Genomic DNA, 72,089 nt, shown 5'->3' with positions numbered 1-72,089 from the left:
GGGGCCGTCCTGGGGCTTGGACTTAGGGCCTGAGCACTGTCCTTGGCTTCTTTTTGCTCAAGGCTAGCACTCTGCCACTTGAGTCACAACGCCACATCTGGCTGTTTTCTATATATGTGGTGCTGAGAAATCAAACCCAGGGCTTCATGTATGTGAGGCAAGCACTCTACCACTAGGCCATATTCCCCGCCCATTTTGACGCTTTTGAGTTGAAAGCCCTTGAAATTCTGCCCACAAACCCTGCAAATCTCCTTGGTCCCTTTCAGGCTAGGCAGAATTATTTAGGGAGCTCTGTCTTGCCTCTCTTGTTCCAACCATGAGTTCTATCCAGCCATCTCTTGCCTTGTACTAGCAACTGATCATGGCCTGGGACCGGAGAGGACTGAGAGGCAGTTCATCCCAGAGCAAATGACGCAAAGGAAAAGGAAATGAGAGATTGAGCTTTCACTCCAGCCTGCAGAGCAGAGAGAAGGGAAGAAGGTCACCTCGGTGATTAGATCCTAACTGGCTCCCTATCTTGCCTGAAAGTTGCCCATGAAATCTCATCATCTTTGGAGCTTAAAAACAGTCCTGTGTGATCACATGTGGATGATAAGCAAAAGTGATTATCAAGGTGCAAAATAAGACTAGTGACTTCTAGCTCACCTGTTGTTTGGCAAGTTTTTTGGGGGTGGCCTCAGTCCAGAAACTTGAGGTGGGCTCCAGCCATCTTTGTTTAGTAAGGACTCCTGATGAGTCTGAGCATTCAGACTTAGACTCTAATGAAGACATGGGAGAGTCATAACTACTTCAGAGAAGAAAGTGTGAAAGTCATGCTCCACAATGCATACTTATTCAGTCTCTTGGTAGGGTCTCATGCTTTTGCCTATCCCCAACTTGGGTGCTAGGCACTGGAGATTCAACACTTGCTTGTCTTCTTTATCTGCTCACAGCCGAGCCAAGTAGACAAGTAAATGGACTCCTGTAACAGCATGTGACAACTGCTGACATCCTCAATAGAAGGCCCCAGGACATGGTGTGGACAAATCCCTGAGATTGCTCAATATAATATTCCTGCTGGCAAAAACTCTCCTGGACCAAATTTTTCTAGTCAGGATCCTCCGGGCCCTCTTCTCTACGAGACCTCCTGCTTGGCCTTCAACTCATCATCCGTCTGCCCAGCAACTCTGAGTCCTGATCATCTTTGTTATCTGGTCAAATTCGGAATCCCTTAATGTGGATTAAGATTTATGAATGTGAATTCATATTTTCTCTCTTTCTCTCTCTCACTCGTGTGTGTGTGTGTGTGTGTGTGTGTGTGTGTGTGTGTGTGTGTGTATCCTGGAGCTGTTACTGAGCGTTTTTGCTCAAGGTTTAGTGCTCTACCACTTGAGCCACCGCTCCACTTCCTGCTTTTTGGTGGTTCATTGGAGATAAGAGTCTTACAGACATTCTTGCCTAGGCTGGCGTTGAACCCTGATCTTCAGATCTCAGCCTCCCAAGTAGCTAGGATTATAGGTATGAGCCACAAGCACCCACCAGGTATTTAAATTCTTAAGGAGTCTCCAAACCCTGATGTCTTTTTTTTTTTTTTTGCCAGTCCTGGGGCTTGGACTCAGGGCCTGAGCACTGTCCCTGGCTTCTTTTTGCTCAAGGCTAGTACTCTGCCACTTGAGCCACAGCGCCTCTTCTGGCCATTTTCCAGATATGTGGTACTAAGGAATCGAACCCAGGGCTTTATGTATAGGAGGTAAGCATTCTTGCCACTAGGGCATATTCCCAGCCCCCCTGATGTCTTCTTTTAGTGATTGTTTCTCCATTGACCTCTTCCTCCTCTCCTGGGCTGTGTTTGCTGTATTGGGAGTTGAGGTCAGTACTACTTCCCTATTGAAACACCCTTGTGCTTATGGCCCTGAGAAAAACCTTCTTCGCTTTCTTTTTTCTCGGACTAGTGCTTGACCTCAGGGCCTGGGCACTGTTCCTTAGCATTAAATGCTCAGATTTTAGCACACTACCCCTTGAGCTGTAGCTCCACATCTGGCTTTCTGCTGAAGGTAAGAGTCTCATGGACCTTCCTGCCTAGGCTGGCAACCTCCTGAGTAGACCTTACTACTCAGTGTCAGAAGAGAGTTTGTCCCTGAGCTCTTCAGCTCAAGGCTAGTGGCTATCACTTGAGCCACTGTCTCACTTCTGGCATTCACTGGTTGACTGGCGATGAATCTCACGGATAGCTTTGCACCTGCATCCTAAAATCTCAGGTTCTTGAGTAGCTAGGGTTACAGGGGTGAGCCATCTGTGCCTGACTGGACTTTATTTCTGACATCCTTCAACTGTTGGGTTTTTCACAGGTGACACATAGATTCCTTGGGCTCCCATCAGAAAGTCTACTTTGCAGATAACAGAACAGCCACTGCCTCAGAAGGGGAGAGGGCCAGAAGCCTGTGTGGAGTGAGTTCTTAAGGGGATGGGGGTGGGGGGAGTTGCTGGTTGGCCAGGCCAGGTATATGAGCTGAGACAACCTTGGTGTGAGGTCATTTTGCACACCCAGTGTCTCACTGGGGAAGCACTTCCTGACAGCTGCTCCAGAGTGATTTGCCTTCAATTTCCATTTTATAGCTCCTTCTTTCTTTCTCAGCAGGGGCCTATGTCTCTGAAGTCAGGCTGACATTGCAGGCCACAATTACCTTGCCTTTCCCTTGCCTGAGATTTCCTGGTCATCCACCCCTCCCCCCACACACACACTCAGAGCTCAGTTTCTCTGCATTCATTCCTTGGCACAGATATTTATTTGTCAAGCACCTGCTCCTGCTGGTGTTCTACTGGATGGAGATGGATAATAAGAAAAATCCAAGATTGTCTTTCCACTCTTCAACTCCCAAATGACTCTACATAAGCAATCAACAATTGTTTGCAGAGTAGGAAGATGGAATTGAGGTTTGAGTGAATTCTTTAAAGCCCCAAAAGTCCCTAACACACAACTACACATCAGCACGTGTGGGTCTAAAATAGGTGGACAGAGACAGGGGGATTCAGTGATATGAATCCTCATCAATCATGCTAAGAAGTCAATAGATAATGTCTCCAGTGGGTAAATCAGGGAGCAGAGGTAATCCATCTCTGACAGGACCCACCAGAGTGTGGTTATTAAACGTGCTCTCAGGGGTCTGGAATCAGACCTCCTGAGCTAGATACTCATTTCTGTTGCTCATGAGCTGTGTGATCTTGGGCTGATCACTTAACTCTCTGACATCTTGATTTTCCATTTGTAAAATGAATGTAGGAAACAGTACCTTGTGAGTGCTGGACACAGCAATGTACACCAAAGGCTTGGCATGTGACAAGTATATTTAGAAAATATTAGCCAAGGAGCTGGAAGTATGGCTCAGGTGGGAGAGCGCCAGGCTGTGAACCAATGTATCAGATATCAAGTTGGAGTCCTGTTCTCTGACAAAAGGCAAAAAGGAAATGTTAGCCAAGCTGGGTGTTGGTGGCTTCTGCCTGTATTCCCAGCTACTTGGGAGTCTGAAGTTTAGAGGATTATGGTTCAAAGCCAGTCCAGGTAGAAAAATTTGCTAGACTCCACCTCCAAAATAACCAGATAAAAAGCTGGGGGCAAGGAATGTGGCCTAGTGGTAAAGTGCTTGCCTAGCATGCATGAAGCCCTAGGTTCAGTTCCTCATAAATACAAGAAATAAATACAATTTTTAAAAAGCAGGGATGCAGACATCTCAAATAGTAGAGTACAAGCACAGTGCCCAGAGTTCAAACCCCAGTACTGAAAGAAAAAAGAAAGCAAGAAAAGAGAAGAAAGGAAGGTAAGACAGAGAGAAAAATATTAACCAGGCTACAAGCATTTAGTATAAGATGTCTGTATTATTTCATTTTATAAGCATATGAACATATCACATTACTAAAAGTAAAATGTAAATATATACATATAAATTGAGTGATTAGAAAACTAGACCTTTAGGCCCAAGCATATCCTTTATCCTTTTTTTTTTTCCCTATGCTGGTCTTAGGGCTTGAACTCAGGGCCTACGTGCTGTCCCTGAGCTTTTTTGCTCAAGACCAGCACTACTGCTTGAGCCACAGCTCTACTTCTGGCTTTTTGGTAATCAACAGGAGATAGGAGTGTCATGGACTTTCCTGCCCAGGCTGGCTTCTGAACCATGATCCTCAGATCTCAGCCTCTTGAGTAGTAGGATTACAATGAGCCATGATACCTGCCTAGTTCTTTCGTTTTTTTCCGTACCAAACTCTTACACATTCAAATGTCAACTTTCTGTGATTTCTTCCACATGACTTCAAGGCAGAGTAAGTTTCTTCCTCTGGTTTTCATGGCAGTAGCTTGTACATTCTTCCAATAAGACAATTATCACATTTGGGTCAAGTTCTGTCTGTTCAGATCCGCGTGATCAAGGACTTGATGGACTAGATCAGGGGCCAGCACATGGTTTGTGTTTGTGCAAGTGTGCGTGTGTGTTTGCCGGTGTTGAGGCTTGAACTCGGGACAAGGGCACTGTCCCTGAGCTTTTGTGCTCAGAGCTAGTGCTCTGCCACTTGAACTGCAGTTCCACTCTCCTCTTGCGGTGGTTAACTGGAGATCAGAGTCTCATAGACTTTCCTGGTTAAGCTGGCTTTGAACCACCATCCTCAGATCTCAGCCATCTGAGTAGCTAGGATTACCAGCACGGGCCACCAGCATCCAGCAGTTCACATTTTATGCATCAGTATAATTCCCGAATCCTTCTACAGTGGCATGGGCCTGCTGTTTTGTGGGTGGAGCTGTGGGATGGGGGGTTCTGAGAAGGAACAGAAACCAGTTTATCACTGTGCTGAATGTGGATTAGTCATGGTTTAATCAACTCTGGGGTGGTGTAATATACATACGAAGTTAAGTAAATGCTGAAGAACAATTCCACTTTTAATATTGAATTGTCAGTGCTTCTATATACTCATCATCTCCTGCTGTCTGTTTTCTACTTGAGGCTACATGGGGCTGTGGACTCAGAGTTAGTTATTGGGGCTCCCAATAACTCTTCAGCTTCTGTGAATTTATCAAGCCTTCACATCTTCATAAGGAAGTTTCATCAGCTCAAATTTCTAAAATCAAGACTAAAATGACCCCTGCCCCAGCTTGTAATTACCATGAAGGACAGTGAGCCCAGATCTTGCAAATTTATGCACTGGTCCTTGGGCTTGAACTCAAGGCCTGGACTCTGTCCCTGAGCTTTTTTGCCCAAACCTAGCACTCTACCATCTGAACCACAGCTCTACTGCTGCCGCTTTGGTGGTTAATTAGAGGTCAAAGTCTCATAGACTTTCTTGCCCTGGCTGGCTTCAAACGTCTGTCCTCAGATCTTCAGCCTCCTGAGTAGCTAGGATTACAGGTGTGAGCTACTGGCATGCAGGAGATCTTGCAAATGTTAAGAGAAGTTAGAAGTGTTGTTAGGCACCAGTGGCTCACGCCTGTAATCCTAGCTATGCAGCAGGCTGAGATCTGAGGATGGAGATTCAAAGCTAGCCTGAGCAGGAAAAGTCTATGAGACTCTATTCTTTAATAAACTATTCACAAAAAGCTGAAAGTGGCTCTGTAGCTCAAGTGGTAGAGTGCTAGCCTTGAACACAAAGAAGCTCAGGGACAATGCCCAGGCCCTGAGTTCAAGCCCCAGGACCAATACAAAAAAGAAGAAAAAGAAGAAGAAAAGAAGGAGGAGGAGGAAGAGGAAGAGGAGAAGGATTCACTTTCATGCTATAGAACCAGATCTAAACAAAGCTACTGATTCTGAAATTATTTTTAATTAGCTCAAGACTAAAAACAATTCCAAATAATCTATCCATAGGGGATTATCTGAACTTCGCTCACATCATGGAGTATTTTGCAGCTGGAAAAAAAAGAATAAGGCAACCTGTATTTATGTGAAATGATCTCCAGGATCATTTATAAAACAAAAACAAGGTGTAGCCCAATGTACAGAAAATTGTTTGAAGCTGACGCCAGAAGGCATTTACACAGCACACTGCTTGGTCCGACTTTTGCTGAGGGAGTAGGAAAAACAGAGAGAGAGAGAGAGAGAGAGAGAGAGAGAGAGAGAGAGAGAGAGAGAGAGAGAGAGAGAGAGAGAGAAATAGAGACAGAGACAGAGGGAATTCAGTAACAAGGGACAATAGGGTCATTGGCTAAACTATGTCTCCCTTGGTGAAGAGCTTAGGAGAGTTAGCATAATGGAATGTTTTTTTCTGAACTTGGATTCCAACACTATTGGGCTCTAATACTAGATCTGCTCCTAAGAACCAGAATGTCTTTGCTCCTTCCTCTTACCTAAGACAATTGTTATACATGCATTTTATTTATGTAAGACTGGGATCCATTTGACTGCACACCATTATCCCTAGCAGCTGCTAAAGAGCCTAGTGTGTGGCAGGTTGGTTTGTGGTAGGTTTGTTGTTTGTTTTTGTGGTCATACTAGGTCTTACACTTAGGGCCTTGCTTCTTTCACTTGGCTTTTTCCACTCCAGACTAGCTATTGACTACTTGAGCCACAGTTCTACTTCTGATCTTTTGGTAATGAATTGGAGATAAGAGTCTAGTGGATTTTTCTGCCCAGGCTGGCATTGAACCTTGATCCTCAGATCTCAGCCTCCCAAGTAATTTAGGATTTCAGGCACGAACACCAATGCCAGGCATTGTAATTTATTAAATAAATGTTGAATGGATGAGTAAATGGGTCCAAGAGGGAATGGCTTGGTTACATTTTCTCATCTGGAAAATGGCAATGAGAACAGAACCTACCTTAGAAAGGCTCAATGGGGATTAGTGAGATGGTATCTGTGAATTGCTTCCTTCTTTCTTGGGTGCTCCTTGATCTCAGAGTCTGAGATAGTCTAAATGGCTCAGCTCATCCCTGATCTCTTGATCCCAGTCAGGTAGATCATAGATCAACATCTAGCCCATAGAGGAGGTAGATACCAGCCCCCAAAGCAGATAATTTAGACATTTTAGAGCAGGGTGCCAACTGGGAATTCTTCCTGCAGACATTTGAAATATGTCTCCTAGAGCGGGCCTAGAGAGGAACTATAAATTTCCATTTATTAGGCGATACAAATTAGCATTATTTGGTAATTGTTCAATGTGGGAGGTCAGTTGGATTAAAGACACAGATGACATCAGGGGTTGAATTGGAGCATGGGGTGACTTCTCAGCTCTACTTTGCTCCCAGTGTGTCTCGGGAAATTTTACCTTGACCAAATTAAAGGCTTGGTGTTCTCACCCTGGAAAGTGTGAGGAGAACTGAGTGGAACAACAGGACAAGGTAGCAGTGATCACACAGGAGCAGGCTAGGCACAGTAAGGACTGTTTAGCCCCAGACCTGCCTGGTGTTGAGAAGGGCAGTGATGGAAACTCAGAAACAAGATGACTTCAAGAAGGTTGTGGGACAGGAGCTGGGGCATTTGTGGTGGACACAGATAGTCTGTGGTAAAATCCTTCTTAAAGATCTGGAGAGAAAATAACCCATCAACCACAAAACAACACTTTGCTGTGGCTCTGAGCCCATTCTATCCAGGGGACAGAATGACTGTAGGAAAGACGTACAGGCATGCATTTGTCAAGTGAGACAGGAGGGGAATCGGGGATAGAATGCTTGAGTGTCTGTCCTCTGCTTTGAATGGGTCAGAGCTGATGTGTTGGCTTGAAGTGGTCTCAGTTTATGGATCTAAGGACCAGAATCAAGTGGTAGATAACAGGGGGTTGGGGATTTAGCTCAGTGGAAGAACACTTGCCTGGTAAGTGCAAGGCCTTGAGTTTGGTCCTTGGCTCTGGAAAAAATAAAAAGCTATCAAAGAGGTAGATAACAGGAAGGGTATCAGAAAGCAGTATGGATTAGGGATACTAAAGAACAGGTCTTCAGCCAGGCAGTTGCTCCCGCCTATAATACTAGCTAGGCATGAGACTGAGATCTGCGGATGGCAGTTCAAAGCCAGCCTGGGCAGAAAAGTCCCTGTGAGCCTCTCATCTCCAATTAACCACTCCAAAACCAGAAGTGGTGCTGTGGCTCAGGTGGTAGAGCGATAGCCTTGAGCACAAAGAGGCTCAGGGACAGCACCCAGGCCCAGAGTTCAAGCCCCACGACCAAAAGAAAAAAAAAGTGCTGGTCTTCATGCTCTCTGATCACTGGTGTAATATCATGAACTCAGAGGTCTATGTGAACATGACAGGGTAAATATACAAACCAGCAGTTTTCTGCTGGCATCAGGCTTTCCCTGCATACACTAGCCCATCAGTCATGGCTCCCATGGGGCTCTAGGACCCCCATAGCTCTGAAACCCTGACCTGTGCCCCCCGCCGCCCCCCGGCTCCAAGGCTGAACCCAACAGGAAAACAGAACAAAAAAGCTCATGCATGTATTCTCTATGTTCTCTCTGAGTACAGGCAAGATGTCCTGGATAAGCCTCACCAGGGGACTTAGGTGCAATACTATCCCATCTGACTGGAGAGGCCACTATTTCCTTGATTTTGTCTACATAACACCTGTAGAATTGCACCTCTTGCCTTCTGGTATCCAGAGGCTTCTCCCCTGCTCCCTTGGACAGTCACTGTAGCTGATGAGAATAGCGTATTCTGATTGGCTAAGCCAGCAGAAGAGAGTGGAATCAACTGTGAATGGAATGGAGCTGTCTCCTTTCCTGGCCTCAGTTTCCTAACAAGGATCAGTCTCAACGTTCTTTGGCTACTGCACTCATCAGCCAACAAATTCAATTTTTTCATCCATGGCAGACCCCTTATTGCCAGCAAAGAGACTCCTTATTGCCAGCAAAGACCACCATGACCTGATTATGTATATTCCTCGGAGTTAGAACTAGAGCAAGATCTCTCTGGACCCGCTGAAGTTTGCTGGAAGGTGACATCTAGTGGAACGTAGTTGACCTACTGCTTAAATGAAAAAGCCTAGTGGTATTTTAGAGCTCAGAAAACCATGAATGGGACAGTGATCTCTCAAAAATAGTGACTGAGAGGACTCATTAGGTGATATCTGGGTCAAGTTCTAGCCTTATTGATTTATTAGCCTTGGATAGAGGGGGAACAGTGAGGATTTGTTTCATTTTGTGTGGGCTGGTACTAGAGCTTGAACTCAGGGCCTGGGCACTGTCCCTTATTAGCTTTTGTGCTCAAGGCTGGCACTCTACCATTGGAGCCGCACCTCCATTTCTGGCTACTTCCTGGTTACATGGAGATAACAGTCTCAGAAATTTCCCTGTCTCCACTAGCTTAGCTCCACCATCCTCAGTTCCCTGCCCCCTCCCTCCCCCGAGTAGCTAGGATTACAGGAATGTGCCAAGCCACCAATGCCTGGCTTAACATCCAGGGTTTTTAAAGGCCTTTCTGAATATGCAGGAGCCTGAGGTTGCTCATTTATAGGGATGCCCATAGGAGGGAGAGACCCTTAAAAAAACTCAGGTTGCTAGGAAGATCCCTTTGGCTGGCCCTCCACACCTATCTTTATTTTGTACATTGTGCTTCCTTGTACAACAACAACAAAAAAAGTAAGTTGACAGGAAACACTCTCAGTTCCTAAGTTCCGACAATTCTGTGACAGGGCCCGGGGTCTGCTTCTCTTTATATACCTAATATTTGCATCTGACTCGACTGTTTGATGTACCCACCCACTGACACAGTCTATTTGAGATTGGTAGCATTCTCTGTTTTTTGTTTTTTCTTCAGAGATTAGCTGATTTGAAGCATCTTGCAGTGTCTTGATTGAATAATTTTCCTTTACAGTTGGCAGGATTGGTTGATTTAATTGGCATCTTATTGTGGAAAAGACCAAAGTATACTCCAGGAGAGAGAGAGAGAGAGAGAGAGAGAGAGAGAGAGAGAGAGAGAGAGAGAGAGAGAGAGAGAGAGCGCAATTGTCCCAACTAAAGGTTATTTAAAATACATATCCTGAAAGTCTTTTATTTTTATTCAAAGTAAGATCTAAAATGCCACTAAATACAGACTCTTGAGTAGTGCTCTTGGTCTGACCCCATTACTCCCATCCGGCTTCACAAGACCATGCCCACGAAGTTTAGATAAAGAGACTTGAAAGAGCTGGCGGCAGGGGTGGGTGGGGTGGAGGTGGCTCATGCCTGTAATCCTAGCCACTCAAAAGATTGAGATCTGAGGATTATTGTTTGAAGCCAGCCTAGACTGGCTAAAGTTTGGGAGATACTTATCCCCAATTAACCACCCCCCCAAAAAAAAAATCCAGAAGTGGAGCTGTGGCTCAAGTGGTAGAATGCTAGCCTTGAGTAAAAGAAACTCAGGAACAGTGCCCAGGCCCTGAATTCAAGCCCTACCCCCCGCCCCCCAAAAAAAGGCCAGAGCAGAGAGTTTTACCCTGATGTTGAGATCATGTCCATCCCTTCTCAGTGGCCTATTGGTGCACAACTTTCATCCACACTAACCAGCTCTCCCTTCCATTAGATAAGATCTGCCATATAACCTTTATTTTTGCTGGTCCTGGGGCTTGAACTCAGGGCCTGGGTGCTGTCCTTGAGCCTTTTTGTGCTCAAGGCCAGTGCCCTACCACTTGAGCCACAGTGCCACTTCCAGCTTTTTCTAAGTAGTTTATTGGAGGTAAGAGTCTCATGGACTTTCCTGCCTAGGCTGGCTGTGAACTGCCATCCTGACACTTCAATTTCCTGCATAGCTAGGATTCCAGGCGTGAGCCACCATGGTCAGGCAACCCTTTATTATGTATGATCTCATGGTCCCAATAGGAGGGCTCAGTCTGAAAGTACCAGTTCTGGTTCAGTTTCAGTTGGTGGTCAGCACTGTTTTCCTCCTGGAAGTAGTCTTGTGTCTGAGAGGAGGATAAAGTCCCAGAAGCCCCTCTCCCTGATGGGTGCATCCTATTTTGAAAAAGTGATGAAAGAGGTCTGAGATTAAAGCTGGGTTCTTAGGGCAGAGTCCCTATGGTGGGAAGACTGGCCTGGTAGGCTGCTTTGATCAACAAGTGACTCTAGGAAGATATGAAAAAAAACAAAACACAAAAAACCTCACATACCTCAAATCCAATTTCCTTCAGAATCCTCTCAGGAGCTAGAAGTGGAGAGGGGGAGGAGAGATTCTAAGTAGTTTCCTTCCTGTTAGGACCTTGATTGCTATACTTCGCACAAGCATTAGTTACAGAATACAGTAGTTACAGTGTGTCTAGCCTGGGTAGGTCCTCAGTTTACCTTACCCTGGTGTCTGAACTAAAATCCTCAGGTCTCAGCTCCACTTGGGCCACTTGGCCCAGAGAAGAGAGGGAATCCTTTTTGCAAACTCCTCTGCTCAGAAGGAGTGCCAGTCTTCTGATTCTCAATAAAGGGAAGTGCTGCTAGAGATAAGAATGCTAGAGAATAAAATGTGAGCTTGGAGCTCACAACCCTATATGGGGGGAGGCCCAACTGAGACCTGCTCCGAAGAAAAAAAATCAAGGAACAGGAGAGTAAGGAAGGCTAGTTCATATTTTAGATCATATGGCCAGGGAAGGGCTTGCTGAGGCAGAACTTCTGGTCTAGCTCATGACAAGATGGAGAGAACAATGCAAAGTGTGTGTGTGTGTGTGTGTGTGTGTGTGTGTGTGTGTGTGCATGTAAACCAGTACTGAGGCTTGAACTCAGTACTACCCACAAGGTAGATGTTCTACTATTTGAGCCAAACCTCCACTTTGAGCGTTTTTGCTAGTTTATTGGAGATAAGAGCCTGTGAGATTTGTCTGTCCAGGCTGGCTTTGCCACAGGGATTCTCTGATGTCCTGAGTAGCTAGGATTGCAGGCAGGAGCCATTGCGCACAAAGGTTTAGAGGAAGAGGTTTCTAGAGAAGAGCAGAGGAAATCTGCAAAGGCTCTGCCTGATTTGTTAAATTCCCTTCCCTCCCCCTTTACTTTCTTTCTGAAAAGAGCAAGATCAGCATACCTAGGAGGAAAGCAAAAGCTGTAAGTTGATCACATCATATGGGCCCCACAGGCTGTACAGGTTCTCACGGATAGTTAATGTGAAGGAAAGCTACAGGTGAGTCCCAGTTCACCTGGGTTTCTTAGGAAAGGATGCCTCTGGCTGCTCTGTTACAGCGGTGTGCTCAGTATAAAAGACGTGTAATGTTTATTCATGACATTCACAGTAGTGGCAAGGTAGAGACAACCCCAACATCCATTGTTCCATAAACAAAATGCGGTACAGCCCTCCAACGGAATATTACTCATTCTTTAAAGGGGATGACATTTGGACCTATACTACAACATGAATGAATCTTTAAAACAGTGTAAGTGAAATAAACCAGATATAAAAAAACACATATGTTTTCACAAACAAGAGGTATCAAACAATACTCATATTTATAATACAAGCTATTCAGAGGCCCGAGAACTGAGGGTGGGAACTTGAAGCCAGCCTAGGCAGAAACATCTGTGAGACTCTTATCTCCAGTTAAGTACCAAAAAGCTGGAAGTAGAGCTGGGTTTCCACAGTAGAACATCAGCCTTGAGTAAAAATATTTCAATTTCAAATGAAGAATGAATGAGGTGGCCAGCGCAGATGAGAAAGAGAAGGCTTTCTGGATACAAAGATCTGCATGGTCAGCTGAGAAGGAAGGACAGGGAAGACAGGAGAGTTATATATATATATATATATATATATATATATATATATATATTTGCGAGTCCTGGGGCTTGGACTCAGGGCCTGAGCACTGTCCCTGGCTTCTCTTTGCTCAAGGCTAGCACTCTACCACTTGAGGCACAGCGCCACTTCTGGCCATTTTCTATATATGTGGTGCTGGGGAATCAAACCCAGGGCTTCATGTATTTGAGGCAAGCGCTCTTGCCACTAAGCCATATTCCCAGCCCTGATAGTTTTGATTATTATTATTATTATTGCCAGTTCTGGGCCTTCAATTCTGGGCCAGTGGGTGCTGTTCCTGAGACTCTTTATGCTTAAGGCTTGTGCTCGACCACTTGAGCCACAGCACCACTCCTGTCCTTTTCTGAGTTTATTGGTGATCAGAGTCTCACAAACAACAACAACAACTGCTGGCTGCTGCTCAGCCTGGAACTTGAAGAAAGGGGGAGGCAGGAGTGCTCAGGGTGCAGAGCTAGGGCTATAGGTGGTAAGTCACCAGGATCAGTGGTCGTTCTGGAGAAGCAGAGAATCAAAGAGGGAACCTGTGGAGTGTGGCAGAGAGACAGAGGAGAGCATCAGGGAGGAAGCAGTTAAGGGATGAGCCCTGGGACAGGGGACTCAGCTTCTCTGTGGTCTAGGCAGTCTCTCTTCAGACCCCTCCCTACAATGGCGAGCACAGCACCCCATGTGGGGGCCACTGTGTCTTGTTTAGTGTCTCAGCCCTCAGTCATTTCAACTCCCAGGGCTTGGGGCTGCCTGGCACACGTGAGTGTCCCGTGATGGTTTGCCCAGCAAGGGCTGGATGGAGAAAGACACTGACCCGGGGAAAAGCTAACAGTGCGGGCCGAGTGTCCCGAGGACACGCGTGGGAGCGGCCCTGCGTGAGGAATCCCTCACCCCCCCCCCCCCGCAGGCTCTGGCAGGCAGGTGTCACGGGGGGGGGGGGGAACGGGGGCGGTGGGTACTGACTGCACTATGCGGTTTACACACGGGCATGCGCACACCCAACAACATCTGGGGTCTTCCACAGGAAGAAACCCAGGGCCCGTGGGTGGAATAGTGTGCAAGGATCACAGCATGGACCCCTCCCCCGAACCCTCCACTCTATCTCACGGCCGGAGACCTTAAGATTCCCGGAGTCAAAGCCATTCTTGGGGGTCCTCAGGCTCCGGCCAAGGTGAGGGGGGTCCCCGGACTCCGGGGGCTGGGCATCCGCGGGGCGCCAGCACTGTCGGCAAAGCCCGAGACGCTGGACTTCTCCCTTCCTCCCCTCCACCCTCCCGTCTACGACTAGACCTTGCAGCAGCAGAGGCCCGGATCGGATCCTGGGGCGCACTTGATCCCTGTCAAAACGCGCCCTGCACAACAGCGCCCAGCGCGCACCAGTTAGCGCCCAGTAACCCAACTCTAGAACTTTCTCACCGCCTCCGCGGGCGGGGGAGCCAGGGGCAGAGCGGGATGTACCATCGCCGCCCGGGAGGGGGGAGATCTGATATCAGAACCCTCCCATCCCCCAGGTTGCACCTGGATATACTGGGCCACGCCACGAGAAGGCAGAGGTGGACGGCTATTAAAGTTCTCTAGCACGCCTACGAGAGGTTCTCGCGGGGCTGGTGGCTCCCCAGTGCTCGGCTTCGGCGGCGGCGGCGACAACGACTCCACCCCCGCGGCGGTCACATAGTGGTAGCGTCCGGCTCCCTGGCAGGCGAGCGGTGGAAGTGCCGCGGAGTTGGAGCAGGGGCGGCGCCGCGGCCGCTTGTGCGCGCTGAGTTGTTGCTGCTGCTTCCGCCTCGCGCTGACGGGCTCCGAGTCTGGAGCAGGGCGGCCCGGCGAGGCGGCGCGGCGAGGGCGGACTGGCCCTGAAGAGGCGGAAGGAGAAGCGGCTTCTGCAGGCGGTGGCTCTGGTCCTGGCGGCCCTGGTCTTCCTGCCCAACGTGGGGCTGTGGGCTCTGTAGCGAGCGGCAGCCCGACGGCACCCGGGGAGTTCAGGAGGTGCGCTGGTCCCCGCGGCCGGACAGGTGAGTGCCTGAGGGAGTGGGGTACGGCCGGGACACCCCCCAGCTCCCTTCCCCCGGGTCTGATTTTACTTCAGACCTGCAAATCCTTCCTCCTCCTCCTCCTGTCGGTGCCCTCAGAGGCAGCGTCCGAAGAGTCGGCGCTTCTTCCCATTCCACCCCCACCCCACGACCCAAGATGGGGTAAGTCGAGGCTCCAAGGAGGACAGGAAGTTGCCCACTCGTAAGAGTTAGAATGAGAACCCAGGGCTCCTTGGTGGCCAGTCTGGGACTTTTATGTCTAATTTTCACCCTTAACCGTCAGTCCTCCTGTGTGTGGCCCTCTCCTGTCCCGTCCTCCTTCTGGGGGAGTTACGGGTCCGCACGCCTGTGTCCCTAGGTGTGATGCCTTCGTAAGGTAGGACCAGGTGCCCTCATCCTCTCTGCTCCCCTCCCTCACCCCCACCTGCTGATCCTGGTGTTTCTACTCAGGCCCATCCCTTTCGAGTTTTTACCATTTGCACAAGGGGACCGACCCCTGGACACCCCCTCCCCTCTCCCCCCACCCTGCTCCCTAGTCGCCTTTCCCCATCCTGTTTCTTTCTCAGGTCCTGTGGGTTCCTTAGGCAGTGAGTGCAAAGATCCTCTTGGAGTTTCAGGTCCCGTGGATGGGGTGAAAGGTGAATTTCTGGTTCTTGAGGAATTTGCCACCCTTGACTCTCCAGGAGTAGTACAGATGTGCCCCCACCAGAGGGATCCCCCAAAATGTCCCAGAGCGCTGTTGCCTGAGGGTAAATGCCACATGCCTTCCTTCTCCCCTCTGAATTGCTGGGACCTGGTATTTTGTGCAGCTCAAACTGTGTTCATAATTGTTTCTGCCTCTTTGAAACTCACTCATGTCCGTGCACATGGGTACATGCATTTGGATTAAATTAGCATTTTTTTCCCTTCTGTGTGTGCTTGTGTGTGTATGCTCAGATCCGGGGTCTTGAGCTCAGGGCCTGGGCGCTGTCTTTTTCACTCCTGGCTGGTGCTCTACCCACTGATCCACAGCTCCACTTCTGGGTTTTTGGTGGGTCATTGTACTTACAGACTTTCCTGCGTAGGGTAGCTTAGAACCCAGGATTGATTATAGATGTGACCCCCCCCACCCCTGGGCCTGGCTCAGGCTAGCATTTTCCTGTTCAATCACATCTCTCCAACGCTCTCATCTCTTGGCAAGTCTATGCATGCTTGAATTGCTTCCTATAGTGGGACATTTCATATTTGCTTACGGGATTTTAGTGGTCTGGTGGGAAGTGGGTAATTTGTGTATCAGGGTCAGACTTGACTGACTGTTGGCTGGCCTCAAGGGAAGAGGTTGACTTTTGGGGGGTGATGTTTTTCCTTTCTCCTCTATTTCTTTTTTTTTTTTTTTTTTGGCCAGTCCTGGGCCTTGGACTCAGGGCCTGAGCACTGTCCCTGGCTTCTTCCCGCTCAAGGCTAGCACTCTGCCACTTGAGCCACAGCGCCGCTTCTTGCCGTTTTCTGTATATGTGGTGCTGGGGAATCGAACCTAGGGCCTCGTGTATCCGAGGCAGGCACTCTTGCCATTAGGCTATATCCCCAGCCCCTCCTTTCTCCTCTATGTCATGCCGCTGTCTGGGCATTCTGGTATCTTAAGCACAGAGGGCTCTTTGGAGCTTAGTAATTACTCTAGTTAATTGTTACAAACCATCCAGAGGAGTTGGCTTGATCTTTATGGTAGATCTTTACTGTTCAGAAACTGAAGAAAGTTAATAAGCTTCTTTCCTAAACCCTGGGTTCAACCCCTGGTAGCCAGCCTAGCCTTTCCCCTCCACCCCCAACTTCTATATCTAGTGTGTTTTCCTTTCTTGAAATCTCTTTCCTCAGTTCCTATCCTGTACCAGTGTCAAGGTGAAGAGGCCAGGGTTCCATGCTCAGCTCTGCCATTAACTTGCAGTGTGTTCCTTATCTACCACCTCCATCTCTGAGCCTTTTGTCCATTTGTAAAGGACCTTTGTTGCTCAGTTGACAGCCCACAGTGATGTGACCAGTGAGTAAACAGAGGGCTGTTTCTTTTTTCCTGGGGCTCTTGTAGCCTCCTTAGGTTAAGGAGCTCTGTATTGACAGAGCCCAGAGGCAAAGAGGGTGTGCCCTGCCCAAATGCATCTCTCCTGTAGAATAGCTGTGGCTAGGTCTCTATGAGCTCTTGGCTAGATCTCTAAGAGCTCTTGACCATCTGCCTCTCCCTAAGGAAAGCTCTCACATTTCAGTTGTGGCAGGTGCTGGACAAGTCCTGATTTTCATTTTCTATAGACCCAGATGTGTAGGGAGGTCAAGGTCAACTGCCCGTTGGGCCTGAGCTTTCAAAGAAAATTACTTACATGTACAAGAAGGTATTGATTGAGTAAAGCAGGCTTTGGGGCAGAAAGAGAGGAGAGCAACAGCTGGATGCCTCTCTGAGCTCCTAGCTATAATGTGTGTAGATAGGCTCATGGGGTAGTTTGATTCTTGTTTATTCCCCCTTTTTTTTTTTCTGGAATAGCGTAAAGGTGGTGAATGGGATTGGTGTTCCAAGGATTGTCAACTCGTTGTTCATCCTTTAAGGAAAATTTCTCCTTCCTGGGTGCAGCAGAAAGGAGCTCTTTTCCAACGATAGGCTTATCTAGGTGCTGCATGATTCAGCATTCAGCTGCTGCCTTTCAGGAAGATCCTGCACATTTTCACACAGCCCTTCTGTGTTCTACTCTCCTGCAGATGAAGAGACCTGGGCTTGGCCCTCTTGGTCAGTTCCTTGTTTGAATGGCAGCTGGCCTTGAAGGAAGAGGCTGACTTCTTTCTTCCAGTCCTCATTACACACTGTCCTAGAGCATGCATGCATCAGGCTGCTGTCCGGGAAATCTATCTGGGAGCGTTCAGAGCTGTTTTGAAGGGTTGATGGGTTCTAAGTTCAGCCTGTCATTCTGGTCCTTGTTGAGAACCTTCCCTGAGCACCTCTTGATCTTCCTGGCAGAAGTCACCGCGGAGGCTATGGAGGGAATTCTTGACAGGACTTTTGTCCAAAAGAAAATGAGGTTCCTTGTGGCTTTGAGAGAAGTTTATCTGAGGGCAACATACCCACGATTTGAAGAGTCCTTTTTAACTCCTGGATTCCTCCACTGACATTAGAAAGAGCACTTATCATCTGCTAGAATGTAAGTGACAGAACTGCCACCCAGGTCATCCTGAGTGTGTCTCTGGGGCTGGGCAGGACATCTGATTTATAAAGGACACAGAATGCTTATAGGGTTTCTGCATTCATCTGGTCAGACAGCTGGCTTCTCAGAAAGCTGCAGACCAAGCAGGAAAGCCAACCGTGATGCCATCTTTCTTTTAATTTGGGGCTTGCTCTCATTACTTCCCCCTTCCTCACCCCCCCGCCCCAGCCCTACCAATCTGCCTAACATCTTGGTTTAATTCTAGAATCTGTTTCATATTTCAGGCTTGGGAACTGGTTATTAAAAGCCCACGTTAGGAAACTTGATGCGGTCCCTCCCCACTTCTGAGCCATACTCTCTGGTGAGAAATGACTTCATTGGATAATACCATCTGTGGAATGGAAATTGGTGGGATAATGGAATACCACTGACTTTAATTTTCAAGTATCAGGAGTTTTTCTCATGTCAGAGCTGAACTTTATTCTTAGCACATGCAATAATTAATACTTCCCTCTCCCCCCCCCCCCCCCGTTTCCTTCCAGTCATCCTCATAGCAGAATCTTGCCCATTAGAAAGTTAAGTGCATGGAAATGTAGTCTGGGATGATTTCTATAATTTTCTTCATAGGGGCTGGTAGCCTTCAGATTGCTAATCACTGTCTGCTTACTTGGGTGAAGTCTGATGTCACTGGGGAAGGGCTGTTGATTGATAGCCAAGCAAATCTCCCTGTGTTGTTGTTTTCCTGGACTTGATTCTACCAAGGAACCCCACTGATAATGGTCTGGGGAGAGGGCTTGATTTCTGGTCTTCTTTCCTGCCCTAAATTCATTCAGTGACCTTAGGAAAGTAGTTTATCTTCTCTGGGCGCCCGATTCCTCCTTTGTGAAGTTAGTTTAGGTTTCCAAAGAAGGGAAGAAAAATAGTATTAGAAGGGTGCTTCCCCTCCTGTGGTCAAGACAGACATTACTAACTAATCTCTCCAAACCTGTGGTTAGAGCAGACCTTATTAATAAAGCCTACTAAGCCTGGACTCAGCTGGTCTCAGACTAGATCTCAGTACTGCTGCTCGGGTGAAGTTAAGGATGTAGAAACTCTGGTGATGTAAGAAGTAGGTAATTTGACAAAGGGTGAACCAAAGCAGTGGTGGTACTCACTGGACCCTGTATGAAAATGAACTGTACAATGTGTGGATGGGAATGGGAAGGAAAAACTCAGAGAGAGTGAAGGAAGGGGGGTGGTGACATGTTCAAAAAGAAATGTACTGTTTACCTGACTCGTGTAACTATGACCCCTCTATACATCACCTTTATATTAACAACAACAAAACATTTTTTTTTAATGAAAGGTATTTTGTTAGGCTTTTGTAAGGTCCTGTGGTTCTGAGTTTAAAAGCACATATTGGCAAGATCTGGACAATAGGCCTCTGTATGTAACCTCTGGGGAGGCTCTAACCTGAGAGCTTGTTCATATTATAATGCCTTCTTTCAGGCTATGGTCTAAAGATGTTCAGCCTTCAATCTTTTGGCTCCAGTGACAGATAACAGATAAGAGAATCAATCATGAAAAAGCAAAGGCCTGGGCTGGGGATATAGCCTAGTGGCAAGAGTGCCTGCCTCGGATACACGAGGCCCTAGGTTCGATTCCCCAGCACCACATATACAGAAAAAATGGCCAGAAGCGGCGCTGTGGCTCACGTGGCAGAGTGCTAGCCTTGAGCGGGAAGAAGCCAGGGACAGTGCTCAGGCCCTGAGTCCAAGGCCCAGGACTGGCAAAAAAAAAAAAAAAAAAAAAAAAAAAAAAAAAGCAAAGGCCTATTGGAAAGATAATCATCTAGCAACAATTAGGTAACCATTTAATTATTCCTTGTCCACCGTCAGCTGTTCTATGGAGATGGCATCCAGAATGTCATCCCTGTGTAAAAAAATACCTGGAGGTGAACTTGGTAAGCTGGAAGGATGTCCTATAGCAGCTAATTGCCCCTGACGATGTTATGTATCAGAGTTAGAAAGAGAAAACTTACAGGAAACTCGTGTTTCTCCAACAATGGGGAATGGAGGTAGCTTCTGCAGCCAATGTAGCATGGCCATTGCAATGGGGAGTGGGGGCAGTCTGTGCTGTTCCTGTGCCCAAGAAGTGTATTGTGGCCTCAGTAAGTGGCGATGTCTTGAGACAATGTGTTCTTTGTCATAGTACAAGATGTGGCACTTGAAGACATGATTGTCACTGAGTGATTAAGTGTTAACGTGGGCAGGAGGTGCTTCAGAAGTCATTGGTGGAAACTGAGGCGGGGAATGGGATATCACTTACTTGGGTTCTCACAGGAGGAGTGCGGCTATGAATGCCACATCTCTGTTACCTACTTTCTCTCCCCATGCTCACCCTCCTTCCCCCCACCCTGTGCTTTGGTACTTAATTGGAGATCAGAGTCCCATGGACTTTCCTGGCTTTGTACCAAGATCCTTAGATCTTAGCCTCCCGAGTAGCTAGTGATGACTGACTTTTTTTTTTTTACGGACCCATTTTTGTAGATTTTCTTTACAACCTTTTCAATTCATACTATTTTTGGTGGTTCTGAGGTTTGAATTCAGAGCCTTGCACTTGCTCACTTGTTTGCTTGGCCAGGCTCTACCACTTTAGCCATGCCTCTAGTGCTCTCTCTCTCTCTCTCTCTCTCTTGCTGGTTATTTATTTTTTTTGGCCAGTCCTGGGCCTTGGATTCAGGGCCTGAGCACTGTCCCTGGCTTCTTTTTGCTCAAGGCTAGCACTCTGCCACTTGAGTCACAGCGCCACTTCTGGCCGTTTTCTGTATATGTGGTGCTGGGGAATCGAACCCAAGGCCTCATGTATAAGAGGCAAGCACTCTTGCCACTAGGCCATATTCCCAGCCCTATTTTATCATTTCTAATTGCTATGTAGTATTCCATTGTGTATAGGTAGGGTGCAATGATTTTAAAAGTATGGTACCATGTAAATATATGCAAATATATTAGTACATATTTACAAAAAAATGCTGTTGTAAAACTGAGTATAGCCAGTCACTGGTAGCTTACACCTGCAATCCCGTCTACTTAGGAGCTGGGATCTGAGGTCCATGGTTTGAAGCCATCCCAGGCAGGAAAGTCTGTGAGATTCCTATCTCCAATTATCCCCTACAAAGCCAGAAGTGGATCTGTAATGCAAGGAGTGCTAGTGTTGAGCTCTGTCTCCCATGTTAATGTGACTCAAAGAGATGGAGGTGTGTAGGGGCTGCTTTCTCTGCTCCGGCTCAGATGCTTATTCCTTTCTCTCTTATTACCCTCGTATTGTCCTCTCCCCTAACCCTCGGCCTGCAGGTCTGTCAGGGTGAGACGTAGGGGTGACTCCGGCCTGGCGTGCGCGCGACCCACGTGGCAATGTGGCCGCTATCCTTCTCTGGGAGCTAGCGTACATAGACCACGGAGTAAGCTTCTGAGAGCGAACTAACTTTATTGAGAGAAGGACAAGGGGAGATGATTCAGAGGGAAGGGGTTGGCCAGGATTCCCATAGGCTAAGCGGCTGTCACCTGAGTCCCAAGGGGCTGGTCACTTGACCTCCAAGGGGCTACGTCACTCTGAGCGCGCCAAACCAGGGCGGGGCTGGTAGGCGCCAGGCTGGCTGCCAGCTAAGTCGGGGGTCTATTTGCCCAACCGGTTTCTCCGGATTCCAATGTAGAGAGGATGGAGGGGCCGCATTCCCCAGCTGGGGGAGGTGCCTCAGTCCCCTTCCATCCAGGGGAGAAAGATGGACCCCAACATCTGCCTCTTTTATATATATTTTTTTCAAACAGCAGGAGGCGCCCTACTCGAGAGCGCGCCATGTCTTAGGTTGCCCCCCCCCCAAGGGGAGTCTTACCCGTCTTGGGCTAACGCCCTAGCTCTTCAGGCTGACCTTCCTGCCGGGCTGGCGGGCCCGATGAGAGGCCTTGGGGAGAGTAGGATTGGCATTCGAAAGAAAGCCTGATAATTTTTTCCGGTGCCGGCGGACCTTACTGAGCAGCAGGTCCTAGGGTTTGAGTGGCGAGCCTCTTGGGGTTCTTATATGGCTAAAAGGCCAAAGGCCACTTGGTACCTAGACAGCTCTGGCCCATCGCTTACAACAAGAGACCCAATGTAAACATAAGGTAAATGGGAGCATAAAGCAGACATGAGCATAAGCAATCGTAATACAAGGCAAATGCAAACATGAGCAACTGTAACACATGAGCAATTGTAACACATGAGTAATTACAACAAGGCACAAGGCAATGGAGGGTCTCTTATCGGGGTCAGTCCACGGAAAACAGGAATTCTGGTCCAGTCTGGTGTCGCTCAAGGCAGCACAGATGGCTCTCCCTTCCCTCGATGGTGAGGTAGAGGGGCAGGTTCAGGTCCTGGCGATGTGGCAGCCAGGATGCTGGTAACTTAACAACTGAGGTTAGTAAACACTTCACAGTAAACATTACAGCAAGGTGCCAATACCTTACTTATTATAAACATTTATAATAAAACATTAAAGTGTCCAAGTCCTTTAGCTCCTATTTCCCCCCAATGGGGACCCCTGAGATAAGCAGCAAAAGGGGGAGCAAAAGAGAGGGACAACCGTGCAAAATTTCCCTTTGGTCCTTGTGCAAGGCTGTGGGCCACGCTGCCACAGCAAACATTACTCCAAAGGGCATCAGGCAGGGTCCAGGGAAGAAACAGGGCCGACACTGGGTCCAGGTCCATCGCTGGTGCAGGCAGGCTTTCCCGTTTCTCCTTAGAAAATTCCACCTTGGTCTTTGCTTTCCTGAGAGGAAACAAGGGGAGACATCCCTCAAGGGCAGGTGCCCTTGGGTGGTCATTCTGTTGGACAATATTTTACATCTCTAGCTGGTATCCAGATTGGATTCGGTTCCCCAGTAGGGAAGACGCAGGCGAATCCCCTGCCTGCGCTGATAATTGGGTCGGGTCAACGCCACGCCCCTGTCAGAGAATCCTTCCACCGGGCCTCCACTTTTAAGTAGGGTGTTTGGCTTGACCAGTGTCTCTGGAAAGCCGACAGAGGTTGGTCCTTAGAGAAATTTAAAATATTCAATGTAAACATCGCTGTCCTCAGCTGGTCCTGGGGGCTTCCCCCGCTTTTTGTTTTAATAATTGATCCTTCAGGGTCCTATTATGCCTCTCAATTATGGCTTGACCCTTTGGGTTATAAGGTATTCCAGTGGTATGTTTAATATTCCACATTTGGAAAAATGCCTGTAAAGGCTTACTGGTGAAACAAGGTCCATTATCTGTTTTAACCTGTAAAGGCAGTCCTAGGATAGCAAAACATTGTAAGAAGTGGCTTTCAGCATGCCGTGCTCTTTCACCGGTATGCAGAGAGGCCCAACATGCACCGGAGCATGTGTCAATGGACATAAATATATATTTTAGCCTTCCAAAGGGGGCGTAATGGGTCACATCAGTCTGCCAAATTAAGTTGGGTCTTAAACCTCTTGAATTCACACCTGGAGATTGCAAGGGAGGGACTTGCACAAAAGGCATACATGATTTGCAAGTCCTTATGATCTTTTTTAAGTCTTTTATAGGAATTGAAGGAAATCTCTGATGTAACCCTCTCCAATTTAAGTGAGTACGCTCATGAAGCCCTTTGGCCATTTGGAGGTTTTGAGGTTGTACAATGGCCAGAGCTATGATGGTTCCATTAGTGGCCAGCTGGTCAGCCATACGATTACCTTGTGTCAGGTCCCCAGGCAGTCCTTGGTGTCCACGAAGGTGCTGTAAAAGAAATAGGCTCACTCCGCTCTTTTAACAGAGACCTGACTTGGATCATCAGAGGAGTGATTGGGTTTCCATCCAACTTGATATGTGAACATACCAGGTTGGGTAGCAAGTTAACCACATACAGACTATCAGAGAACAAGTTCATTGGCTGTTTAACATGGGTCAGTGCCAAGGCGACTGCATACAACTCTTTAAATTGTGCAGAGCCAGTGATGGCTTCAAAGTAATGGGTGTTATCTTTCCCACCGGCAGGGGGCGAGGCGGAGCGCACCACCATGGCAGAGCCGGCTCGCCCACCATCTGTAAAGACATTGGCAGCCTTGACAAGAGGCTTGGTAGAGAAAAGCACAGGGGGTGTCCATTGTAGCCTGGAAAATGAGGTCACCCATCTTGAAGTGCCATAGTGGCAATCTATCTTACCCATAAAGCCCTCCAGGGCACTAGACACATGTGAATTATTTCTCCTGACCCATTCAAAATCTGACAACCGGTAGGGAATAGTTAGCACGTCAGGATCTCTTCCATAATGTCTCAGGGAAGTGTCCCTGCCCTTAATTACCAAGTCAGCTAGCTGGTCCATCTGGGAATAAACTCTGGGAGCTCCTCCCACTGATGCGTGCACCCATTGAAGGGGCTCGCCTGATTGCGTAATTGCAGCTGAAGAAAGTTCGGATCCGGGGAGGATCCAAAGGCAAAGTGGGCACTTAGGCTTGTAGCGTGCCAGCTGTGCCTTATTTAAGGCCAATTGGATTTTCTGGAAGGCTGTTTGGAGTGATGGAGTTATTGTAATAACATCAGTGGGCGCTTTGCCCTTTAAAGAGTCATGGAGGGGTAGTAACTCCTCTGTAGGCAGTTGAAGCCAGGATCTTAGCCAATTAATTTCACCTAACAGTCTTTGTATCTCCACCAGAGTATAAGTTGCCTGGAAGGATAACTGGGGCTTGAGTGGGCATACAGAGTCTAGTTTAAGTTCTGCCCCCAAGGTCTTGAAGGGGTATACTTTCTGAACCTTGTCACTGGCTATACGCAGCCCTCCTCTTTGAAGGAGTGTTTGGGCCTTGCTATAGGCCAAATCTAGCACATGGGCGTCTGCTGATCCAATAATAATGTTGTCCAATTAAATGCATATGGTCCGATCTGCTCCTGTATCAATTAAGAATCGGAACTTTTTTCCAAATATCATGATTACTGTCTCTGGCAATAGGGACTGCCCAGCAAGGGGCTTTAGGCTGTTTATTGCCTTGGTTGGTGGGGAATCTGAAAGCCAGGCTGTAAAGCAGATGTTTTGTCCAGGACGCGTTCGGCCTGCCTCTCTCAAGAACCATCCTCCTGGACTCATGAAAATCTGTAGTTTCAAGGCCTCTGAATTTAAAAGTGGCCAGGTCAGTTTTGTTTTGTTTTTTTTTTTTTTTTGCTGCGGGGCGCCGAGGAAAAAGCGGCGGCTCAGGACTGCTGAAATCTGCATATGTATAGAGTCAAGCTGAGTTTCACATGGGGGAGGGGTAGCAAGCCTGCGGCTGCTCTGCTCGTCTCCTGCCTGCCGCGGCTTGGATTCCTGGGTACCGAAGTGCTTTCGTCCCAGGGCCTCTCGGAGTAGGGCATTGGGGCCCGCTCCAGATCAAAATTCCCTCTGGCCGTCCTTCTCCTGAATCCAGGGACTCCCCGCCAGGGTCCCAAGAGAGGCAAGCCTTGAGAGTCTTAATGGCTCGCAGTGGGGGTTCTCCTCCACATTTTGTCGCTTGTAATTCCCGCTCTAGTCGGTCCCAAGTTTCCCATGAGAGTGGGTTGGCTCCAGTTAGCCACGGGACCCTGTGGGTCAATTCCTCCCAAATTCGTATAGCGCAGGGCTCTGAGATGTTAATCCCCGCGTTTTGGAGGGTGAACTTTAGGATCTTAAGAGGCGAATTGTTTCGCCGACCCTGGACTTGTCCCATCCTCTTACCTGGGGTGGGAGGATCGCGCCTCTCAGGATTTCCAACCTGTTTTCGTCAGGGCCGGTCGGGAGCCGGGCTTTCTCGCGTGGATTCGTGCAACCCACGCTGGGCGCCACTATGTAGGGGCTGCTTTCTCTGCTCCGGCTCAGATGCTTATTCCTTTCTCTCTTATTACCCTCGTATCGTCCTCTCCCCTAACCCTCAGCCTGCAGGTCTGTCAGGGTGAGACGTAGGGGTGACTCCGGCCTGGCGTGCGCGCGACCCACGTGGCAATGTGGCCGCTATCCTTCTCTGGGAGCTAGCGTACATAGACCACGGAGTAAGCTTCTGAGAGCGAACTAACTTTATTGAGAGAAGGACAAGGGGAGATGATTCAGAGGGAAGGGGTTGGCCAGGATTCCCATAGGCTAAGCGGCTGTCACCTGAGTCCCAAGGGGCTGGTCACTTGACCTCCAAGGGGCTACGTCACTCTGAGCGCGCCAAACCAGGGCGGGGCTGGTAGGCGCCAGGCTGGCTGCCAGCTAAGTCGGGGGTCTATTTGCCCAACCGGTTTCTCCGGATTCCAATGTAGAGAGGATGGAAGGGCCGCATTCCCCAGCTGGGGGAGGTGCCTCAGGCCCCTTCCATCCAGGGGAGAAAGATGGACCCCAACAGAGGTGGAACTTTCTACTTGACGTTTATGACCCTTCTGCCTGATGTGATGACAGACACAGGATAAGTAGATGATAAACACAGGGAAAAACAAACATGTAAACATTGCCAATATAGAAACATAGTTGTCTCTTATAGATAGGCGTCTAGAAATGAATTGTGTGTGAAGGACCATATCATGAGAGTCACTTGAACTTTTAAATTGCTTTTGGATATTATACTTAGTTCACTAAAGTTGGGATTCTCATATTTTGTAGATTGATTATTTGTAAAATACAAATTGAATGGATTTTAAAATTTGTTTAGTACAGGGAAGACCATTTGAGGTCAAAGAAATGTTTCTGGAAGATATTTTAAGAACTACTGGATATACCAACAAAGAAATGTTAAAGTACAAGAAAGAAAAACAGCGAGGTAAGCTTTTTATTAAAAAAATATAAAAGAAATTACTGTCAAAAAATGGCTTCATTTTGCTCAAGGCTAGCACTCTACCACTTGAGCCATAGCGCCATTTCTGGCTTTTTCTATATATGTGGTGCTGAGGAATTGAACCCAGGCCTTCATGTATGGAAGGCAAGCACTTTACCACTAGGCCATATTCCCAGCCCTTAGAAATACTTAAGTTTTATGTTACGGAAACATAAAAGGATACTTGAAAGCGTTTTTCTCTGGTGTATGACTGTATAAAACTGTGTTAAACTCTGTACCCTGTACCTCTGCCCTGGTTTGTGTCCACAAGTTGTAATCTCTGTGGAGAGATTGAAAATGGATCCCAGAATTGACGAGATGGAATGTGTGAATCCAGTCTCCACTTGGGTTTAAGGAAGCCCCACTTGTAGGTGGCCGTGGGAAGTGGGCAGGGAGAGTTAAGATTGGCATCAGGAGGCTGGTGGTGCACACCTAACATGCCAGCAGCATGGGAAGTGTCAGTGGGGGAGGGTCACAGGCCAGGCTGTCCTGGGCATACACTGGAGTCCTTACTCGAAAAATAAAGAAAGGAGGAATTGTGGTGTAACTCCTGGGCATATACTTGAGACCTTATTGGAAAAATAATGAGAGAAAAAGGGAATGGTGGTAGGACGTAAGTGGCAGACCTCCTGCCTAGCAAGTGTGAGGCTCTGAGTTAAAAAAAACATAATAATGTAAGCAATAATGGGCTTACCTTTATAAAAATGGCACATTTTCCCAACTCTTGATATTGTTATGGGATTGCATTGGTACTTTTTAACACTATTTGCCTGTTAAAATGATGGTTATAATGACTTATACTATAGCTCTTTCCTTTGTCATTGGACTTGGCTTCAGGCTTTGATTCCTCTGCTTTATCACGTTGGACAGCTGTCTTAGCTTCTTTGGATTCTTCACTATTTCCAAGGGATGAGCAGTGCTCACTTTACTGGGAAGTATAGAATTGGCTATTTGGAAATTGTGAAACTTGTAGATCTTGAAACTTTTGAAATATTTACAGTGTATATCAAGCAACTCACATTAATAGTTTTCTGAAACAATGCATGACAATAAGTCATTGATTTAAATGTGGTATATAATACAGAGAAAAGTACTCTTAATTCTGCATTTACTAATTAGAAGTAAACCAGTTAACAAAAAATATATGTTTTTAGGCAGTTCCATGAGGTTCATTATAACAACCTTATTGAAATAGTCATTTTATATGTGTGTGTGCATATATATATATATATATATATATATGCACACACACATATATATATATATTTTAGTTTGATGTTTTTGAGAGCACTGGGGTTTGAGCTCAAGGCATTGTGCTTCTTAGGCAAGCATTCTACTATTTGAACTACACTCCTAGCCCCCTCAACATAGCCTAAAAAAGTAAGGAAAAAGAGTAAGACCAACTTTTACATCATATTTAAGTGATCCTATCACTTATTTTTTTTTTTTGCCAGTCCTGGGGCTTGGACTCAGGGCCTGAGCACTGTCCCTGAGCTTCTTTTTTGCTCAAGGCCAGCACTCTACCACTTGAGCCACAACGCCACATAACTTTTTCTGTTTAGGTGGTGCTGAGGAATCGAACCCAAGGCTTCATGTATGCAAGGCAAGCACCCTACCACTAGGCCACAGTCCCAGCCCCATCACTTAAATTTTTTAAACAGAGGAATACATTTTAATGAAGTAAAGAACTAATCTTAATTTCTTCTTTGGCACTCAATTTAGAAGAGAAACAACAAACCACACTCACAGAATGGTACTCAGCTCAAGAGAATACATTCAAACCTGAGTCTCAGAGGCAGAGAATCATTCCCAGCGTGAATGAAGAGTATGATGTCCTGGACGATGGTGGTGATGCTGTCTTTAGTCAGTTGGTGAGAACTTAACTGACCTCATGATGATATTTTGAGTGAAAATTATATGTTAACAAATACCTTATGAGCTGATAATTTTTTTTTACTTTGTAACTGAAAAGTAATGCTCTTAGTTTATCTTAGACTACAACATATTTTTCAAAACAACCTTTTCTTATTGTTATTTTGTTGGCTGGACATTGAAAGGAACTTGTAAGCACTCTACTCCTAAGTTATGTACACTCTGGTTCCAAACTTTGTTCTTAATGAAGAATTGTTTGTGAGCGTGAGAAAGTGTATAATATAGAGATGCTTACAGTTTTATACTAGTGTTTAAAGTTCTAATGCATACAAATTAATTATAACTAGTAGTTCGTGTCTGTGATCAAGGCTGTTTGAGAGGCAAAAAGCAGAAAGTGTAGTTTTGGAGCCAGCACAAGCAGCAAGTTCTCAAGGCCCCACCTCAAGGGCGTTGTGGTGTGTGCCTATCACCCCAGGTGCCATGAGAAGCTTCAATAAGAAGATAGTGTCCAGGCCAACTCCAGGAAAAACCTAAGACCTACTTCAAAAATAACCAGAGTGACAAGGGATGGGGTAGAGGCCAAGCTGTAAAGTGCCTGCCCAGCAAGAACAGAGTCTTCAGTTCAAATACCAGTACTGTCCTACCCCTGTTTCCCCCAAAAAAAGAATGCTTGAAAATTGTTTTTCAGTATAGGGAAAGTGCATTTGAGTATGATGAGTACTGTGACCACATAAACTAGTGGTTCTTAGGCCTGGCTCACCTTGTACCATCTGAGGAGGCTTTCAAGCCCCAAAGAGTCTGGCCCCTACTAGCAGAGATTCTGGTGTTTTTGAGTGAGACATGGTATCAGTATGAACTTAGGTGATGGATGCTGCTTTTGATGTATCTAGAAGAGGAAACCACTAGTCTGTAGGTACATCTAGCAATAGCTTGTCAGAAGCATGGTCTGTTAATTGATGTTGAGACTAGAATGTAGCTCTTGGTTTTCAAGCTTGTGCTCAGATAAAAGGTAAGTGTAAGAACAAGATGCAGTGTTGTGAATGGTAATGTCTGTTAGACGAAATGTAACTATTGCTGTAATGCCATTCAGTAATACCGTACAACACATATACTAACACAGTGCCATGTGGCACCATATGCCATATGGCTTCTTGTGGTCATTTTTCATTCTTTTCAAGCAGTTTGGTAATTCATAATCTTGTTATTTTTTTCTTTTTAAAAGACAGAAAAAGATGTGAATTGTCTTGAACCATGGTTAATAAAGGAAATGGACTCTTGTCTTTCCGACATATGGCTACATAAAGATATTGATGCCTTTGCTCAGGTCTTCCACCTTATTTTAACTGAAAATGTTAATGGTAAGTTTCCTGGATTTTTTTTATTGTTCTTGCTGGCATTTATGGTAGAAATATAGTTTAATGTAAGTTTTTATTTACAGTTAGTAATTTGTTTCTGGACTACTTATTTTAAATTTGTTAACTTAGTGTTGCCAGTATAGTTTCATGAGGTCTTTACATACATTACAGTTATTTACCAAAAAATACCTTTGTACTGTATTGTATACACACATACACATAAATACAAGTATTTTATATCTATATATCTATATGTAGGTCTATATATATTATATGATCTGATACCCCTACCCTATCCCTTGGGAAATATTTTTTTAGGTTTACAATGAGATTTATTATGTCAAAGGAAGAAAACAATGGGTATCTGGCTGGGCATTGTAGTTTGAACCTGTAATCTCAGCTAATTGGGAAGTAGAGATAGGAGGTTCAAGGCCAACTCAGGGAAAAGTTATTTGAGATCTCATTTCTAAAACAAGCTTGTCATGGTAGCACAGGCTTGTAGTCCCTGCTATTAGGGGTTACATTTAGAAGTATCATGGTCCAAGATCAGCACAGGATAATTAGGATGAAACTCTATCTGAAAAACAAAGTAAAAGCAAAGGAATTTAGAGGATGTCTCAGATGGAAGAGAGCCTCCCTAGCGAGAATGAGGTCCTCAATTCCATTTCCAGTACTGGGGAAAAAATAATTTGGTCATACTTTTTGCTCAGGATTATTCATTGAGTAAATGAAAGCTTTAGTTAATTTTATGAGCTCAAGTTCTAATTCACACGTATGTACATTGGGTCCTGTAATGTGCTTTCACTAATGACTTATCCTCGGCCTGGGGATACGGCCTAGTGGCAAGAGTGTTTGCCTTGTATACATGAAGCCCTGGGTTCGATTCCCCAGCACCACATATATAGAAAATAGCCAGAAGTGGCGCTGTGGCTCAAGTGGCAGAGTGCTAGCCTTGAGCAAAAAGAAGCCAGGGACAGTGCTCAGGCCCTGAGTCCAAGGCCCAGGACTGGCAAAAAAAACAAAACCCAAAAACTAATGACTTATCCTCATTTTCTTAGTTGATGATGGTGGATATTAATAACCAGGGTGAATTTCAGAACTTGGTAGCCTTCTAGGCAAAAAGGCAGAATGAAAGATCATAGAAAATCAGTACTGGAGTTGAGATGATAAATACTTTATTCATCCAAGCTTCTCAGCATTATTGTAATAATTATCAATCATTTCTTTTTGAAACATTTTCTGCTACTTCTGAAAATTCATACTTATGTTCTTTGCATTTCTCTGGATACAATTTGTTGGTTCACTTGGCAGAATATCCTGTTTTTTCAAGGCTGGCACTCTTGAGCTATAGTTCCACTTCTGACTTTTTGGTGGGTAACTGGAGATAAGAATGTCTCATGGACTTTATTGCTTCAGCTGGCTTCAAACCTTGATCCTCAGATCTCAGCCACCTGAGTAACTTGAGCCTGGCCCAAACACTTTTTGATTCACTCATCACCTTCCTACCTCCTTCCCAGCCTATTCTTTCCTTCCTATTTCCCTTAAAGTGAACAGGGACTGCCATTCATCTAGTTACTATGGCACTAGGCATAAAATCTGTCTGGACTTTGTAGAATCCATTAGCAAATCTTGTTGACTTTTCCCTCTAAAGGATCCTATATATGACTGCTTTTTACTTTCACTGCCATCATCCTCTTTTTTCAGACTTACCTATCTGGATACCCGTTCTATGGACAGTGCTGCCCACATTCAGGGTGCTGCCCACATTTGGGGTACATGTTTCCCAATCAGTTGTTGTCCCACCTGTCAGTCATCTCTGGAAGCATCCTCACAGCCATGCTCAGAAGTTGCCTTGTTAATCTCCTAGGAGACTGGTGTGATAATGAAGAGGTTTCTTATGCATTTGTGCCAAGTAGACTTTCAAGGATACAAACATATGAAGATTTGTTTTCTGAGCTGTCCTTACTTATTATTTCAGGTGTTCTTTCTCTATATGACTTCCTGTCCAGTCTCTTTCTGCTCTATTCCGCCTTCTTTGACTGTTTTAAAAAGCAGAGGTCCAGTTCTGAGTATAATCTCTTAGTGACCATCTTAGCCTATTGGTCTGAGTGTTATTTTGCTTGTATTAATTCAGTCTATGGGTATTATCTCTTTGCCAGTCACATTGTCCTACTGACTCATTGTATGTCTAGAAAGCCTAGTTCTTTTTCTTAAACATGATGTTATTAAAGTGTCCCCTTCAAGTACTTGCTGTTTTGGATTATTTTAAATATAGGTATTCCCTTTATTCCCTTAAAATGTTGTCTTATTGTTAGAATTTTCTTTTTCTCACTATTTCTCTTTAACAACTTCAAAAAATTGCAATTGCTTATTACATTGCAGACTCGGTTTTAAAATTTGATGGAATGGTTGTTGACTAGGCATTATGGTATGAGTTAAGAGGTTGTTCGTTGACATTGGGATATTGTGGTTGAGATATTATCTGATATAGCCTCTAGTCTGACAAACCTCTTCATAAGTAAATGAGGATCCTTTGGCACGTGGTGGTCTGTGTAAATGTGTTTTGGCTCCTATTGGTCTACTTTTATTGTATTGTATTTATTTATTTATTTTTGTTGTTGGTCATGGGCCTTGAACTCAGGGCCTGGGTGCTGTACCTAAGCTCTTTCACTCAAGGCTAGTGCTCTACTAGTTTTAGCCACAGCACCACTTCTGGCTTTCTAGTTGTTAATTGGACTTTCCTGCCCAGGCTAAACTTGAACTGCTATTTTCAGATCTCAAACTGCTGCTGCGCCGCTTCTTCTTCTTCTTCTTCTTCTTCTTCTTCTTCTTCTTCTTCTTCTTCTTCTTCTTCTTCTTCCTCTTCCTCTTCCTCTTCCTCTTCCTCTTCCTCTTCTTCTTGCATTCCTGAGCCTTGGACTCAGGGCCTGAGCACTGTCCCTGGCTTCTTTTTTGCTCAAGGCTAGCACTCTGCCACTTGAGCCACAGCACTATTTTCTGGCCATTTTCTATATATGTGGTGCTGAGGAATAGAATCCAGGGCTTCATGTATACAAGGCAAGCACTCTTGCCACTAGGCCATATTCCCAGCCCCTGCTCTTCTTTTTTTAAGAGCTTATTATTTTTTTTGAAAAATAACCTTAATTTTGAAGGGTCATATTTCATATTTTAAAATGCATGTACATGCTCATCTGTCTTTTGGATTTCTTTTTTTTTCCATTTAAATTCTTGACTTAGAAGACTTTAGCAATCTTATTTGAAAGTTCAGATATTTAAAGTCAGACACACTATAAGTTTTCTTGTCTGTTTTAATTACATTGATGAACTTTAGGTAATTAACAATCATTGCTCCTTCTCCAGCCTTCCAAAGACCATCTTTAACTCCATCTTTTTTTTTTTTTTGGTGCCAGTTCTGGAGCTTGAACTCAGAGCCTGGGCATTGTACCTGGGCTTTTGGGCTCAAGGCTAGTGCTTGAGGCTCATCTATTGCCTACTGGCTTTTCTAAAGATGGTTACTTGGTGATAGGCGTCTCATGGACTTTATGGCCTGTATGGCTTTGAACCTTGGTCCTCAATTCTCAGCTTCCTGAGTCACAAGGATTACAGGTGTGAGCTACTGGTACCTGGCTTACTCCATCCTGTTTTTACAATGGCTTCTTAGTAACAGATTCGCTTGGATGATATGACACAAGGATTATTTACTTCTGTGTAAAATGAGGCAAGTCTCAGTTTAATGCTGACAGCTAATTCTACATTACATTCTTTAAAAAATTAAATAGGTTAAAATAATTGGGATCTTTACCAGTTTATCTTTTCCTTCCTATAGTTGATTATAGACATAGTGAAACCAGTGCAACAGCCCTGATGGTCGCTGCAGGACGAGGCTTTACAAGTCAAGTAGAGCACTTAATTAGTATGGGAGCCAATGTTCATAGCAAAGCATCAAATGGCTGGTAAGTCTGGAATGCACCCATTCTTTATCTTTGCAGAGTCTGTCTTTATATAGAAAAGTATCACGTAGTAATTGTTGGTACATCTCTACTTAAGTGAGTAAATAGTTTTGAGAGATTATTCATAATTTTGAGAAAATTATTTTTCAGTTTAATGTCTTTGAACTTTGACAGGATGGCTTTAGATTGGGCTAAACACTTTGGACAGACTGAAATTGTGGATCTTCTAGAATCTTACAGGTAAAACTTCTTATACTATTGTGAATTTATTTTCTTTAAAAGAAAACTGAGTTGGCGCCAGTGGCTCACGCCTGTAATCCTAGCTACTCAGGAGGCTGAGAACTGAGGGTCACTGTTCAGAGCCAGCCTGGGCAGAGAAGTCTGTGAGATTCTTATCTCCAATTAAGAAAACCAGAAGTGGCACTGTGGCTCAAGTGGTAGAATGCTAGACTTGAGTTGAAGAGCTCAGAGACAGCAGCCAGGCCCACAGTTCAAGCCCCACAACCGACACAAAAGAAGGAGGGGGAGGAGAGAAAAGAAAAAGAAATCTTAGCCATGTAAATCATAGAATGCATAAATGTAGTCTACTGACAGGCATATCCAGTGATTTTTTTTCTAAGTAAGTCATTTCTCTGTTTTTCTTAGTTTATAAGTTCTATTATGTCATTGTGTGTGTGTGTGTGTGTGTGTGTGTGTGTGTGTGTTTGTTCGTGTTTTTGTTTGTGCCAGTACTAGGACTTGAACTTAGGGCCTTCTCAATCTCAGCTTTTTTGTTTGTGGTGGTCTACTACTTGAGCCATGCCTCTAGTTCTGGCTTTTTGCTCATTAATTGGAGATAAGAGTCTCATAGACTTTCTTGACTAGGATGGCTTTGAACTGTGATCCTCAGATCTCAACTACCTGTGTAGCCAAGATTATAGAGACTGGTTTTATTTTTTATTTTATTGTGAAAAATCAGGAGGGTAATTTCCATTTAAGCATGGTAAATATAGCCCCTGTATTTATATGTATTTGTATCTGTGTTTCCTCTAACCTCACTAACAATGATGATGGATAAAAATACAAGCTGTAAACTGACAGATGGAGGAAGTTTTGCAACTGTTGGAAGCAAGGGATGTTTACATGATTAGTAGATGGGCAGTCAGTGAGCAGGACTAGCAGAACTGGAACGCTGATGGTGCCAGTAAGAAACAAAAATCCATTTTAGTTTGAGAACTCCTTAGCTACTTATTCTAAGATACTTCAGATGAAGCACTAAAAGAAGGATTAAAAAGATCAGTAGAGTTGGTTAAAGTTCTGAGGAAAATGAAGAGCTCCAAATCCCCCACTTCACTGCTGTCAGATGACATTCCTCCCCAGGCCTAGGTGGGAGAAGGGAGGTGTATTAAAAATGAAGCCACACAGGCTTTGGACTTGGGATTATCAGGTACAGTAGGAAAGTAGGGAGAGGTATCAAACAGCAAAGGAGTTTTAAGTGAGTATCTGCAGTCTGAAAGTTGAAATACCATTCACTCCTTTTCCATTCCATCCACTATCACCTTTTCCTCATTTGAGGTTCATGTTCTTGAGCAGAAAACTTAAGAATTCTGTCCTGACAAATAGATCAAAGTGCAGCAAAAGTGGTAAGACTTACAGGATGCTTGGCATCCTATCAATGAAATGACTACCTGTAAGTTGGATAACTCAACAGTCCTTACCTGTGTACTTGGAAGTTTTGGGTGCTTTACTGGCAAATGAACAAACTATTAAGGATTGGTCACTAAGACACCTGAGAGGCACCTATACATCAAGCAAATGAAACATGTGACAGTAGCAGCAGTATACCTTGGACTGGAACTTGGATAAAACTAAGCATCAGTGACCAGAATAAACTTTTTAAAACTATAGTAAAAAAATATTGCCTTCATGAAATAAAACCAGTAGGCTGTTAAAGGAGCATTCTGCTTTCACTTTCACAGCTCTCTGTCTTCTGCCTTTAGATCATTTTCCCTTTCCCTTTCCTCTTCCTCTCTCTCCCTACCCCTCTCTTTCTTCATTATTTGGCCTTTTGACTGTGGCCATGCAAATGTCTAGAAAGGAGTATTGTGGTTCTCAACTGATGACAGATGTTAACTACCTTTCCCTGTGCATATAGGTAAGTATTATTTTTCCTTTGGAGAAGTATCTACAGATTGCAATTTTCTTTCTTTCTTTTTTTTTTTTCCAGTCCTGGGGCTTGGACTCAAGGCCTGAGCACTGTCCCTGGCTTCTTTTTGCTCAAGGCTAGCACTCTGCCACTTGAGCCACAGCGCCACTTCTGGCCATTTTCTGTATATGTGGTGCTGGGGAATCGAACCCAGGGCCTCATGTAAATGAGGCAGGCACTCTTGCCACTAGGCCATATCCCCAGCCCCAGATTGCAATTTTCTAAAAGCACGTATTGCTGAATTTTACATGAAGAATATCTTTGAAACTAAAATGTAAATCATATTACAGCATATTATATTATTTACCCTCCTTAGATGCATTGTATATTTGAAAGACATAAAGAGAAGCGTTGCCTATAAAAGTTATTAGTCTGTGTCAAAAATACTGAGTTGTGTCAGGCACTGCTGGCTCACACCTGTAATCCTAGCTATTCAGGAGGCTGAGATCTGAGGACTGCTTTTTGAAACAAGCCCAGGCAGAAAGGTCTCTTGGAGACTTTTATCTCCAATAAACCACTCAAAAACTGGAAGTGGTGCTATGGCTCGAGTGGTAGAGCACTAGCCTCACTAGCCTTGAGTACAAAGAGGCTCAGGACCAGCATCTACCCAGATCCTAAGTTCAAGGCCCACAACTGACAAAAAAAAATTTTTTTAAAATACGGACTCCCTCTCTCCCTCCCTCCCTCCGTCCCTCCCTCCCTCCCACCCTCCCTCCCTCCCTCCCTCCCTCCTTCCCTCTCTCCCTCCCTCCTTCCCTCCCTCCCTCCCTCCCTCCTTCCCTCTCTCCCTTCCTTCCTTTCTTTTCTTCTTTCTTTCTTTTTTAGTGCTTCATTGGAGTTTGGCAATCTAGATGAAAGTTCTCTGGTCCAAACAAATGGAAATGACCTCAGTGCAGAAGACAGAGAGCTCCTGAAAGCTTACCATCACAGTTTTGATGATGAGAAGGTAGACTTGGATTTGATCATGCATCTTCTATACAACATCTGTCATAGTTGTGATGCTGGTAAGTAAGTTCTGTCTCCCAAGAACTGGATCCAACTGGGAGTGTCTTTGTTTGGACATTAGTGTTGGACTGTACAAAATTTTCTATAATTGCATTGAAAACAGTACATTGAATTATTGTCATTCATGACAGTTTATCAGTGTTTGAAAACACTTGAAGTAATTCTATGCAATTAGTTCTTTCAATTGCTGTTCACTTCATAAGATTTAATCATAATAAAAAATATGCTTCTCCAAGGTGCGGTCCTAATTTTTCTGCCCGGATATGATGAAATAGTTGGTCTCAGGGATCGCATCCTGTTTGATGACAAGCGGTTTGCTGACAATACACATAGGTAAAATCTAAGCTTTATACTTATTGCTTCAAATAACAGACTTGAACTGTAGTACATTTTCTCTTCCAATTGTCAATAGATATCAAGTCTTTATGCTTCATTCAAATATGAAAACATCTGATCAAAAGAAGGTATTAAAAAACCCACCTGCAGGTGTTCGAAAAATAGTAAGCTTCATAAAATCTTTTTTTTCTATTTTTATTAGTCACATTCCATTTTCATATTAATCATAAAGTAATTTTCTATTGCAGATCCTTTCCACCAACATTGCTGAAACCAGCATCACAGTCAATGATGTTGTCTTTGTTATTGATTCAGGCAAAGTGAAAGAGGTGGGTCTGGATAAATTGTTCAATTACTTAAATGAAGAAGATGGAGTTTGAGTCTAACAAATACTCCTATAATGAAAATGGATCTCAGTGGAAAATTTTACTTCTGGGTGACTATAACATAGTAGCATATTGACTTAACTAAAGTATTCTACATTAAATCAGTATATACGAGCTGTTTATCTCAACAAATAAGTTTTAGCTTCTCACTAAGTACTAGAAAGTAAGTGAAATATTTGTGTAGTTGTCAAAACTTTGTCACTGAGTATCATTTTCATAGCATATTTTTGGTTTTCCTTTTACCTATGGGCATTGTTATATCTCCATTGCTTCATGCACAGTAGGTGTTCAAATGATATTCAGTTCAGAAGAATAGGCAGTGATAAAAACAGCATTGGCAACCCACATAAGCCAGGGTTAACAAACTATAGCTAGCAGTTTAATCAGACTTACTATCTCCATTTGTAGAACAAGTTGCCTCCATTCTTTCACCTCCTGTGTGTTGCTGCATTGACACTACAGTAGCCTTTGGATAACAAGGAACTTCTCAAAACCTAAAATATCCCTTTTAGTCTTTGAATGCCTAGTAACTACATAGTAGATTCATTTGCTGACAGAATAAAATTGATAGAGATAATTGAGCTTTCAAGGGAGGAGACATTATTTAGGCTTTGAAATGCAAGTTGTTTCAGGGATATAAATCATTCGAATGTGAAAAATTAATGTCAGTGTAATTATTAGTAATATCTTAGAGACAATAAAGTTTTATTATAAGATTTCAATATAGTCATCATAGATGAATATTGTAAAAGAGGGCTAAGTTTTGTTTTCTTCTGTAATAGAACAGTAGAGAATACTATCAGTAAAGTAGTCAGGTAGAGTTCAGATATTATTGCTCTAAAAATTATTGAAAGCTAGTGTAAGTGTGCTTTATAATACTTTAGAAGTTAATTCCTTTAGGCATTACTTGTTTACCAAATCATGGCTTAAAAATATAGTAGTGTCAAAGCTACTTCACATATAAGACTGACAAATGAAATCTCTAGTGGGAAGCCTGACTGGATTGGAGGTCAGGCATGTAACTGGGCAGAAAACCACACCCTGTCTCAAAAGTAACCAGTATAAAAAATGGACTGGAAACATGGCTTAATGGTAGATTGCCTGCCTAGGATGAGACCCTGGGTCAAACCCCAGTCTTTTTTTTTTTTTGCCAGTCTTGGGCCCCTTGGACTCAGGGCCTGAGCACTGCCCCTGGCTTCTTTTTTGCTCAAGGCAAGCACTCTGCCTTTAGCCACAGTGCCACTTCTGGCTGTTTTCTGTATATGTGGTGCTGGGGAATCGAACCCAGGGCTTCTTCTATGCGAGGCAAGCACTCTTGCCACTAGGCCATTTTCCCAGCCCAAACCCCAGTCTTACTACCACCAAAAAAACAATATATATAACTAGAAAGATCTGAATTTTTCAAAAACCAATATTATTTTCTAATTATTTTAATTAAGACAGTACTTTAAACTTAGCATGTTATAATGTTGATAAAATTTCTTGCTCTTTCTTCTTTAATACCTTTGTATTTTAACAAAAATTATCTAAATATTACAGAAATCCTTTGATGCATTGAACTTTGTAACAATGTTAAAAATGGTGTGGATTTCCAAAGCTAGTGCTATTCAGTGGAAAGGCAGGTAAGTCATGCTTCACATGCAGTCATAAGTCGCCTGCAAGGTAGAAACATTTTATATGCACGGCATAGGTATTGTGTGTGACTCCTATAAAAGCTTAGCTTCACTTTAGTCTTAATTTTTATGTTCTCTCTGCAAAGCAAGCCATTTTAAACCTTTTCAAAAGAAAAGTTCATGTTAAGATTTGAAAGTATGTAGTATAACCCTCACTAAGATGTAAGAAACTGAAACAGAAACAAAAACTGTAAAACATTTGGAATATAGGACATGAGCTAATTTCTAAAATCAAATGAAGACCCAGGTGCTAGTGCCTCACACCTACTTAGGAGACTGAGATTGGGAAGATTTCAGTTCAAGGCCAGCCAAGGCAGAAAAGTATGTGAGCCTCCATTTCAGTGGAATAAGTTGAGTGTGGTAGAGCACAGCTGTGTCAGGAAGTGAGAAAAAGGTTACCCACCTGGGTTCCCACCTGGCTAGGAAGCAAGAGGCTATCTCAGTAATAATTAGCCAGTGTATTGTCAGCTGTTCAATAGATAAAAGATGAATATATAAAGAACTCTAAAAATAAAACAGCAAAAGAACAAACAGTATAGTTATTAATAAGTGGGCAAGTGAACCAAACAGGCAATTCTTACAAGCAGAAATGCAAATGGCTAATAGATATATGAAAAAATGTTCAACATCTTTAGCCATAAAGGAAATGTAAATCAAAACCATTCTAAGATTCTATCTGGAAAAAAAATCAGAGAAATTTAAAAAAGGAAGAACAGGGCTGGGGATATGGTCTAGTGGATATGGCCTGGTATACATGAGGCCCTGGGTTCAATTCCCCAGCACCACATATACAGAAAATGGCCAGAAGTGGCACTGTGGCTCAAGTGGCAGAGTGCTAGCCTTGAGCAAAAAGAAGCCAGGGACAGTGCTCAGGCCCTGAGTCCAAGCTCCAGGAATGGCCAACAAGAAAAAAAAAGAACAACAACAAATGCTGGCAAGGATGGAGAGAAAAAGGAGCCCTTATATACTGTCACTTTGAATGTAAAATAGTGCAGTTACTATGAAACCAATGTAGAGGTTCAATAAAAAAACTAAAAATAGATTTACCTTATGACCCTGCTATACCACGATTGGGCATATATCCAAAGAAGAGTAAGGCAATTTACCAGAAAGATATTTGAATATCTATGTTTATTGCAGCTCTGCTCACAATAGCCCAACATTTACAATCAGCCCAACAACAGATGAATGGGTAAAGAAGATGTGGAGTATGTGTGTGCATGTGCGTGAGTACATGCACACACATGCACACTCTATGGTGTATCACAGAGCAATAAAGGTAAATGAAATCATATCATTTGTAGGAAATGCATGCAGTTGGAGGATATATTGAGACAAACCAATCCCCCACAACAAAATATTGTATGTTTTCACTCATGTGGAAGCTAGACGTATAAGACAAACATTAATACTTTAATTCATAAAAGGGAGAGATGAAGGTATCATGGATTGTTACGGCAGTGGTAGAATAAAGTGAATGATTTAAGAAGTATTAAGGTGTGATATTGGGGATCAATTGTATATCTGAGGGAGTAGAGTAGAATCAAGGATGTTACCCAGCTTTCTGTCTTAGACAATTGAGGGTGGTCGGCACTGTTGTGAGATGGGGAAAGTGCAAGTGTTTATGTTGGGAAGAAGTAACTTCTACTTGAGTTTGAGCTGACTGGAAAGTCACAAGTACTCCTGTCTAAGGCTTCTAAAGTATGAGCCTACAATCAGGGAAATTGGGAAATGACCCTCTAGGATGGATGGAAACTGAACCAAGGTGGAGAGGAAAGTCACCCCAGAGGGATGGTAGCAGAAGGCTGAAGTGTAATCTCAGGGAAACATCAACATTCAAAGTCCTCCCAAATAACATGGGTCTCTGTGAGGATGGAATAAATGGCAATTCTGTATAATTTGCTTAACTCTACTACAGTGCTTGAACATAGTACAGCTTAGAAAAACTGACTGAATTTAAGTTGTCAAACATGTATTCATGCTTTGATATTGATTTGCTTTCAAGGATGTGATACTTCTTTCAGTTTTTACCATAACACTAGAAGGTGTATCAGGAAGGTAATGTTTTTGAATTCCAGTAAATGAAATGAGTCCAAGACAAGGAAAAGCATTTGTAGATGCTAAGGAGTCAAACTCACATGTTTTGATCCTGATTCATTCTTTTTTCTCCTAACTGATATTACCATTCTAGTTTATTATTATATTCCTATTCCTTGTTTGAATTTTAATTTTGTATTTTATTTTTAAGAGCCGGGCGATGTAGACCTGGAATTTGTTTCCGTCTGTTTAGTAGACTACGACTTCAGAATATGTTGGAATTTCAGACTCCAGAACTTTTGAGAATGCCATTACAGGTAGAAACTTATTTAATTCTAAAAGACTTTGTGTGTGAGTGGGGTGGGGAGGTATGAGGGAAGAGAAAGAGCATTTCACCTTCTGCCAAGTAGACTTCCAGAAATGGTAGTTTATAGAGCAGGATGGTAAATTACATATTATAGAAGGTAGATATAGCTATAACAAAATTCTTTTCCTATGCAGGTAAGGTTAATAGGCCTTCAGGTTTTAAAAGTTACTGGCAGTCATTTAAGTTATGGGATACTTCATTAGTGTTATTTTGTAATTTAGCATGTTAAAGAATCTTAGCTGTGAGTGTTGACCTTGAAAATGTTCAGTGAAGGGGAAACCAGATTATTTAAGTTCCCAGACCTAAAGTAGTACCAAACTAATGGCACTATTATTTCAGAAGTTCTGGAACACCGTTCACTTAGATGTCTAGTCCTTATTGTTTTTCTTGACGTTTTCTTACTTTGTGGAAGAGTCATCCACTATGTAGTTTCCAAGAGAGGCTACCAGAATTTCATGAATTTAATTCTTTACTGTATTAGGCTAGCTGCTTGCTTCCTCATCTTTAAAGAGACACAAAATCATGGTTTTGGTATCCATGTACCTAACAGGATTTGCCACTTCCTTTGTGAGATTTTTTTTTTTTATTCCTCCTGAGATAGAGCTGAAAATTCTTAACAGGAGCCTAAATTACCCGCTGTTTTCTGTGTATGCAGCTTTATTTCTTGCTTCCCCTCTTGTCTCATAAAGATAAAAATGAGTAGCTTTAGTTTCTTGAGTACATCTTGTTTTCTTCTACCTCAGTGCCTTAACACGTGTGGTATCTCTGTCTCTTAATTTCTTTCCCTTGCTTTTATGGTAACTACTTATTCTTCACCTCTTAAAATATCATGGCCTTCCCTGAATTCTGTTTTTTCCTGAGCTTGTTAAGTCTCATTTTATCTGGTTGGTTTCTTGTATCCTTTTGTAGCACTTAACTAGTTGTGACTGGTAAATAATTAGTTGTCTAGGTTTGTTTTTGATGTGACAAAAGTAACTCCACAGGACAGGCATTTGTCATCCTATTTTTTGCCAACTTGCTTCTTAGCACCTTGCACCTAGAAAGCACTTAAATATTTGTTGGCTGGATAAAAGGTTCTAGAGTGCAGTAAGTGTAAAGGGGAAAGGGGAAATGACCTTTGGGTAGTGACTCTGGGTGTTGTGTGTAAGGACTGCATGAGGAGATGGCCAGAGGAGGCAGTGGTCGTTTTGGTATGAGCTGACTGAAGATGCTTACCCAAGGCAAAGAATGAGTCTACATTGCACCCAAAGAGAGTGTTGGCTCTACGTGCTTTCTAACCGAGACATACTGGTCAGTCTTTAGGAACTCATGATTTCTTTAAAAATAAAAGCCAGCATACTGTTCATTTTAATTTAATTATTTGCTGCTTTAATTTATAGGAACTTTGTTTACACACCAAGCTGTTAGCCCCAGTGAATTGCACCATTGCTGATTTCCTGATGAAAGCCCCTGAACCTCCACCAGCTTTAATTGTAAGAAATGCAGTACAGATGCTTAAGGTTGGTGTCTTTATAACTTTGTTCACCTGACTCGGTTTTACTTGCAAATTTAAGCCAAATGAAAATATATCTTTAAAAAAAAATCCTTAGTTGATCATGTACTTTAAACAGTACTTTTGTAATTAATAGTAGGTAAAATAGCAGGTATAATGTTTGCATTTACACATATATTTGAAGGAGCTGCTGTATTTTTGTGATATGTGGTAGCACAGTTATTGCTTTCTTAGATTTTCTTTTTTAAAGCTAAACACGCTTTTGGTCATATCAAAATATCTTCCTTATTAGACAATAGATGCCATGGATTCCTGGGAAGATCTGACGGAACTTGGGTATCATTTGGCTGACTTGCCAGTGGAACCCCATCTTGGCAAAATGGTCCTGTGTGCCCTTGTTCTGAAGTGTCTGGACCCCATCCTTACAATTACCTGCACACTAGCGTACCGGGACCCTTTTGTTCTGCCAACGCAGGCCTCTCAAAAGCGTGCAGCCATGCTCTGCCGGAAGCGCTTCACTGCGGGCACCTTCAGTGACCACATGGCCCTTCTCAGAGCATTCCAGATACTTCACTGCTTCTTCTTCCTGCAGGTGCAGGTGAACACACCTGCTCCTCCTGCAGGTGCTGGTGAACAGTCTTCTAGGCCAGTGTTGCAATGTCAACCTTAAGAAGTAAACAAATAGAGATGGTACTTCCATTAAGTTTGCTTTCTTTATGAAGTGACATTTTATTAGTAGTTTAGGAAAAAAATGCCTGCATGCTGTTAGTATGTTAAAATTATCAGTTTTTTCTACTTTACTTCTTCCTCATTTTCTTCTTATAGGAATGTATGTGTTTTATTTATACCCATGTATGTTTATATTTATACTTGTAATTATTACTATTTATTTTATTTATTTTTTTGCTGGTTCTGGGGCTTGAACTCAAGGCCTGGGCGCTATTCCTGAACCTCTTAGTGCTCAAGTCTAGTGCTTTACCACTTGAGCCACAGCGCCAAGTCTGGCCTTTTCTGAGTAATTTAATGGAGATAAGAGTCTCATGGACTTTTCTGCCTAAGCTGGATCCTCAGCTCAGGAGCTAGGATTATAGGCGTGAGCCACTGGTGCCTGGTTAAGAATTTAATGTTATAAAGCAAAAAGGATCTAGAGATCACTTAAGAATTTTTAACGATAACATTAAGACATGAGGAAAAGATATGGAAAGTGGTCCTTTAAGGAGGGGAAATACAATTTAATTTTAGAAATTCAGGTATATGGTTAGGAAGTGCTATATCTTGAATAAATGGACATCTTCTTTAAATTCTCTTGAATGTCTTCTGGGCCTGTATAGTTTTAAATTTTTCTTCTTTGTTTATGGAAAAAGTACTCCCCAAGTATATAGGCTATTTCCAGCACATACATAACTTTTAAAAGTAATTGTGAGTTCTTTTATACTATTGAGTAGTGGATGACTCATTGTTATTAATTGTGTTGAAAATTTCCCACATTTACGTGGCATTGAATCACCTTAAATATCTGAGATGGTGTTGCTTTACAAAGGTGGACCTTTAGGTTACTGATACTAAGTTTTCCTTGGGATTTTACAGACCCAGAATTTGAATATATTTGAATATATATTATCTAATGGTAAATTTTATTTGATCATAAAGTCTCTGACTTGTTGATTTGTTAGGGTCAGAATTGAATTTGAGTGACTCAGCTTGTTTCTTTCTTTTTGTTTTTGTTTTCGTTTTTTTTGGCCAGTCCTGGGCCTTGGACTCAGGGCCTGAGCACTGTCCCTGGCTTCTTCCCGCTCAAGGCTAGCACTCTGCCACTTGAGCCATAGCGCCGCTTCTGGCCGTTTTCTGTATATGTGGTGCTGGGGAATCGAACCTAGGGCCTCGTGTATCCGAGGCAGGCACTCTTGCCACTAGGCTATATCCCCAGCCCCCTCAGCTTGTTTCTTGATCAGAAAGTGATTGGTGTATTATTCTGGTTTTGTAGGCATGGCAGAAAGCATGGAGTGATGGGTGGGAGCGAGCCTTCTGTGAAAAGAACTTTCTGTCACAAGCCACTATGGAAATAATTATAGTAATGAGAACACAGCTGCTCGGTCAACTTAGAGCATCAGGTACAGTTCCTTCCCAAGGACTCTTAACTATAGTACCCAACTTGTAACTTGTCATATGACTTTCTGTTTCTTTATAATACTGTTTATGAGCTGATTTATAGACTTCCACATGACCTCAACTTTCACTTGATGAAAAAATGGATATTGCAGAAGATGAAGTAGAGAGATTTGTGAACAGAATCTATACTCTTAGCAATTTTCAGTTATTTGTTGATAAAGATCACTTTAGTTATATTCTTTTGTCAGTTAATAGTTACTTTAACTCTGGAAGGAATATTGTAAAATTTTAAGTAGATTGATAGGAGGAGTGGTGTTCTTTAAAATATGTTTTGAACCCCGAAACAAATACTAATTATTTGAAGGTTGTTGATTCTTTTGTGCAAGAGGGTTTTAATGTTATTGTTTCATTTTAGAATCGCTTCTTTTATTTCTTCCCACCCCCTAGTAACATAATATAATAAAGTGGTAGCCAAGAGAAAAAACATGAGAGCCCGGATTCATAGGTTAGCTGAACTACAAAATAATAGAGCAAAAGGATCAGAATTTAAAGTTGTCTCAAATATTGGGAAATATGAAAAAATTTTGAAATTCAAGTGAGCATATGTTTATTTTCTTGACTTCACCTCCAGAATTAATGTGTCATAAAACATTAACACCAGTCAGAAGAATTGTTTGGGTTTCTCATGGTAAACTTAGTATATTTCGGATAGCAGCTGATAGAGCACTTTGGGGTTGGATGTGGGAGAGCATACCTGTGATCCTAGTATTCAAGAGGCTGAGCTAGGAGGATCATGAGTTCAAGGCCAGTCTCCACTGCAAAGTGAGACCCTGTCTCAAAAAAATATATATACATTTGAAAAAGTTTCTTAAACTGCTAATAAATATGGTACTTTATCTAATGTCTGAGCAGATCTAGATCTTGTTTTCTTTATTATATATTTTAGACTTTACAGAACAGACTCAATTAAAGAATTGGTGTATCATTAAACCTGTGTGAACTATACTTTTGTTTCATGAAAAGTACACACTTTTGTTTGTTTCTTTTTCTGGGACTCTAGGTTTTGTTAGAGCACGAGGTGGTGGTGACATTTGAGATGTTAACACAAACTCCGAGAACTGGGCTGTCGTAAAGGCTGCACTGGTGGCAGGCATGTATCCTAATTTAGTCCATGTGGACAGAGAGAATGTAGTACTGACAGGGCCAAAGGAGAAAAAAGTACGATTTCATCCCACTTCAGTTCTCAGTCAGCCTCAATATAAAAAGGTAAAACATTTTCAATGCCTTGATGTGAAGTCAGTTTAGGTAGTTGAAGATCAACAACAACAAAAATATACTCCAAATATCTGTCTGCTTCCAGAGCTTGATTAGTTATATACATTTAATGAAACATAGGAACAAAACTTTTGTTAAATCTTAAAGCATTAGAAGAGGTAAAATTATAAAATTATAACAGTAATGACTTTGGTTTTTGTGTGGGTACTAATGACATATTATTGGTTACATCAAGAGACTGCAAAGTATTTCTAGTGTATTAGGTAATAAGAACAAGTATCAATGTTTTCATTTATTTTCCTAATAGATACCTCCAGCCAGTGGTCAGGCCGCAGCAATCCAGGCACTGCCCACAGATTGGCTTATTTATGATGAGATGACTAGAGCCCATCGAATAGCTAATATTAGATGTTGTTCAGCAGTGATGCCTGTCACTGTATTCGTTTTCTGTGGACCAGCTCGACTGGCAAGCAACCTTCATCTTTTAGAGGTAAATTTGTTAGGAAGGACATAAGATCCATTTTACATCAACTAAATAACAACAACGAAATAAAGGTGAAATTACAATAATTCTGTAGTTAGTAGCTTAGTTTTAAAGTAGATTATTAAGATATACCACTGTCCTTGAAATTCTGAAATTAATATCTGAGATAACGTAACATCAGTGTTTTACACTTTTGGTCACTCTTACAGATGGGAAGTTTTTTTCCACTTAAATATAAATGGTAATTAAAATACTTTAAAATAACTTTACTCATTTACATATTTTAATTTATTTTCTCATTCTTTTAGATTCTTTGTTCCTCTACCAGAGTATTATTTCATGTTAATGGCTTGCAAAAGATTCTCACATTTAGCATAATTATGTATTTATATATGAAATGTTATGTCATTATTTAGCAAAATTTATTTAAGCATTCTGTTACAGCTGGGTGTTTTGGTGATTTCCAATTTTGCTATTTAGAGACTCAGTAAATATCAGCTATTGTGGTAAATATTGAAACCGTAACAGAAAAGATACTTTGGCATCAGGATTTTACACAATTGAGGCAGTAGACAGTAAGTAGACAGTCTTCATGGTACTATCAAGAAAATAAAGAGGACTGCCTTAGGGGTAACCTACTTTATAAAGAAGGCCTAACCAAGTTACTCTAAGGAGATGAGACTTAGAGTAGGTGAAGCCAGCCCTGTGATAAGGCAGAAATGTTCTCTATATACAGGAGGACCATCTCCAAAGTCTACCCTAGGAAGTGAATGATCTTGGAACTGGCAGAAAGGCGTGACTGGGGCACGGGATCAGTGGTAGTGGGTAGTGAGACAGCTTGAAAGGAAGGGATAGATTTGTAGACCATAGTGCAGGATAAGCCATTAAAGGATTTTTAGTAAGGGAGCAAGGTCATGATGTGGCTTTTCTTCTTTTTTTTTTTTTTTTGGCCATTCCTGGGGCTTGGAGTCAAGGCCTGAGCACTGTCCCTGGCTTCCTTTTGCTCAAGGCTAGCACTCTGCCACTTGAGCCACAGCGCCACTTCTGGCCGTTTTCTATATATGTGGTGCTGGGGAATTGAGCCCAGGGCTTCATGTATACAAGGCAAGCGCTCTTGCCACTAGGCCATATCCCCAGCCCCGATGTGGCTTTTCTTGAACAAGATCTTTTTGGTTGAGTGGATACATTTCTTAAGGCACAAGAAAGAAGAGTAGAGGCTCTTGTATATACTTAGGAAAGATAATAGCTAATGTGAAAAGAAGTAGATTGAGAATTACTTGGGAGGAACTCATATTTGCTGGACTAAATATGGGTGTTAAGGAAAGGGAGGCAAGGATAATTTGGGTAGGAGGAAATTCAAGGCCTGGGCAGGCAAAGTCTGAACTGCCTAAGACAGCCTAAGTGAAGTTTGTTTTAGAAGGTAGATGCATATGTAGATCTGAAGCTGTAGGAGCTCATGGAAGAGGCCTGCCTAGAACATACAAATTTGGGGGCCATCAGGTTGTAAATAATATTTTAAAACATGAGTGGGTTTCTTCAAGACAATGTGTAAATTAGAGAAGAGGAAACAAGTGCCCTAGTGTTGGGGTGGTCATCTTTTCTATAGCTTTGAAAAACTTGAAAAACTCTGTATCGTAGGCAGTGGGTGGGTGGATGGCCCGGACAAGAGGTGTTTCAATGGAGTGATGGGTCAGAGGGAGTATGGAGGAGGCAGCTCGTGAGAGTGGGATGCTGAAACATTGATTTCTGTCCTGTGTCTTCTGCTTTGATTTGCTTAATATTTTCCTAGGGTTACAAGTTGTTGTTGTTGTTGTTTTAATTGTGACAGTTCTGGAGCTTCATTCAGCGAATAAGGATTATACTTCAGTTTTTAAGTTCTTGGCATTTTTATTTTTTTGTATTGCAATTAAAGATTGTAGTCTTAAGTGTATCTTATTTTTCTCCTTTAAAATATTGATGCACCTAATTCATGAGATGTTTAAGAAAGTTTCTGAGGTCCTGGGAATATGGCCTAGTGGTAGAGAGCTCGCCTTGTATATATGAAGCCCTGGGTTCAATTCCCCAGTACCACATATATGGGAAACGGCCAGAAGTGGCGCTGTGGCTCAAGTTGCAGAGTGCTAGCCTTGAGCACAAAGAAGCCAAGGACAGTGCTGGGCTCTCAGTCCAAGGCCCAGGACTGGCAAAAAAAAAAAAAGTTTCTGATGTAAGTTGCAAGAATGTCAGGAAGAATTATGCACATAAAAGTATTCTACTTACTGATTTTACTAAGATGTATGATAGTAAAAGTGACTCGCTGCTGAGCACCGGTGGCTCATGCCTGTAATCCTACGTACTCAGGAGGCTGAGAACTGAGGATCACAGTTCAAAGCCAGCCCAGGCAGGAAAGTGTGAGACTCTTATCTCCAGTTAACTACCAGAAAACCAGAAGTACGCTGTTGCTCAAGTGGTAGAGCACTAGCTTTTAGCTGAAGAGCTCAGGGACAGTGTCTAGGCCTAGACAGAGTTTAAGCCACATGACTGATTTAAAAAAAAAAAGTGACTTTCTGTTTCCATATATGTTTGGACAGCAGATGGCATTCCCAATGATAGTAGTGACAGTGAAATGGAGGACCGAACCACTGCTAACTTGGCTGCCTTGAAACTTGATGAGTGGCTTAATTTTAAACTAGAGCCAGAGGTAAGTTGCTTTTTAATAGGTAATACATTTCTTTTGTTAAGTTGCTATAAATTGATGTATTTTTCTTTAACACTTGATATAGAGAATGCAAAACCTTCTTGTGTTGTCTTTTATATTTTTTCCCCCAATAGAAGACTTGAAAAACCTAGATGTGGCTCAGTATTTTTTCATGTACCTAGTTTCTTACTCCACTCATGCTGCTACAACAAATATTATAGACTGGATAATTATAAAAAGTGTAAGTATTTCTCACGGTTCTAGATGCTATGATGTCCAAAATCAAGGATGAGAGCTACTTTCCATATATAAGAGGGCAGCCCTGGGTCTTCTGTGTTCTCAGAAGGCAGAAGTGCAAAAGGGATGAACATACTTCATCAAGTCTTTCTTTTACTTTTTAATTTTGTGTAGTCCTGGGGCTTGAACTCAGAGCCTGGGTTCTGTCCCTGATGCTTTTTTGCTCAAGACTAGCAATTCTACCACTTCAGCCAGCTTTACTTCCAGCTTTTTGGTGATTCTACATTCCATATTGAATTTCAACATGAATTTTTAGAGGGAACAAATGCATTCAAACCATAGCAGTAATATTTTAGTATTTCTGCATATATTAAAAATTAGTATTGGGGATATGAAACCTTTATTTTGTGTATTCCTGAGTGAAATATTCTGTTTTGTGTTTCCATGTATCTCTGAATTGGGAATAAATTGTGTGTGTGCACGCAGGTTTGGGTGCATATGCTAGAGTTAGGATTTGAACTCAGGGCCTCTCTTTCTTGGCTTTTTCCTTCGGGTCTGGCACTGTACCACACCTCTGCTCCTGGCTTTTTGCTGTTTAATTGGAGATAAGAGTCTTAAGGACTTTTTCAGCCTGGGCTGGCTTTGAACTCTATAATCTTTGCCTCTTGAGTAGGTAGAATTACAGGTGTGAGGCTTCAGTACCCAGCTTGGGAGTAAATGTTTTAAAATTTTACATTCTTTTAAGTTAAACTTTTTCATGACTCTGCTTTTAATGATTATTATATCAATGTTTTGGGGGGAGAGAATAACCAAGTTGTCAATAGTCAACAATTTCTAGCTTTACTTCTTTTAAACATCTATTCATTGGTCATTGCAACCTACTGCAGTCTCGTTCTCATTTCCAGCCCTTTGCTGCATTGAAACTCTTCTCTCCAAGGTCATCTGTGTTCTCTACGTTAGTTTGATCATTGTCACTGTTGCTCATAACCTCCTGTTTATAATTCTCCTCTCCTTCATTCCTGCTCCGACTTCATTATCTTTAATTACTGGGACATTAATCCCTCTTAATTCTTCCTTTGCAGTCATTCCTTCTAGGATGTTTCCCTGACCATTATGTAGGTTAAGTTCTCTGGTTCTTTGTGCCTAGCTGTTTTCTTCTCATTGGCTCTGGGAGCCGTGAGATGTCCCACGGAGTCATGCCTCTGCATGTAGGCTTAGTCACGTGGATGCTCTGAGAGTGCCCTTACCTTCTGAACAGCCTCATTTGGATGTTCTGCAGACACAACAGTAATGTCTCAGTAGCACCAGTGTCTTTATTCATCTGTTATTGCTACTATATTTTCAATATTAGTGTTTGATCTCACCCCCATTAAACTCTCTCTAGTCTTGATTATGGTAAATGAGAAATTTTATTTCATTCATGACACAAATGAATGGAAATAGTAACAGTTTCAGATCTTAAGTAATGAAGAGTGTCTTACATACATGTTATGTTTGCTTGCATCTGTTTGAGCTGAGGAACTTGTATTACAGGCTGCCAGTTTATTACTGCAGCTCAGACAGAAGTGGCATAGTCTGTTTTTACGCCGAATGAGAGCTCCATCTAAACCTTGGTCTCAAGTGGATGAAGCCACCATACGAGCAATTATAGCTGTGTTAAGTACAGAGGAGCAATCTGCAGGTTTACAGTAGCCGTCTGGGATTGGCCAGAGGCCAAGACCCATGTCTTCAGAAGAACTTCCTTTGGCATCATCTTGGAGGTCAAATAATAGTAGGAAAAGCTCAGCAGACACCGAATTTCCTGATGAGTGTACTACTGCAGAAAGGTAAAATATGATCTAAATGGAAAGTATTTTCTCCAAGAAGTTAATTATTTGTACTAGTTAATGATTACTTTTTTTTTTTACAATCGAGGATGAAAAAAAAGTATAATAAAATGAAAAGTTTTAGTTAGGTCTTACTAGTATTAAGGTAATGTAAGGGATTTTAAGTACTTATGAGATATTTAATATTCAGGATCATTCTATCAGAAGAAAACTCAAATTGTTCATTTCCAGAATTCACAAATTGAAGGTATATTGGAAAGAAAGCAACGTTTTGTTTATTTTATTTTATTTATTTTGCTAGAGCTTGAACTCAGGGCCTCACACTCTTGCTTGCCTTTTTTTTTTTTCTTTTTTGCCAGTCCTGGTCTTGGACTCAGGGCCTGAGCACTGTCCCTGGCTTCTTTGTGCTCAAGGCTAGCACTCTACCACTTGAGCATCACTTCTGGCCATTTTGTATATATGTGGTGCTGGGGAATCGAACCCAGGGCTTCATGTATACAAGGCAAGCACTCTTGCCACTAGGCCATATTCCCAGCCCTCTTGCTTGGCTTTTTCACTCATGGTTAATGCTCTACCACTTGAGCCACACCTCCATTTCTGAAAGCAACGTTTTGAAAGTATGTTTTATTGATACATGTTAAGTGACATGTTTCCTAGATAGTCTGCAGTGAGAATTATTTACAGTTGTTTAAAGTCCATTTCCCACCATTCCCCTCCCCACCCCATATTGGAGCTGTTGTTTCATAAACCTGTGTGTATGATTCATCTCTGACCCTTCTGTCTTGTTCCAGAGTACTGACGAAATCTCCACCCACCTCAGAAGTACAAAGACAGAGGAATTTTGCATCCAAAGCGGAGCACTGAGGACCGATCAGACCAGTGCTCTGTGAAGTCTGCGGACAGCAGCACCTACCCAAGTCCTTGTGCGAGTCCTTCCCCACCATCTTCAGGAAAGGTAAGTAGTAGCAGAACTAGATGCAGGAAGTGTCAGGTTTGTAGGACCTCCAGTGTTACACGTTTAAATACCACCCTTGCAGGTATAACTATTGAATGTCTCCTGGAAAACTGCAATACTTGGAGTACATTTTTTATTTTTTTAGTATTTTTTCTGCTTGCCAAATACTTCTAATAATTACTATTTTGGGGTATTTTAACTAAGAGATTATTTACTAATTGTATATAGCTGGGATGTTCATTATTTTTATTTCTTTAGAACCTTTTGGTAGGGCTGGGGATATGGCCTAGTGGCAAGAGTGCTTGCCTCGTATACATGAGACCCTGGGTTCAATTCCCCAGCACCACATATACAGAAAATGGCCAGAAGTGGCACTGTGGCTCAAGTGGCAGAGTGCTAGCCTTGAGCAAAAAGAAGCCAGGGACAGTGCTCAGGCCCTGAGTTCAAGCCCAGGACTGGCCAAAAAAAAAAATAGAACCTTTTGGTTGAAACAACAAAGCTATTTAAATAAATTTTGGTATATAATTTCAAAATCAGAAGCATGTGTTTCTTTTACTCATTAATTGGTATTTGGGTCTTTTTTTTTTTTTTTTTGCCAGTCCTGGGCCTTGGACTCAGGGCCTGAGCACTGTCCCTGGCTTGTTTTTTTTTTTTTTTTTTTTTTTGCTCAAGGCTAGCACTCTGCCACTTCAGTTACAGCGCCACTTCTGGCCATTTTCTGTATATGTGGTGCTGGGGAATCGAACCCAGGGCTTCATGTATAAGAGGCAAGCGCTCTTGCCACTAGGCCATATCCCCAGGCATTAATTGGTATTTGGAAGTACAATAATTATTGTAAAATAATATTAAATAAAATATTGTTAGGTACAGAAGGCAGATTGGGGCTAGGAAGGCAAAAGATAGATGATATGGAACTGAAAACTATTCTCTTTAAAATGTGTAATATGAATTATTTCATTTGTTCAGAATGTGTTTACTTTTAGTTTCCTGTGTTACTAACACCTGAATAAGTATTTGGATAGGGGTTACTTAGCTACATTGTGCTTCAGCAGATAGTTTTACCATATACTGGGTTACATAATAAATATGTTTAACTTTACAAGAAACTCAACTCTTTTCTAAAATGGCTGTACTAGTCTGCATTTTCTTTAACAAACTCTTAAGAGTTTAATTTGTTGGATATTTTTAGCAGAACTTGGCATTACTTATAATGGTAATGTCTTTATAATTCAAAATATGGGATGGTCTTGTGATTCCTAGTTAATAGATTGGTGGTGGCCATTAATGTGAACTTGCATTTTCCCTGCTCTGCATCTTTTCTGTGCTCATTTCCCATTCTGGCCATAGTCTCTGCTGAATTAGCATTCTAATTTGTTGTTACTTGTTTCTTTTTTGCCAATATCAGGGCTTAAACTCTGAGGCCTTGCCTTCTCTTGCTTGATTTGCTCACAACTGGTGCTCAACTTGTTGAGCTTTTGCAGTACTTGCTATGCAGATTCAAATCCCTGTGGCCTCTAAACCCATCTCTGTTTTGCAACTCCAGAACTGCTAGACTTGTCACAGGAAACTGCCTCCTCATAGTAAACATAGCAGTTAGTTTAAGTTTGTTTTCAGAATGTCTAGGTTTTTAAAAACATATTGTGAAAATCCATTTGGAGTCTTAAGTTAAAGTCTGGATCCTTTCTTTTTATGCTTTGAAAGTACATACTGTTGTAAGCTCATTTTGATTGAGCTTTGTAAAAGTTTTCAAGCATGATGGAGCTTTTTGCATTTGTTGACTATTTGGTAAAATATTTTTGTCTTATGTATTTATAGAAATGGTGTTTACTGATTTTGAAAGGTTACATTACCCTCCAAGAACTTACATATTGTTTTATAGGGCTCAAAATCTCCTTCACCAAGACCCAACATGCCTGTTCGGTACTTCATAATGAAGAGTAGCAATCTGAGAAACCTTGAAATTTCTCAACAGAAGGGCATCTGGTCTACAACCCCTAGTAATGAGCGGAAGCTAAATCGGGCCTTCTGGGAGAGCAGCATGGTTTACTTGGTATTTTCTGTTCAAGGATCTGGGCATTTCCAGGTGAGCCATCCTGAATGGACTTGTTCCATTTTACTGTACAGTGGGTCACACTGTACAGGTAAAAACAGCAAAACAAAGCCAGGCTTTTTACTACATTGGAGTGGAGTGGTGCTTTTTGCTTGACTTGGAATGCTGAGTATTTTATATCTCTTCTAAGGGTGCTAGAACTGGGACCTCTTTATTTTTGCCTTTGCACATAAATACTTTCCTCGAAACACAACCTTAGATTTACTGGTTCTCAGATGCATTAAGACTAAGGAGAGTTTGACTAGGTAGAATGTTTAAATAGGCCAAGAAAGTTGGCATTGACAATGTGTGTTTCTCAACTGTGCTTAACTTCATGCATATCTGAATGGAATTTATTATAGAAATAGAACTTTGGTTCAATTGTCTTTATTTGTCATGAAATAAATGTAGACTTAGAATAGAAGACAGGTTATTTAGAAACAGCATTTGAAGTGTGTTAGATTAAAATTATGTTTTCTTCTAAAATTTGGTAATAAAGTCTATAAAAAATTTAGTAAGGAGCTTTAATTTTGATTTTTTTGTTGTTAAGCATACATTACTTTTATAGTTTTACCTTAAAAATGTCAAAAACTCAGCTTTATCAGACATATTAAGTTCATATATTTTAATACCTTTCCCTCCATCTATTCCCCTTATTTTACCTACAGGGGTTTTCCAGGATGTCTTCTGAGATAGGAAGGGAGAAAAGTCAAGACTGGGGCTCACCTGGCCTAGGCAGGGTGTTTAAGGTCGAGTGGATACGAAAAGAGAGCCTTCCTTTCCAGTGTGCACACCACCTGCTCAACCCGTGGAATGACAACAAGAAGGTGCAGATAAGCCGAGATGGGCAGGTAATATGCTGTCATTCACGTTATTTACTCTGCCCAGCACTCCCAGTAGAAAATCTACAGTCTACATATTTACCTATTTAATGTCTTAATGTCTTAAACGAATTATATAAAGTAAATAACCATTTTATATTTTTAATGAAATGAGTTATTACTCCATTTGATATTAAGAGGGTATAGACTTAGAGATTAATTTTACCTAAATGACAGTGAGTCATGTCTTTAATCAGGTGGCTTACTTCACATCCACACAGGAAAGTATAAGTTGGTTTTTAAATACTCGTAGTGATAACATGAAGTCTGTAAAGTGGCATTCTTTTATTTTTGTTTTATTTTATTCTTGTATTTTTACTTGTTATTTTATGTTCTAATGCTGATTTTGAGATCAACAATTCCTAAAAAGAAGACTGTTCAAGTTGGGCACTTTTGCTAAATCTCCATTAAAAACCATGTACTATTTCTACATAGAATTCCAGGACTATGTGAACCAGTTGGCATTTTGCCATGAAAGTTGAGACATTTGTAGATTCATTAGTCTGAAATCTGAAAGTCAACTTGTATATCTTAAAGCAAAGATTAGTACAATATGTACCATTTGGTTATAGCATGGTCTGACAAAAAAATAAATAAAATGGAATTCTTTTTGCATTTTTATCAGTGTAGTTTTTGGTAATTAAAGAAAATTTCACTCTCATTCTTTGTATGTTTATTTTAACTTTTGATTTATCCAGGAACTAGAACCACAGGTTGGTGAACAGTTGCTCCAGTTATGGGAACGCCTTCCTTTGGGAGAAAAACCCACAAGTGACTGACAATGCAGGTTATGCCTATTTGACTTTGAGTACTGACAGTATTTGTTGTCATTAGAATGACATTCAGAGTATTTCTTTTCTCCTTTTACTGTTCTAGAATGCTTAGCTGTGGAAGAACATGCCCAAAGGAAACTCCAAATGTACCATGTTTCCCAAACCGAGAGGGGGTGTGTGTCACACATGACGAGTGTGGTTGCAATGCTACTTCACATCACCGTCTTCACATGTGAGAACTGTAGTGATCATAGGGAACAAAGCAGTAATCATTTCATGGCTTGACACAACAGCAGTTACTTTTAAAAAAAATGGAATCACAACCCATTGTTTACTTTGTAATGCAGAAAAGGCATGACTATCATATTTTCTGAGCACCATGTAGAAGAATCAGTTCCTTAATTCATCATCAAGAAAAAAATACCAGCAGCCAAGTAACTTTAAAAATGGCCTTTAAAAATAATTTGTGTTAAGGGCTGCTCATTTTGTCATGTTAAGTCAGAGACATGTTAAAAGAAAAGAAGGAATGCTCTTTTTTGTGTGATTAGGTAATGCAGTAAAATCTAAAGAGAAAGGTAGAGCTCCTTCCTGCCTTGATAAATGAGGTTATGTTGCTTAGCTGATTATAGAGCTGCCTCTTTTAAACTGAGGACTCCCATACCTATCTTCCCTCCTTCCCTCCCTCCCTCCCTCTCTTACTTCCTTCTCTCCTTCCTTCCCTCCCTCCCTTCCTCTCTCTCTCATAAAAGCTCTCACAAGTCCTTCACTGAACACAGTAATTTTGACATCTTTGGCTATAGCACCTTGTTAAAAGATTTAAAGACATTTCTACAAGTTTTAAAAGATACACAGCAGTTATTGGTACCTTGGTTGCTTTATGTTTTTGAACCTAACACACAAGGACCACAGTTCTAGATGTCTTCTATTATGTTTAAATTTTTCTCTGACTTACATTTCAGATATGGCTTCCTTTTCTGCATTTACTACTTAAAAACTTTCTAACCTATGATAATGCCAAGTCTCAGGTTTCTTTGCCCTCTCAGAGTTGCTTGGTTTGTGCATTTTCTTAGAGGCTATTCCAAGGGGAATAGAAGGATAGGTTAAGTGGGGGAAAAAGTACCTGAACATACTAGACTGAATACTTCTTCTCATAGTGTCTTTGAGTCATTGCCATAAAGAAAAAAATGGATAGACTTTAAAGACAAAGAAAATTCCAAGTATTCTGGTTCTGTATTTGAGAAGAAATGAAAAAAATCACTGGTCAACATAAAATCTTGAGACCATCTCTGAGAAGCATTATTGGTGCATTGGTTTAGAATGTCAGCTGTGATTTTTGTTTGTATTTGTATTAGTAGTTCTTAGGTTTGTTCTTTTTATACTTTGGGGCACAACTGTAAGTTGAGCCTATTCAAATTATGTTACATTTTATGTGTATTACATTTCTTTTCCTATTAGATCAGCTTATGTTTTCTTGATAATGTGTACTTTTTTAAAGGTATATATTAGTACTTTTCAGTGTTTTCGATTTGAAAGGACTTAAAAAAACACAGCTTGTTTAAATTTTCACGTTTTCTAATATCTAGCCCTGTATGTAAATGATGAGTTTGTTGGTATTTAAAATGAATACAGTTTGAATGTAATTAAAATGTTTTTGGAAGAAATGAACTTTAAATGTTAATATGCTTATTAAATGAATTCTGTTAAATTATTTAGATCCTGTGTACTGCATCTCTTTTTTCCTATAATGCAGCAACCTTCCCATGTCTTGGTGTAACGCAGCACAGTTAACACTGATGGAGACCAAGGCCTTCAAGGAAGACAGTCACTGAGGGGTTCAACATGAGCTGCCTTTGAACTGTCTCTGAGAACAGATAGAACTTGTTCCCACTTGTAATCTTAGCTACTCAGAAGGCAGAGACCAGGAAAGTAGACAGAGGATTGAGGTTTGAAGCCTGCCTGGGTAAAAAGTTAACAAGACCCCATCTTATACAGTAAGCTGGGCCATGGTGAGATAGGCCTGTCATCCTAGCTATGAAAGAGGTCTTAAGTAGGGATCGTGGTCCAGGCTGGCCCCAAGCAAAAATACGAGACCTTATAAGAAAGATAGTTAAATGCAAAAAAGGCTAAGGGTCTTGCTTAATTGGTAGAGCACCTTCCTAATAAGCACAGGGTTTTGAATTCAAATCCCTATATCACACACATACACACATAAATAGGACAATTTGTAAAAGGATTGGGACAGGAAGTTAAAAACTGTACTGAAAAGTGGACAATGGTAGGTCAAGCCTGTAATTCAGTCCTAGCTACTTGGAAGGCAGATATCAGAGGACCACAGTTTGAGGACAGCCAGTGCATAAAAGTTGAAGAGACTTCATCTCAATTAACAGTTAAGTATGGTGGCATATGCTTATTACCCAACTTCTGGGGGGAGCACAAGTAGGAGGATCACCTCCCAGGCCGGTTTGGGCATAAAGCAAGAGCTTACCTTGAAAATAACATACAAAAGGTATGGAGGCATGGCTCAAGTTAGATACCTGTGCTCCCAATCCCCAAGTTAACAGCTGAAACAGCAAAATGTTTTGGGAAATATGTAGCTCATAAAAATACAGTGTGACAGGGGCTGGGGATATAGCCTAGTGGCAAGAGTGCCTGCCTCGTATACACGAGGCCCTAGGTTCGATTCCCCAGCACCACATATACAGAAAATGGCCAGAAGCGGCGCTGTGGCTCAAGTGGCAGAGTGCTCGGTGTCAGTGTAAGCACCTTCCCCAACGAGCTCCGCAAATGAAGCAGGCACATTATTAGCCCTGTTGGTCTCTGCTGTTGCCTGACACTGATCTACAAATTCAGACTTCTGTAACAAGTAATCTCCTCCACTAAGACAAGCCTTAGCTAACTGTTTCCAATCATTTGGGCATAAAGTTTTAGCTGCCAAGGCATCAAGAATGACTTCAGGGGCTGGGGATATAGCCTAGTGGCAAGAGTGCCTGCCTCGGATACATGAGGCCCTAGGTTCGATTCCCCAGCACCACATATACAGAAAACGGCCAGAAGCGGCGCTATGGCTCAAGTGGCAGAGTGCTAGCCTTGAGCGGGAAGAAGCCAGGGACAGTGCTCAGGCCCTGAGTCCAAGGCCCAGGACTGGCCAAAAAAAAAAAAAAAAAAAAAGAATGACTTCAGTAAACGGTGCTGTGGGGCCGTATTGAGCACAAGCATTCTTAAGATCACTTATTTGTTTAAATGGCAAAGGCTGGTGGACTGCTTTGTTATCTTCAGTCCTCCTTACTGGGAATAAGTGAAAACCAGAAATGTCCACCCCTTCATGAGCAGCATGTGCCATGGAGAGTTGCAGAGCACTGCGCTTAGGGGGAGGATTAGGGCTTGTCCCAAAAAGGAGTTCACCGCTAGGAGGGCCAGGCGCCTTTAACAGCACAGGCTGAGATGGTACTGGCGGTGAGACAATAGCAGGCGGTGGGGGTGGTGGGAAAGGATCAAAGACCTCCAAGATTGTGGGTGGGGGCCCACAAGTTTCCAACTTTGCAGGGGTTTGTTGTCCCAGCCGAAGCTGCGACAGCAGGGTTATGGCTGAATCCAGCATTTTCTCAACATGAGTTAATCTATCTTTAGTAGGCTCATTGCATGATTTCTCCTCAGAGTCTGAGCTGTCTGAGTCTTCCTTAATATCTAGCCCAGTGGGTTCAGATCTTACTAATTTTCTCAGCTCTTCCTGGGCAGATGCACAAGCTCCAGGGGCTGGGTGATGTTCATCAGGCCCCTGTTCAGTTTCTCTGATCAACTGATCAAATCTAAGCCCTTCATGTCTAGGATCCAAACAATCTCGGACCAGATTCCAGAGAATGAGGGCATCCGCTGGAGTTTTCTCAGGGCCACTTACATCATAATACTCCGGAATCCTTTTTCCTATCTTTCACCAAGTTTCTAAGTTAATGGTTCCTTCTTCGGGGAACCAGGGGCATGCTTCCTCAACAAAATGAAAAAAAAAGTTCTAACTGACTTTGGCCAATTTTCACTCCCCGGGTATGTAGCATGCCTATGAGGGCCTGCACGTATAGCGTGCGGCTATTACCTTGTCCCATAATTTATTACTCCCTACAATACACTCTCCTCCCGCTCTCCTTCCCAAGTATTCGGACGTCATTACCTGAGCGGGGGTCACCCGCCGTCGAGCCCAGGCCTTCAAGCCCCTGTTCGGGTGCCAAACCTGCTGGGCCAGCCAGCAGGGAAACAGGAATCCTGACTGAGGGGCGGCGGGGATAAGGAAAAGGAAAAATAAGGAAAGAGAAAAAAGACAAGAGACAAAGACGGGGTACGGGAGGTCTGCAGCCGTAAGGTTGAACCTCAAGACTACAGCCTTGTTTATTCTTAACATCCAGCTTATATGCAGTTTGGGCACCAGGGAATGGAATAGGGTTACCAAAGTGTAAGAAAATAAGAAAGCTTTTAAGACCATAAATAACAGAAGGCAATGAAACAAGACAAGGCTGAATGGTAAACATAAGCCAGGCGCCTATGGACACAGGAAAACATCTTGGTAAGTGTTGGCTGTCAATTAAGCCAAATATTACCCCATTCCTTGTGATAACAGCACAACCAGAGGTCAGGATGAGGTAAGCTCGGCTCCCGACATAGAGCTGCCTACCACCTACGTAAGTGTAGTTCCTAAATGATCTTTTATCTCTCTTCCCTCAACAAAAAGCAGGTTCTTTTGAGGAATATTCAGTACATTACACATACCAGGAAGTACTTAATTTACTAAGCTACTGATATTCTTATTCTCAGGGGAGATATTTACTAATAAACAGCTACCTACCCAATATGTTCATATCATTCCTAAATGAGCTTTTATCTCTCTTGCCTCACCACAAATCAGATTCTTGTGAGGATTTTCCAGTACATTAACCTTTCCACGAACGACTTACCTTAACAAGCTCCAGCTGTTCTTATTCTCAGAAGGGATATTGCCTGATATACAGCTGCCAAACACCTTCGTAAGTGTAGTTCCCAAATGAGGTTTTATCTCTCTTCCGTCACCAAAAAGAAGATTCTTTTGAGGAGTTTCCAGTACATTAACCATACCAGGCAGTACTTAATTTACTAAGCTACTGCTATTCTCATTCTCAGGGGAGATTTTTACTGATAAACAGCTACATACAAAGTTTGTTCATGTCATTCCTAAATGAGGTTTTATCTCTCTTCCCTCACCACACATCAGAATATTTTGAGGAGTTTCCAGTACATTAAACATTCCACAATCTAATTACCTTAACAAGCTCTAGGTGTTCTTATTCTCAGAAGGCATACTCCCTGACATACAGCTGCCTAGCATATTCGTAAGTGTAGTTCCTAAATGAGCTTTTTTCTCGGATCCCACACCACAAAGCAGATTCTTTTGAGGAGTCTCCCGTACAATACCCATACCAGGAAGTACTTAATTTACTAGGCTACTGCTATTCTTATTCTCAGTGGAGATATATACTGGTAAACAGCTACCTACCCAGTATGTTCATGTTGTTCCTAAATGAGCTTTTATGTCTCTTCCCTCACCACACAACAGGTTCTTCTGAGGAGTTTCCAGTACATTAACCTTTCCTGGATGTAATTACCTTAACAAGCCCCAGCTGTTCTTATTCTCAGAAGGGATACAAACTGATATACAGCTGCCTACCACCTTCGTAAGGGTAGTTCCTAATTGATCTTTTACTCTGTTCCCGCACGACAAAGGAGATACTTTTGAGGAGTCTCCAGTACAAAAACCATACCAGGAAGTACATAATTTACTAAGCTACTGCTTTTCTTATTCTCAGTGGAGATATTTACTGATAAACAGCTACCTACCCAGTATGTTCATGTCGTTCCTAAATGAGCTTTTATCTCTCTTCCCTCACCACAAATCAGATTCTTCTCAGGAGTATCCAGTACATTAACCTTTCCTCTATCTAATTACCTTAACAAGCTCCTGCTGTTCTCATTCTCAGAAGGGATATTGCCTGATATACAGCTGCCAACCACCTTCGTAAGTGTAGTTCCTAAATGAGCTTTTTTCTCTGTTCCATCACCACAAAGCAGATTCTGGTGAGAAGTTTCCAGTACATTAACCTTTCCAAGAACAACTTACCTTAACAAGCAATAGCTGTTCTTATTATCAGAAGGGATATTGCCTGATATACAGCTGCATACCCCGTTCGTATGTGTAGTTCCTAAATGAGCTTTTATCTCTCTCCCCTCACCACACATCAGAGTCTTCTGAGGAGATTCCAGTACATTAACCTTTCCTCGATCTAATTACCTTACCGTGCTCCAACTGTTCTTATTCTCAGAAGGGATACTCCATGATATACTGCTGCCTACCACTTTCGTAAGTGTAGTTTGTAAATGAGCTTTTTTCTCTGTTCCCTCATGAAAAAGCAGATTCTTGTGAGGAGTTTCGAATACATTAACCTTTCCACGAACTACTTACCTTAAGAAGCAACAGCTTTTCTTATAATCAGAAGGTATATTGCATGATGTACATCTGCCTACCACATTCGTAAGTGTAGTTCGTAAATGAGCTTTTTTCTCTGTTCCCTCACCACAAAGATGATTCTTGTGAGGAGTTTCCAGTACAATAACCTTTCCTGGATGTAATTACCTTAACAAGCTCCAGCTGTTCTTATTATCAGAAGGGATATTGCCTGATATACACCTGCCAACCACCTTCGTAAGTGCAGTTCCTAATTGAGTATTTATCTCTCTTCCATGACAAAAAAGCAGATTCTTTTGAGGAGTTTCCAGCACACTAACCATACCAGGAATTACTTAAATTACTAAGCTACAGCTATTCTCATTCTCAGGGGAGATATTTACTGATAAACAGCTACCTACCCAGTGTGTCCATATCATTCCTGAAAGAGGATTTATCTCTCTTCCCTCACCACACATCAGGTTCTTTTGAGGAGTTTCCAGTACATTAACCTTTCCTCGATCTAATTACCTTAACAAGCTCCAGCTGTTCTTATTCTCAGAAGGGATACTCCCTGATATACATGCCTAACACCTTCGTAAGTGTAGGTCATAAATAATCTTTTTTCTCTGTTGCCTCACCAGAAAACAGATTCTTCTGAGGAGTTTCCAGTACTTTAACCTTTCCACGAACTACTTACCTTAACAAGCAACAACTGATCTTATAATCAGAAGGAATATTGCCTGATATACGTCTGCCTACCACCTTTGTAAGTGTAGTTCCTAAATGAGATTTTATCTCTCTTCCCTCACCAAAAAGCAAATTCTTTTGAGGAATTTCGAGTACATTGCCCCTACCAGGAAGTACTTAATTTACTAAACTACTGCTATTCTTATTCTCAGGCGACATATTTTCTAATAAACAGCTACACACCCAATATGTTCATGTCATTCCTAAATGAGCTTTTATCTCTATTCCCTCAACTCTAATCAGATTCTTTGGAGGAGTTTCCAGTACATTAACCGTTCCTCGATCTAATTACCTTAACAAGCTCCAGCTGTTCTTATTCTCAGAAGGGATACTTCCTGATATACAGTTGCCTACCACCTTTGTAAGTGCAGTTCCTAAATGAGTTTTTTCTCTGTTCCCTCACCACAATGCAGATTCTTGTGAGGATTTTCCAGTGCATTAAACTTTCCACGAAGTACTTACCTTAACAAGCTCCAGCTGTTCTTATTCTCAGAAGGGATATTGCCTGATTTACTGCTGCCAACCACCTTCGTAAGTTTAGTTCTTAAAGGAGGTTTTGTCTCTCTTCCGTCACCAAAAAGCAGATTCTTTTGAGGAGTTTCCAGTACATTAACCATACCAGGCATTACTTAATTTACTAAGCTACTGCTATTCTCAATCTCAAGGGAGATATTTACTTATAAACACCTACCTACGCAGTATGATCATGTTGTTCATAAATAAGCTTTTATCTCCCTTCCCGCACCACAAATCAGATGTTTCTGAGGAGTTTCCAGTACATTAACCTTTCCTCAATGAAATCACCTTAACAAGCTCCAGCTGTTCTTATTCTCAGAAGGAATATTCCCTGATATACAGCTGCCTACCACCTTTGTAAGTGGAGTTCCTAAATGAGCTTTTTTCTCAGTTCCCTCACCACAAAGCAGATTCTTGTGAGGAGTTTCCAGTACATTACCCATTCCACGAACTACTTACCTTAACAACCAACATTTGTTCTTATTATCAGAAGGGATATTGCCTGAAATACTGCTGCCTACCCCGTTCCTATGTGTAGTTCCTAAATGAGCTTTTATCTCTCCTCCATCACCACAAATCAGAGTCTTGTGAGGATTTTCCAGTGCATGAAAGATTCCACGAACTACTTACCTTAACAAGCTCCAGCTGTTCTTATTCTCAGAAGGGATATTGCCTGATTTACTGCTGCCAACCACCTTCGTAAGTTTAGTACTTAAATGAGGTTTTCTCTCTTCCGTCACCAAAAAGCAGATTCTTTTGAGTAGTTTCCAGTACACTTATGATAGAAGGCAGTACTTAATATACTAAGCTACTGCTATTCTAATTCTCAAGGGAGATATTTCCTTATAAACACCAACCTACCCAGTATGTTCATGTTGTTAATAAATGAGCTTTTTTCTCTGTTACCTCACCCCAAAGCAGATTCTTGTGAGGAGTTTCCAGTATAGTAACCTTTCCACGAACTACTTACCTTAACAAGCAACAGCTGTTCTTATTATCCGAAAGGATATGGCCTGATATACAGCTGCCTACCCCGTTCTTATGTGTAGTTCCTAAATGAGCTTTTCTCTCTTCCCTCAATACATCTCAGAGTCTTCTGAGGAGTTTCCAGTACATTAACCTGTCCTTGATCTAATTACCTTACCGTGCTCCAACTGCTCTTATTCTCAGAAGGGATACTCCCTAATATACAGCTGACAACCACTTTCGTAAGTGTAGTTCGTAAATGAGCTTTTTTCTCTGTTCCCTCAAAAAAAGCCGATTCTTGTGAGGAGTTTCGAGTACGTTAACCTTTCCACGAAATACTTACCTTAAGAAGCAACAGCTCTTCTTATAATCAGAAGGGATATTGCATGATATACAGCTGCCTACCACCTTCGTAAGTGTAGTTCCTAAATGAGCTTTTTTTCTGTTCGCTCAGCAGAAATCAGATATTTTTATGGAGTCTCCAGTTCAATAACCATACCAGGAAGTACTTAATTTACTAAGCTACTGCTATTCTTATTCTCAGTGGATATATTTACTGATAAACAGCTACCTCCCCAGTATGTTCATGTTGTTCCAAAATGAGCTTTTATCTCTCTTCCCTCGCCACAAATCAGATTCTTCTGAGTAGGTTCCAGTACATTGACCTTTCCTCGATGTAATTACCTTAACAAGCTCCAGCTGTTCTTGTTCTCAGAAGGGATACTCCCTGATATACAGCTGTCTACCACCTTCATAAGTGCAGGTCCTAAATGAGCTTTTTTCTCTGTTCCCTCATCAAAATCCAGATTCTGTTGGGCAGTTACCAGTACAGTAACCATACCAGGAAGTACTTAATTTATTAAGCTACTGCTTTTCTTAATCTCAGTGGAGATATTTACTGATAAACAGCTAAATACCCAGTATGTTCATGTCGTTCCTAAATGAGCTTTTATCTCTCTCCCCTCACCACAAATCAGATTCTTCTAAGGAGTTGCCAGTACATTAACCTTTCCTCGATGTAATTACCTTAAAAAGCTCCAGCTGTTATTATTCTCAGAAGGGATACTCCCTGATACACAGCTGCCTACCATCTTCGTAAGTGCAGGTCCTAAATGAGCTTTTTTCTCTGTTCCCTCACCAAAATCCAGATGCTTTTGGGGAGTTACCAGTACAGTAACCATACCAGGAAGTACTTAATTTATTAAGCTACTGCTTTTCTTAATCTCAGTGGAGATATTTAATGATAAACAGGTACCTACCCAGTATGTTCATGTCGTTCCTAAATGAGCTTTTATCTCTCTAACCTCAGCACAAATCAGATTCTTCTGAGGAGTTCCCAGTACATTAACCTTTCCTCCATGTAATTACCTTAACTAGAGCCACCTGTTCTTATTCTCAGAAGGGATACCCCCTGATATACAGCTGCCTACCACCTTCGTAGGTGCAGGTCCTAAATCAGCTTTTTTCTCTGTTCCCTCACCACAAACAAGATTCTTTTGGGGAGTTCCCAGTACAGTAACTTTACCAGGAAGTACTTAATTTATTAAGATACTGCTTTTCTTAATCTCAGTGGAGATATTTACTGATAAACAGCTACCTACCCAGTATGTTCATGTCGTTCTTAAATGAGCTTTTATCTCGCTCCCCTCACCAGAAATCAGATTCTTCTGAGGAGTTCCAAGTACATTACCCTTTCCTCAATATAATCACATTAACAAGCTCCAGCTTTTCTTATTCTCAGAAGGGATACTCCCTGATATACAGCTGCCTACCACCTTCGTAAGTGCAGGTCTTAAATGAGCTTTATTCTCTGTTCCCTCACCACAATCCAGATGCTTTTGGGGAGTTACCAGTACAGTAAACATACCAGGAAGTACTTAATTTATTAAGGTACTGCTTTTCTTAATCTCAGTGGAGATATTTACTGATAAACAGCTACCTAACCAATATGTTCTTGTCGTTCCTAAATGAGCTTTTATCTCTCTCCCGTCACCACAAATCAGATTCTTCTGAGGAGTTCCCAGTGCATTAACCTTTTCTCGATGTAATTACAGTAACAAGCTCCAGCTGTTCTTATTCTCAGAAGGGATACTCCCAGATATACAGCTGCCTAACACCTTCGTAAGTGCAAGTCCTAAATGAGCTTTTGTTCTCAGTTCCCTCACCAACATCCAGTTCTTTTGGGGAGTTGCCAGTTGAGTACCCATACCAGGAAGTACTTAATTAATTAAGCTACTGCTTTTCTTAATCTCAGTGGAGATATATACTGATGAATAGCTACCTACCCAGTATGTTCATGTCGTTCCTAAATGAGCTTTTATCTCTCACCCCTCACCAAAAATCAGATTCTTCTGAAGAGTTCCCAGAACATTGACCTTTCCTCGATATATTCACCTTAACAAGCTCCGGCTGTTCTTACTCTCAGAGTGGATACTCCCTGATATACACATGACTACCACCTTTGTAAGAGCAGGTCCTAATTGAGCTTCTTTATGTTCCCTCACCACAATACAGATTCTTTTGGATAGTTACCAGTACAGTAACCATATCAGGAAGTACTTAATTTATTAAGCTACTGCTTTTCTTAATCTCAGTGGAGATATTTACTGATAAACAGCTACCTACCCAGTATGTTCATGTCGTTCCTAAATGAGCTTTTATCTCTCTCCCCTCACCACAAATCAGATTCTTCTGAAGAGTTCCCAGTACATTAACCTTTCCTCGATGTAATTACCTTAACAAGCCCCAGCTGTTCTGATTCTCAGAAGGGATACTCCCTGATATACACCTGCCTACCACCTTCGTAAGTGCAGGTCCTAAATGAGCTTTTTTCTCTGTTCCCTCACCACAATCCAGATTCTATGGGGAGTTGCCAGTACAGTAACCATACCAGGAAGTACCTAATTTATTAAGCTACTGCTTTTCTTAATCTCAGTGGAGATATTTACTGATAAAAAGGTACCTACGCAGTATGTTCATGTCGTTCCTAAATGAGCTTTTATCTCGCTCCCCTCACCAGAAATCAGATTCTTCTGAGGAGTTCCCAGTACATTACCCTTTCCTCGATATAATCACATTAACAAGCTCCAGCTTTTCTTATTCTCAGAAGGGACACTCCCTGATATACAGCTGCCTACCACCTTCGTAAGTGCAGGTCTTAAATGAGCTTTATTATCTGTTCCCACACCAAAATCCAGATGCTTTTGGGGAGTTACCAGTACAGTAAACATACCAGGAAGTACTTAATTTATTAAGCTACTCCTTTTCTTAATCTCAGTGGAGATATTTACTGATAAACAGCTACCTAACCAGTATGTTCATGTCGTTCCTAAATGAGCTTTTATCTCTCTCCCTTCACCACAAATCAGATTCTTCTGAAGAGTACCCAGTGCATTAACCTTTCCTCGATGTAATTACCTTAGCAAGCTCCAGCTGTTCTTATTCTCAGAGGGGATACTCCCTGATATACACCTGCCTACCACCTTCGTAAGAGCACTTCCTACTTGAGCCTTTTTCTGTTCCCTCACCACAATCCATTTTCTTTTGGATAGTTACCACTACAGTAACCATACCAGGAAGTACTTAATTTATTAAGCTACTGTTTTTCTTAATCTCAGGGAGATATTTAGTGATAAACAGCTACCTACCCAGGATGTTAATGTCGTTCCTAAATGAGCTTTTATCTCTCTCCCCTCACCACAAATCAGATTCTTCTGAAGAGTTCCCAGTCCAATAACCTTTCCTCGATGTAATTCTCTTAACAAGCTCCAGCTGTTCTTATTCTCAGAAGGGATACTCCCTGATAGACAGCTGCCTACCACCTTCGTAAGTGGAGGTCTTAAATGTGATTTTTTCTCTGTTCCCACACCACAATCAAGATGCTTTTGGGGAGTTACCAGTACAGTAACCATACAAGGATGTACTTAATTAATTAAGCTACTGCTTTTCTTATTCTCAGGGAGATATTTACTGATAAACAGCTACTTACCCAGTATGTTCATGTCGTTCCTAAATGAGCTTCTATCTCTCTCCCCTCACCACAAATCAGATTCTTCTGAGGAGTTCCCAATACATTAACCTTTCCTCGATGTAATTACCTTAACAAGATCCAGCTGTTCTTATTCTCAGAAGGGATACTCCCAGAAATACAGCTGCCTAACACCTTCGTAAGTGCAAGTCCTAAATGAGCTTTTTTCTCAGTTCCCTCACCACCATCCAGTTCTTTTGCGGTGTTTCCAGTTGATTATTCATACCAGGAAGTACTTAATTAATTAAGCTACTGCTTTTCTTAAACTCAGTGGAGATATTTACTGATAAACAGCTACCTACCCAGTATGTTCATTTCGTTCCTAAATGAGATTTTATCTCTCACCCCTCACCACAAATCATATTCTTCTGAGGAGTTCCCAGAACATTAACCTTTCCTCGATGTAATCAGCTTAACAAGCTCCAGCTGTTTTTATTCTAAGAGGGGATACTACCTGATATACACCTACCTACCACCTTCGTAAGAGCAAGTCCTAATTGAGGTTTTTTCTGTTCCCTCACCACAATCCAGATTCTTTTGGATAGTTACCAGTACAGTAACCATACCAGGAAGTACTTAATTTATTAAGCTACTGCTTTTCTTAATCTCAGTGGAGATATTTACTGATAAACAGCTACCTACAAAGTATGTTCCTGTCGTTCCTAAATGAGCTTTTATCTCTCACCCCTCACCACAAATCAGATTCTTCTGAGGAGTTCCCAGAACATTATCCTTACCTCGATGTAATCACCTTAACAAGCTCCAGCTGTTCTTTTCTCAGAGGGGATACTCCCTGATACCCACCTGCCTACCACCTACGTAAGAGCAGGTCCTAATTGAGATTTTTTGTTCCCTCAGCACAATCCAGATTCTTTTGGATAGTTACCAGTACAGTAACCATACCAGGAAGTACTTAATTTATTAAGCTACTGCTTTTCTTAATCTCAGTGGAGATATTTACTGATAAACAGCTACCTACCCAGTATGTTCATGTCATTCCTAAATGAGCTTTTATCTCTCTCCCCTCACTTCAAATCAGATTCTTCTGAAGAGTTCCCAGTACACTAACCTTTCTCGATGTAATTACCTTAACAAGCTCCAGCTGTTCTTATTCTCAGAAGGGATACTCCCTGATATAGAGCTGCCTACCACCTTCGTAAGTGCAAGTCCTAAATGAGCTTTTTTTCTCTGCTCCCTCACCACAATCCAGAATCTTTGGGGAGTTACCAGTACAGTAACCATACCGGGATGTACTTAATTTATTAAGCTACTGCTTTTCTTAATCTCAGTGGAGATATTTACTGATAAACAGCTACCTACCCAGTATGTTCATGTCGTTCCTAAATGAGCTTTTATCTCTCTTCCCTCACCACAAATCAGATTCTTCTGAAGAGTTCCCAGAACATTAACCTTTCCTCGATGTAATTACCTTAACAAGCTCCAGCTGTTCTTATTCTCAGAAGGGATATTCCCAGATATACAGCTGCCTAACACCTTCGTAAGTGCAAGTCCTAAATGAGCTTTTTTCTCTGTTCTCTCACCACCATACAGTTCTTTTGGTGAGTTACCAGTTGAGTACCCATACCAGGAAGTACTTAGTTTATTAAGCTACTGCTTTTCTTAATCTCAGTGCAGATATTTACTGATAAACAGCTACCTACCCAGTATGTTCATGTCGTTCCTAAATGAGCTTTTATCTCTCTCCCCTCACCACAATTCAGATTCTTCTGAGGAGTTCCCAGTACATTAATCTTTCCTCAATGTAATTACCTTGACAAGCTCCAGCTGTTCTTATACTCAGCAGGGATAATCCCTGATATACACCTGCCTACCATCTTCGTAAGAGCACGTCCTAATTGAGCCTTTTTCTGTTCCCTCACCACAATCCAGATTCTTTTGGATAGTTACCAGTACAGTAACCATACCAGGAAGTACTGAATTTATTAAGCTACTGCTTTTCTTAATCTCAGTGGAGATATTTACTGATAAACAGCTACCTACCCAGTATGTTCATGTCGTTCCTAAATGAGCTTTTATCTCTCTCCCCTCACCACAAATCAGATTCTTCTGAAGAGTTCCCAGTCCATTAACCTTTCCTCGATGTAATTACCTTTACAAGCTACAGCTGTTCTTATTCTCAGAAGGGATACTCCCTGATAGACAGCTGCCTACCACCTTCGTAAGTGCAGGTCTTAAATGAGATTGTTTCTCTGTTCCCACACCACAATCAAGATGCTTTTGGGGAGTTACCAATACAATAACCATACAAGGAAGTACTTAATTAATTAAGCTACTGCTTTTCTTATTCTCAGGGCGATATTTACTGATAAACAGCTACTTACCCAGTCTGTTCATGTCGTTCCTAAATGAGCTATTATCTCTCCACTCGCCACAAATCAGATTCTTCTGAGGAGTTCCCAGTTCGTTAACCTTTCCTCGATGTAAGTACCTTAACAAGCTCCAGCTGTTCTTATTCTCAGAAGGGATACTCCCTGATATACAGCTGCCTACCACCTTCATAAGTTCAGGTCCTAAATGAGCTTTTTTCTCAATTCCCTCACCACCATCCAGTTCTTTTGGGGAGTTTCCAGTTGAGTACCCATACCAGGAAGTACTTAATTTATTAAGCTAGTGCTTTTATTAATCTCAGTGGAGATATTTACTGATAAACAGCTACCTACCCAGTATGTTCATGTCGTTCCTAAATGAGCTTTTATCTCTCTCCCCTCACCAAAAATCAGATTCTTCTGAAGAGTTCTCAGTACATTAACCTT

At 42.2% G+C, this 72,089-nt stretch overlaps 1 pseudogene; it reads left to right on the top strand.

The window, feature by feature from the left end:
• The first annotated feature begins 26,448 nt into the window (after positions 1–26,448).
• Positions 26,449–58,454, top strand: LOC125339940 (annotated as a pseudogene).
• Positions 58,455–72,089: the final 13,635 nt, after the last annotated feature.

This window comes from Perognathus longimembris, chromosome 22 (genome assembly GCF_023159225.1).
Source record: "Perognathus longimembris pacificus isolate PPM17 chromosome 22, ASM2315922v1, whole genome shotgun sequence".
In the NCBI taxonomy this organism is placed as follows: Eukaryota; Metazoa; Chordata; class Mammalia; order Rodentia; family Heteromyidae; genus Perognathus; species Perognathus longimembris.
The sequence above is the reverse complement of the archived record's forward strand: the minus strand, read 5'-3'. Positions and strand labels throughout refer to the sequence as shown.